Consider the following 70,580-nt stretch of genomic DNA (forward strand, 5'->3'; position numbering starts at 1 on the left):
AGTTTCCTGTTCTTAGCTGACAGGAGTGGCACCCGGTGTGGTCTTCTGCTGCTGTAGGCCCATCCAACTCAAGGTTGGACGTGTTGTGCGTTCAGAGATGCTCTACTGCATAACTTGGTGTAACGAGTTATTTGAGTCCCTGTTGCCTTTCTATCAGCTGTAACCAGTCTAGCCATTCTCCTCTGGCATCAACAAGGCATCTCTGTAAGCTCTAGAGATGGTTGTGCGTGAAAAATCCAGTTGATCAGCAGTTCATGAAATACTCAGACCAAGCCGTCTGGCACGAACAACAATGCCAAGTTCAAAGTCACTTAAATTCCCCTTTCTTCCCCATTCTGATGCTCGGGTTTGAAACTGCAGCAGATCCTCTGACATGTCTACATGCCTAAATGCATTGAGTTGCTGCCGTGAGATTGGCTGATTAGAAATTTGCGATAAGCAGTTGGACAGGGTGTACCTAATAAAGTGGCCAGTGAGTGTATATAACACATAACAGGCTTGCAAAATATACTGACAACCTAACTTCTTTTTTCTAAGAAAAAGTAGCTCAACAAAAACAAATTCACACATGAAAAAAGGACACCACAAACACCATATATTCAAGCTTCACGCTTGAGTCTTGCACATCAAGCAAAGGCCACTGATTTATTTGCATAGTTGTAACTTTCAGATTTACATGCGCTTTTATCATAAAGCACAACTTGCAGTACATTCACTCACACACATACACACACAAACAAATTAAAAAGGTAAAATGCGCACACACTTCCCCACACACACACGCATAAAACTATAGACCTTAATCAGGTTGGAAGCCATTTGGAATTGAATGTGATGAAAACAAGCTGTGAGGAATAGAATACGGTCATACAATGGCACTTCAATGAAGGTTTACAAAACACATAAAATTATTGTTATTGTTGTTCCTACTTAATTCTTATTGAAAAAAATGCTTTAAAACAAGCTGATTATTTTTATTTGCCATATATATTTTAGATTTTTTATGAATTTTTACTTGCTGCTCTATGCACTCTATAGCAGTTGTATGTTATGTGACGCTGTTAATGCTATCCGATACCATTCTTGTCTTCTGAAAGTTTAATCAGTGTAACATTTAGTCAACTAAACAACCAATATAGTTAAACGACAGCATAAAACCCACAAAATGCACCATATTTCTATGCCTCACAGCCTAATTTAATTACTATCAGAAATTAAACACAGCACCACCCTGACTAAAGTTTATTGGAATAAAAAGAGCCAGCGCTCTGAGGCCATTCTGGGACGATCTCCATATTAAAGAAGGCACTTTAAAATGAAAAACAAAAAGACAGGTTTACGGAATAAATACAGTTTAGAGAGGAGCAGCAAATAGAAGTACAAAATCCATCTGAAACATGTAAAGAACAGACCATAATGCAAATACTTTTAAACAAACTGGATTGAAGAAGAAAGTTGAGACATTCAAGACAACTGCAAACTTCACATCCTCTTGAAAGTTATGTTTCTTGAGTCACACTTACAATACGGGACGTGTAGTAATGTTAATGCATTTACTAACATGAATAAACAGCGAACATACATTTATTGCAGTATTTATTCAGCTTGTTAACGTTAGTTTAACTGTTCATTGTTAGTTCCTCTTAACTCGCCAATTGTCATTTGTAAAATCTTGTGTAACATTAATTTTCGCCGGACTTCCCACATGTTCCAATGACAATGATGTAACACCCTATTCGACTCCATTATTAACAAGCCCAACTTTGGATTTTAATAACCCGTTAGTAACTGTTGAACTATGATTAATAAATGATGTGCATTTTAATAGTTCTTGTTAGTAAATACATTTAACTGTGTCTCATATGTAAAGTGTTACTGTTTCTTGCATATAAATCTGATCTATAAATGCATATAAATCTTATCCATGTACACATGCATACTAAATCTGATCTACATAATGCATGAATCTGAATTTGATCTATTACATGGATATAAAATCTGATCTACATAATGCATGAATCTAAATCTGATCTATATATGCATATAAATCTGATCTAATACACTGCATCTAAATCTGATATATATACACCTGCATCTAAATCTGATCTACATATGCATATAAATGCTGATATATAATATATATATATATATATATAATATATATATATAATATATATATAGCTATATATATACACCTGCATCTACAACTGATCTACATATGCATATAAATCTGATAATATCTTACACTTGCATATAAATCTGATCTATATACACTTGCATATAAATCTGATCTATATACACTTGCATATAAATCTGATCTATATACACGTGCATATAAATCGATCTATATACACTGCATATAAATCTGATCTATATACACATGCATATAAATCTGATGTATATACACATGCATATAATCTGATGTATATCCACATGCATATAAAGCTGATCTGTATACACAAGCATCTAAATCTGATCTATATATACAGCATATAAATCTTATCTATATACAAGCATATAAATCTGATCTATATACATGCATATAAATCTGATCTATATACACTTGCATATAAATCTGATCTGTATATACAAGCATATAAATCTTATCTATACACATGCATATAATCTGATTATATAAGCATGCATCTAAATCTGATCTATATACACATGCATCTAAATCTGATCTATATACACATGCATCTAAATATGATCTATATACACTTGCATATAAATCTGATCCATGTACACACCGCATGTAATCTGATCTATGTAAACATGTATAGAAATCTGATCCATGACCACTTGCATCTAAATCTGATCATATACACATGCATCTAAATCTGATCTCTATACACTTGCATCTACATCTGATCTATATACACATGCATATAAATCTGATCTATATACACCTGCATCTAAATCTGATCTATATACACATGCATCTAAATCTGATCTATATACATGCATATAAATCTGATCTATATACACATGCATCTAAATCTGATCTATATACACATGCATCTAAATCTGATCTATATACACATGCATCTAAATCTGATCTATGTACACATGCATATAAATCTGATCTATGTACACATGCATCTAAATCTGATCTATGTACACAAGCATATAAATCTGATCTATGTACACAAGCATAAATCTTATCTATATGCATGCATATAAATCTGATCTATGTACACAAGCATATAAATCTGATCTATGTACACATGCATCTAAATCTGATCTATGTACACAAGCATATAAATCTTATCTATATACATGCATATAAATCTGATCTATGTACACATGCATCTAAATCTGATCTTTATACACATGCATCTAAATCTGATGTATATCCACATGCATATAAATCTGATCTATATACACATGCATATAAATCTGATCTATGTGCACATGCATATAAATCTGATGTATGTGCACACGCATCTAAATCTGATCCATGTACACACGCATATAAATCTGATCCATGTACACACGCATATAAATCTGATCCATGTACACACGCATATAAATCTGATCTATGTAAACACGCATATAAATCTGATCCATGTAAACATGCATATAAATCTGATCTATGTACACTTGCATATAAATCTGATCTATATAAGCATGTATATAAATCTGATCTATGTACACTTGCATCTAAATCTGATCTATTTACACATGCATATAAATCTGATCTATATAAGCATGTATATAAATCTGATCTATGTACACTTGCATATAAATCTGATGTATGTAAACATGTATATAAATCTGATCTATGTACACAAGCATATAAATCTTTTCTATATACATGCATATAAATCTGATCTATATACACATTCATATAAATCTGATCTATGTATATGCTTCTAAATCTGATCTATATATATATATAATATATATATATATATATATATATATATATATATATATATATATATATATATATATATATATATATATATATGCATATAAATCTGATCTATAAACACATGCATATAAATCTGATCTATATATAAATATAGACACGCAAATAAATCTGATCTATATATAGTCCTATATAAATCAACATACCCTGTGAAAATCTATACCTTTACTCGCATTAAACCTTGCTTTCAAAGGATAAAGTTGTAGAAAGGCACAGGTTAGAAGCGTTTAAAAAATATGGTCACACCATAGGAACAGTGGTCCATTAGTTAATGTATTTACTAACATTAAGTATGAATAATCTAGTAAAGCATTTATTAATCATAGTTCAACATTAACTAATGCATTATTAAAAGCCAATGTTATGCTTGTTAACATTAGTGAGTGCACTCCGAGTTAACATGACCGTAAATAACATTATCTAACATTAACAAAGATGAATAAGTACCATAATAAATATATTACTAAATTCGTTTGTTTAAATACATTAAGTAACGGACCATTATTTTAATGTGTTACCAAAAACATAAACTAATGCATTATTAATATCCAAAATTGTGCTTGTTAACATTAGTGAACAAAGACTAGAAAATTGATTTGGAATGTGATGAAGGCTGGATGACTGAAATCTAAAGTTATATTAAATCTATAAAATTATATTAAAGGTGTATGATGATTTTCTATAGGCACTGTATAGAGTAGTCAACATCTGAAGTGGATCAAAAATGTTGAATGGGCGTTATTTATAGTTTTAAATGATCCACTTCAACTGTTGACTACTGTATAGACATGTTGTGATGGTTGTGTTGGAATGATGGTCTTCATTAGTGCTGCTCTTCTCTTAGTCGGAGTCTTCATCATCGAGATACTCCTCGGCGTTACTGTGGGTGCGCAGAATGACTGGAGATGGGACAGAAGGACGGTTAAACGGGCGACTACAGGAAGTGACGTGATTGAGGTACAGTAACTGAAAGGAGACGCCTTATGACTCACCTCCTCCCAGCTTCCTCTCAGCAGAGAGGCGCACTGTGCGTTGGTGGCAATATCCAGAGCAGTCTTCTTCTCATTGTTCACCACGTCTGTCCTGGCATCTGTAAACACACGGTATGAAGTATTAATAGTAAAAATGAGAGCATTAAGCCTTGTGTGCTGTTTAAATGGACTACCCTTTCGTTATGTTGGTGTCTGTTTTTCCCCCATTGACTTCCATTATAATGACATTTTTTTCAAAGCCATGACAGCATATAGTCATGCATTCTTTGACTTTTGGTGGTTTACACTGTTGGGAGGAGGTAAATTGTGTCATATTTACTGTTGATGATCAGTTGGCAGCATTAAGTCTTTAGATAGGCCTGTGCAAAAAAAAGTTTCTGGTATTTATATGAAGTAAAACAAGATTATAGTGCGTGTGCAGAAATACACTTACTATGTTCTTAGAGCTGAGCTGCTTATTTTGATTTTCTCAGACATCAAGATAAGTGTGCAGAAGTCTCTCACACAAACACACAATACTCAATATAAAAGGTATACACTAAGCTTTTTTGCACTGTAACTGATGATCAACAGTAAAAATTACAAATTTGACCTCTTTCCAACAGGGAGAAACCAGCAACAATCAAGAATGAATAAATAAAAAAGTGATTATAATGGAAGTCAATGGGACAAAAACAGCCACAAACATAACAAAAGGGTAGGTAATTTGCTCAAGGTGTATTGTTGAGCTTTTGAAAAATTTTAATGTATTTTCCCAAAATATGTGTCATTATAAAAATTTTCACCGAAAATCATTCCATTTGCTAAAATACAGAGGAAGTTGTGGTGAAATTAAGCCTCCAAATCACCCCAGAGTGGATGAATGAGAAACACCCCCGACAGCACACAAGGGTTGAGAATATTCATACATTATAAATGCACATTACATCTACATAATAATAATATACATAATGTAGTTACAAATGATGCAGGTGTACTTACAAAAAAATAATAAATCGGATATTTTTGTGATGTTTAACAGACATTTTTAGAGTATATCCTGTTACATTTTTCTGCTGGAGAAAATGTATTTTAGTTTGGCTGGAATAAAAGCAGCTTTAATTCATTTTTGAAAAATAATCGAGGTCAATTTTACACAAGACGTTATGAAAAAAAAATAATTCTTGATTAAATGTCAGCTCGGGTTATTTGATGACCATGATAATCCCTTAAATTTAAATTTACATAACATAAAATTACATAATACATATAGAATGCAGCATTAAGGAGTACATTTTAAATCACATTTTGCCATCCATGATATAATATTTTTAGCCATCCATTATATTGTTTTTGTTATTTTATGGTAAAAGTTAAAAATGTAATTATTCTTATTAGTTTCATATAAAATTAAAGCATCAAATTTGTGTTAAATCACATGGGGTTATTTTTTATTACATTTTAATTGTATTAAATAAAGACGCAAGTTTAATTAACAAAAAAATTCAGTATGAGTATTTGAATTGCTAAAAAAAACAACAACTATATTTGTATTTGTTCTGCTTGTTACATCAGGTTACATAATTTTAATACATTTTTCTTTTTTCATTTGCTAAAGTTAAACTCAATATCTCTTTTGGTGTAATTAAACACCACTGAAGACTTAGCATTATTAAAATTAAGATTACTTGCTTACAGTATTAATTTACATTGATACTAGTTAAATATTTAAGAGAAGAGTGAATATTGCAAATGCTTTAGGAAACTCTGTGTTGTATGCATTATTGAAATGCTCAATATTTTAATTAATTTACTTCATACGGTTATTACACCACAATTAAAGTAAGCCAACTTGTAGGTTTAAGATAAAAATGCAGTTGTTTAGGACATTTCACCCCAGTCTAGTTTCACATAATGTACATAAAACTTTTAATAAAAAATAAAAATCTATTTAAAATAATGAATAATGCACTCACTTTTATTGAGCAACATCTCAACTATATCTGAATAACCCTTCCAGGCAGCTGCATGTAGAGGCGTATCTCCCAATTTATTCTGTTGTGGAAAATAAATACATCAAGTCATATATAACGTACATTCAGCATTGCCTCTGTGGTCACTTTTGCGCTGATCTCATTGTGCACATTAACAACTGGAAATAACCACAAAAACAAAAACAGAAATTTATCAAAAACAGTTTAATCCACATCACACTGACCTGCTGATTGAGCTCACAGTTCGGCTGACTCAGCAAAATCTCCACCACATCTAAGAAAACACACAGTAGTTTAAACATTTCATTGCTTTTTATCTTCATGTTAATTTGTTTGTCCATGTTTCTTCATGCCATTATTGGCCAGTACATCCTTAAAGCCAAAGACTACAGAATACACAAGATATTCCACCCATATAGTTTTGATTAGGATAAAATGCAATGCTTGATAGGGCCACTCTAGAGAATGAAGCCACGCCTTCTAGTAAAGGAGCCAATCACTGATCGCTATAAAACTGATTTTTCTCCAGACGTGTTTTTATGACAGTTTCTGCAGCTTCATGGACAAATATACCAGGATGAGGAGAGGAAAAAAGAGCTGAATTTCAATGCAAGGCAGGTTTATTATTATTCATATAGCACATTTCATGCACAATGGTACTGTATATCAAAATGCTTTACAATGCTTGCCTCACAGATATGAGAAATAGATCTACATGATGCTTGAAATCTTTACACTTGTAAAACAAATGTTCTCTGGTTTTGTAATCTGTATGAAACAAACATGAGATACAGTCTTTCCTGTGTGACCGCAATTAAGGGAGTTCTTGCCTCTGCCGTTCAAATGCAAATCACATGAGGATAACGACATGAACACGCGAACACTCATAAACGTACACACAGAGGCCCGCTGTCGTTTTGGAGGAGATTGGTCATCAAAAATAAGTTAGAAATTAATTCACTATTACAGCATGACGGGATGCAGCATTATTTAGAGGATGATACTGTGTAACACGCAAGCTATTGATTTTTACAGTTGTTACATAGTTTGATAGACAGGATGACGACTGATCTCGTCCTCCAGAAACATCCAAAGGAGTTTGAGATCGTGAGTTCATTTCTTTCGAGTGGGCATTAGCTTGGTCAACCTGATAGTTTATCATAAAATTCCTCATGCTGCATGTATTAGGAGGTTTGCTGAAAGTGCAGCAAGGGGTTTGTATCTTTAATAAACTATGACAGTTTGTGTTTATTGAAAAGTAACAATGAATAAATCTAAATGAAACAGTCCCTTAAAAGTGACGCCGCGTCTTCATTTTCGGGCTCAGGCGCACTTTGGACTCACACTACAAGTATACTGCACCAAAGCCCAACTGACTCTCCGTTATACTTTTATAATGTCCATTATTGATTATTAAAACTGATATTCAGTGAAAGAGGAGAGCGCGTTCGTATTTTCAATGAAATTGAAAGGAGGCAGTGATGTTATAGGCTCCGTTTTGTTAAAAATACGCATACAGTGAAGATGATGCTCATATAAAGTAGCTACACAACGCCTTAACATTTCTGCTGTCTGTTAAGTTAATATCAAAATGAAAATGGGCAGTTGCTTATTTCATGTTTTCATTTATTGTTAAGAAAGTGAAACAACGTAGTCAGGATGATGTGAATGATGTTATAAAGTGTACTGTTCCCTTTGGAGAGTTACCCGATGTGTCCTCGGGAGTTTGTTTTTCATATCAAACTTACAAAATCTGAACTTACAAGGAGAGGATGCAAGACTGAACTGTGTCTAAGCTACTTAATATTGTGGGAAAATCAGATAGGCCCCGATCAGATAGGCGAATGTCAGCAGCCACGCCTTCGTTTTTGGATGTCTCCGTTTCCCCCATGCACACTGAGACGGAGCAGCAGGGTTTCAGAATGAAAATGGCCTCTTTAGCGTTTCCAAAATGCTCCATTTACGCCACTTGAAAACTCCGGTGTAGTGTGGACGGATGGCGTAACCGTAGCAAAACTTATGCAATTTAAAACAAAAATGTATTACTGCAAATGGGGCCTGAACAGCTTTCTTGCCCAGCCTGTGCCCAATTCGGAGCACTCACACTTGTCAAACGAACCGGGAAATGCGCCTGCGCATGGTTCGCATAGCCTAGTGTGAGTAGGCCCTGAAATTTGAGCAAAACTGCGATGGTCATGCACATCTTGTCAGGAAAGCAAGATCGAGTGGGGATCAGAAGTTTGGGCACCCCAGGTAAAAATATGTATTAATGTGCATAAAGAAGCCAAGGAAAGATGGAAAAATCTCCAAAAGGCATCAAATTACAGATTAGACATTCTTATAATATGTCAAAAAAAGTTAGATTTTAATTCCATCATTTACACTTTCAAAATAACAGAAAACAAAAAAAATGGCGTCTGCAAATGTTTGGGCACCCTGCAGAGTTAATATCTTGTACTGCCCCCTTTGGCAAGTATCACAGCTTGTAAACGCTTTTTGTAGCCAGCCAAGAGTCTTTCAATTCTTGTTTGAGGTATTTTTGCCCATTCTTCCTTAGAAAAGTCTTCCAGTTCTTTATTTCTGGGCTGTCTGTCATGCACTGCTCTTTTAAGGTCTATCCATAGATTTTCAATTATGTTGAGGTCAGGAAATTGTGTAGGCCATGGCAAAACCTTCAGTTTACACCTCTTGATGTAATCCACTGTGGATTTTGAGGTGTGTTTAGGATCATTATCAATTTGTAGAAGCCATCCTCTCTTTAACTTCAGCTTTTTCAAAGATGGCATCAAGTTACCATCCAAAATTTGCTGAAATTTTATTGAATCAATTTTTTTTTCTACTCATGAAATGTTCCCTGTGCCACTGGCTGCAATACAACCCCAAAGCACGACTGATCCACCTCCATGCTTAACAGTTGGACAGAGGTTCTTTTCATTAAATTCTGTGTCCTTTGAATGCGTTTCCAAAATGCATCAGGCTTGTCTAAATGTTCAATTGCAAAGTTCAAACGCTGATTTTTTCTGATGAGGACGTAGAAGAGGGTTTCTTCTGATGACTCTTCCACGAAGACCATATTTCTGCAAGTATCTGTTTATTGTAGAATAGTGTACCACAGTTCCTGTGTCTGCTAGATCTTTCTGGAGGGATCGTGCAGTCAAACGTGGGTTTTGACTTGCTTTCTCACAATCCGTGCTGTTCTGTCTGATATTTTTCTTGGTTTTCCAGATCTTGCTTTAACTTCAACTGTTCCTAATGACTGCCATTTCTTAATTACATTCCGAACAGTGGATATTGGCATCTGAAAACGCTTTGCTACTGTATCTTCTTATAGCCTTCTCCTGCTTACTGAGCGTCAACTATTTTCAGTTTCTGTTTTCTAGACAACTGCTTACCACCAAGAACCCATGGTGTTGGGGCAAGGTCAGATGAGTCTGGGCATTTAAAACCTTTGAGATTGACATCACCTGGTCTTTCCAGACGATGATTGAGAACAATCCATGACACTGTCAGGTCTCAGCTTGCCAAATGGGGCAGTGCATGCTATAAACTCAGCAGGGTTTAAACGAGCGCACTTCCACATTCAAGAATAAGGTCAATAGCGGTTGCTGAATAAACGGAAGATATAGGCCCAATTCCAATTCTTCCCCTCGTTTTGCGTGTTCCCGTGAAGGGGTAGGGGTGTCCCAATTATCTTTAGCTTGAAGGTGTAGGGCTAAGGGGAAGATAGCCCTGCGAACTGAGATTTTTCAGGACCACACTCGAAACCAAGGGGTAAGAAAATTTCCCAGAATCCACCAGCCACAACGGCAGGATAGCTGCACCCGGAAGTCAGGAGATCAACAAATTTGTATTTTTTTGTCATTATTACGAATTTTTACAACAAACAAGCACGTTTTAATATATTCATAACCGCGTTCATGTTTAACAATCATGCTTTAAAAAAAATGCTAAAATAAAAACTGCTAAATTTGGCTATCTATAATCCCTAATAATAACTCCTGTACAGCAGACCCACAACATTCTGACACTTGATGACACTGGAATACCCTGGCAGAAAGTCTAGTGGCTGGAATGAGCTTTTTACAGTGTCTGCTATAATGTTAATGTTGTTTGGTGTGTTTGGTGTGTTTACATACATGTAGATGAATATGGCCACTGTGTGTATTTGCGCAGTATAATTACGATCTTATTGCCACATTAGATCGTTATGATAACATGATTTATCCCTCCAGTGATTTCCTGAAGATAAATACCAAAAAATAACACCAGTAGAATAACTACAGCAGTCGCGATCATCTGATCTCATATGAAGCAAGAGATTGCGATGACATATAATGATGTCTGCAGGTGCTGTAGTGCTGTCCCATTTCTAAGAGGTAAATTTGGAAGCCCTTCCCTTTCTAACTCTGTTTTAAGGGCCAAGGGGAAGAGGTTCAAAAATATAATTGGGTCTTAGTGTCTTTTATTGAATCAGTGTGACTAATAAACATGAAGCGGCGCAAACAGCTGTTATTATCAACTGATTAAATTAATTTTAAAACTAGTTCTTCAGTGAACTATGGCCCTGTATAGTAAATGCTTCATCTGTACACACATGCTGGAATAGAAGCTTTAATAGCTTCATTAGCTCCAGCTTTAGTGACAAAATGCACATGAAAATTGACTTTTTGATTAATCGCCAAGTGGGGCAGCATGGTGGCTCAGTGGTTAGCACTGTTGCCTCACAGCAAGAAGGTAGCTGGTTCGAGTTTCGGCTTTGTCAGTTGGCATTTCTGTGTGGAGTTTGCTTTTGTTGGTGTGTGTTTCCTTTAGGTAAATTGAAAATCTAAATCTAATCTAAACTAAATTGGCCGTTGTGTTTCCCAGTACTGGGTTGTAGCTGGAAGGGCATCTGCTGTGTAAAACATAAACTGGATAAGTTGGTGGTTAATTCCGCTGTAGGGACCCCTGATGAACAAAGGGACTAAGCTGAAGGAAAATTAATGTATGAATGACCGCCAAGCCCCATGCCTGAGAAGCATTTAAAAGATGGCCACCGAGCAAAATTACTTGCCTTAAAGGGACCATGTTGAACTTGAATTCCTATAGACGTATTTGTACACTACTGCTGTGCCTCAGTTATTAGGATTTGAATATAGTCAAAGCATGTACTTCAGCCACATTCTGTTTCTTTTTTACCTTTATGTCCTCCATGGCAAGCCCAGTAGAGAGAGGTGTTCCCTGCTTTATCCAGTCCGTTGATGCCAACTTTATTATCCAAGCACTCTCTGAGCCAGCTCAGATTTCCTGCATTCACACACACAACAGACGATTATTTCACCACTTTACAAACAAACAAAATGCTAGCTGGGTCTGTATGGCTGTGTACCTCGTTTGGCTGCTTCATGCATGGGGTTGTCTATGGACTCTGCCTGTTCAGCCACTGAGAAAAGATCAAGATGAAAATGAAAAAATGTATACAACGTATCACCGCAATACCTTCAGACCACTATTTTTACTAGTTTTATTAGGTCACTTAAAATTATAGCAAAATAGACGTGTATATAGTTCCTAAATCATGGAGAGTTGAAGTCAGAAGTATTTTTTTTTTTTAAACTTTTTATTTAAGTTTTTTTTTTTATTTTTATTTTTTTTACAGAACATCCCCTTCCCCAACAATTTAACCCCTTACACATGAGGTAATACATAAAATAAATAAATAAAAAACAATAATGAAATTATAATAAAAAAATAAAATAATAAATAAAAAATTTTAATAGTAAAAAAAATAAATAAATAAAAATAAAGAATAAATAAATAAATAAAAGGTATTGCCATCATAATTACTTTACGGGGGATACACTTGTACATCAAGTTACATTGTGTTGCATTGTAGTTGCATCAAATTACGGCGACAGTAGGTTAAGCAACTTCTAAATATGTCATAATACTTTTCCACCTCTTCAGAAAAATATCAGTCTTCATTTGTAGACATGCAGTCATATTTTCCATTATATAGACCTGTTTAAGTCTCTGAATCCACGGAGTCACCTTTGGAGAACTTTCTTCCAACCAGTGTACTGTTATCATTTTTTTTGCAACCAGTAATAATATCCTTAGGATAAATCTTGTGTCTTCATTAAACATTTCTTTGGACAGTGCGCCCAGTAAGCACATAACTGGATCGAGAGGTATTTCTATATCTAGTATCTTATCTATTTCTTTTTTACACATTTTTCCAAAATTCTTGAAGTCAGAAGTATTAACCCACAATTTTTGTTTAAGAGATTTTTTCAGCACATTTCTAAACATAATAGTTTTAATAACTCTCATTTCTAATAACTAAAATAAATTTTTATCGTTGCCATGATGACAGTACATCATATTTTACTAGATATTTTTCAAGATACTAGTATTCAGCTTACAGTGATATGTAGGCAATCAACAAAAATATAGCTTAAGCAGGCTAATAAAATTATTAAAATGGTTTTAAAAATATATATTTCTTTTATTCTAGCTGAAATAAAACAAATAAGACTTTCTCCAGAAGAAAAAGTACTATAGGAAATACTGTGAAAAATTCCTTGCTCTGTTAAACATCAATTGGGAAATATTTTAAAAAGAAAGGAGTGCAAATAATTTTAACTTCAACTGTATTTTGCAGATGTAGTAGTTATTAATTCAAAAAAAAAATAAAAAAAAATATATATATATTATTATTTTCTCTAATAAAACATTAATGACATCATAAAACACTGTAAAAGTTTTGCACATATGCTTATTTAATCTAAAAGTTTGCCCAAAACTGAAAAAGTGCTGTAAATTTACTCACAACCAATTGATCCAAGATGATTTTTTTTCCTTAGTTCACTTTGGAATAGTTCAACAAAAAATAAAAATGTACTCATCCTTAAGTTATACCAAAGCTTTAATGCACGGAATAACATATGCTGTTATTTTATTTATTTGTGTAGGCAATTTTTTAATTTCTTTTTTGCTTGTGTACCAAGTTAGCATATTGTGATTGGGAAAAAAATTTTTTTGTTTCCGTTTTATTTTTTCATTCTTTGTTCTATGCGCTTATTTATTTAATCAGTTCAAGGGCATTTCATACTGTGCTTATTTACTTATTTATTGTGCTTTAAACTGTTTGTTAACAGTGATTATTTGTTAATAGTTTGATGCGTGATTGAGTATATGTGCTGCTAGCTGTGGGAGCTTTAAATTAGCCCACTTCATCTTATTTTAAAAAATCATGTTTGAAGCCTGTTTTTCTGGATGTTAACTTGTAAATGTTATGAATGGATATTTAGTCTGAGTATTTGTGTATATTTTTCACAAGATCTGAGAGAGCAGAATATGCAAGTTGCAGGAAAGTGATCCCTCTACCATGTTTAATAGCTCGATGATAGTTTAACAAACTCTACATTTAGCTTTTCAGCTGTATACCATTTAAAACTCCCAGTATTTGAAGTGGTATGCACTTAAATCATTGCGTTGCTCTCTATTTGCGTGCAACTACCTTTGAAATGAACTTGTGCAAGCAAAAGGTATGATGCATTATGTATCAGAGCTACAGCAAGAGTTTGTCAGTGGTGGTTCTTCTACTGTAAAAGTGCATGGACTGAAATTGTAGCATTTTAGTCCAATAAATGTCTGATTTTAGCACACACTGTATGTGGTTTTGTTTACAATTTCTGGTTCATTCTGGGCAGTATGAAAGCGAACCGCACCAAATAACAAAAAATTAACTAATTCAAAATTTGGTCCGGACAAAAGCAAGTGAACTAAAACTTTCTTGGTGTGAATAGACCCTAAATTAACTTTAAGTTTTAATTTCTGGTGAATTATCTCCTTACATTTCATTTTCATTATTTAAAGGATTGATGGTTAGCAGGATCTACAGTAATCAACATTTGAAGTGGATCAAAAGTGTCCTAAATCAAGAATTAGTGTTAAATAGTTTTAGGACAACTTTGATTAAAGGTTTTGATCCACTTTAAATGTTGACTACTGTAGTTTGCTTTCCTTACCGTAATTGCTGGGAATAAGACCAGTCCTTCCCCTGCATGTCCCTTTCCACCAGTTACTGTCACTCTAAACAAAATAAACCCAGCGGTCAATACAAATTCACAAACACTGCTGAAAATTATGATGAATATAATGTTGTTTATCTCTATCATGAGAAGAGGAAGTATCAATACTTCAGAGATCATAAACTTACCGTATCTGAGATGTACAGAATATCACCTTCCTCAAAGTACAGTTCATCTGGCTGAAAAGAGGAAAACAATCACAATTCAGACAAGCTGAAACAAACAACGCTCAATCAAGCAGAAAAAAAGGTGAAACTCACCGTCCTTGGGTCAAAGGTGAATAAAGCCCGGTACACCTTGACCTGACCTGTTTAAAACGCATATAAATAATAGATCATGATTATTGAAGAAATTAATTCACATTTCAGGTCCTGTGATACTGTTTTGGTCATAATAGGTAAAATGTCCACCTGGGATAGTTCACCTCAAAAATAAATGCATTTAGAAAATGCTGGAGAAATAAGCAACTCCATATTAGGAAAAACAGTGCTCAAAATAAATGAGTACACCCCATTAGGGAAGCAACGATTAACCACACTTTAAATCATTCATTCATTTATTTTCTTTTCGGCTTAGTCCCTTTATTATTCTGGGGTTGCCCCAGAAAAATAAACCGCCAACTTATCCAGCACATGTTTTACACAGCGAATGCCCTTCCAGCTACAACCCATCACTGGGAAACACCTATAAACGCTCATTCACAATCCTACATTACGGGCAATTTAGCTCACCCAATTCACCTATAGTGCATGTCTTTGGACTGTGAGGGAAACCGGAGCACCCGGAGGAAACCCACGTGAGGACGAGGAAACCATGCAAACTCCACACAGAAACCAGCCAACTGACCCAGCCGACGCTCTAACCAGTAACCTTGCTGTGAGATGACAGCGCTACCCACTGCGCCACCCCCACGCTTTATTTCGTCACGGTTAATTAATCGTAAAGGCTTCTCAACACCGCATTTCTGCACAGAACAAAACTGCAGCAATTAAAAGTTATGCCAACTGTACAGTCACAAACTGGATTAAAGGCTGATTTTAATTATGGCTGAGGCTATTAACTAAGGGCCGTTCACATATCCAGTCTTTTGTGCGCGCCAGTTCAATATAACCAATGGAGGCACGTGGCTTACGTGCATATTGGCAGCGCTGTGCACGACACGCTTCATATTTTTTATGGAATATACACATTTGTACTCCAAAGAGAAAAAAAATACAAAAAGAAAATACCAAACATTTGTGTAATATAGTTGATCAAAAGTGCCTTTCAGACAGGTTCAGCAGCCTTTCACTACATTTCTTCTGTTTAAAAGGGAAATACTTAGCTAATATGTAGCTTAGATTTACATTAGACAGATACTATTTTTTATTTAATCTCATTAAGTTATTTTTTAATTTATTCACTGTTCTGTCATTTATTTTCAGTGTAAAATCATTACTTATGTTTAAATGCCACAAACTTTTTTCACTTATTTTGTTAAGTTCAATAATTGATTCAATAATTAAATTTATTGAGACTGTTGTTTGTTTATTTCTAATATTATTTTTTGCTGTATTAATTGGTTACTGAGCAGCAATAAATAACAATAAAATTTTCTAAACTAGTAGCGTTTTCAAATTAATGAATGCATATTAGGCTTGGGCGGGAATACGGTAATATGGTATACCGCGGGATCTAAAAATAGCAACGGTGTCAGTTTCAATAACGGTATACCATCATAAAAAACAATGCCCTTATATAGGACAAGTATTAAATATTAAATATTATTTATTTAATGCCTAAAAATGCGTATGCGTGATTGTCATCACGGGACAGTGTGGAGAAGAGAGAGAGAGGTGAGGTAAGATGGCAAGTCTGCACCAAATGACCTGGTCTCGAAAAAGAACACAACCTCTGTAGTTTGGCAGAATTTCCGGTTTCGACGAACGAGAAGGGAGACGTGGTAAAGCCAACAACTTGGTGATGCTGTCTGAGCCTTACATCATAATTTTTTCATTATGCACAGTAATACCAGATGCCGAGGTAAATTAGGGAGGAGGTTTGATGGTATCAAAATTTGGATACCGCCCAAATGCATAATAATCGTGATAACTGTGACTATTTCTCAGACTGTAATCGTACAACCAAAATCTACAATCATTGCATTAAACCACATAAACCCTAAACCACATATTGAAAATGAATATTTTGATCAATTTTTCAGTTAATATAGGTCACATTTTTTTGGTGCATTTGAACAAAAAAAATTTATTACACGGATGTATTTATTAACATAATATTTTCATCCCCAAACATCTTAAAATATAGAAAAATTATATTTTAAATGCATGCTAAATATTGGGAAAAAATACAAACTTTACAATTTCAACAAAATTTTCTGTTTCTCCTGAATTTTGCTCTTTTCCTTTAATTTAATATTTTTCCCTAATATTTTTTCCTTTTTCCCTAACATATACATTTGAGTGTACTGATTTTGGACCATTATAATAAGTTATTTTGTTAGATTAGCTCCATATTTTGGTTCAGTAAAGTCTAATCTAATGTATATGCACAAATATAACATTTATAAAGCTTCTTTTAGAAAATATGAACTTAAATGAGAGATTTGTGAGGGGTGTACTTTTATATGTTGAGCACTGTACAATGGAATGCTATGTATGCTATGTTTGCATTTTGGATATGCGCATAAAAAAAGTGTTGATGGAAACGCCAAGATGCACATCAACAAAAAACAGAGTAGGATAAATTATTCAATAAGAAAAGATGCACATAAACTACAAAAGAAAAAAAACACTTTTACCATACCAATTCCAGTATGCGCATAAAAAAATTCATGAGATTTTGTTATAAGGTGAGATTTTATTTTATCATGTGATGATAAAAATGTGTGCAAATGAACAAACCAGCTGGCTGAGCACAAGGTAAAACATCTGAAATGTTGTTTTGGTCATTCTAAAAGGCCTTACCGTTTAAGTATTAGTGTTTTTATATTATTGATAACCTCCAGTCAAGAGCATCTGTGCTCCGCATCTTACTCCTCTAAACGCCATGTTCATTGCATGTCGGCACTGCCTTCTGAGGCACAAGTAATTTATTAAATTAGAAATATATTATTGCAGGAATATTAAATTGAGGAATTTTAAATTGCAAATTTGGATGGAAACAACTAATGGCTACCAATTTTCAACATTCTTCAAAATATCTTCTTTTGCATTTAACAGAAAACACAAAGAAAATGAAAACAAGTAAATGATGACAGAATTTTCATATCTGCGTGAAATACCCTTCAAGCCCTTATCTATCAGTCCATCCATATGCAAAACATCCTCGTACTGCATGTCTACTGCCAAATATTATCACAGAGCTAAATACAAGGCAAACCACATGACCCAGAAATGTGCGCAAGCCTCATAGCTGGAGAAACCCAAACCCTGAGGCCAAAACTTATAAATAAACAAGCCATTATATGTGTAACAACAAAGGGCATTTCCTGCCTGTTATTATAGGTATTTCCATGCTGGATCCAACCAACTCCTCCCAAACTTCCTACAGATCACCTCTGAAATGGAAATATTATGGCTTTGTTCACTTCTACACATGGATATGTTAATTTTGGCAAACATCAAATTTGCATGCTGGGCATTTGAAATCCTCATATAGACCTGTCATAATAATCAATATATGGAATTATCACAACACATGGACCTGACCTCAATCATTTTTGGTGATGCAATATACAGATGAATTCAGAATTATTAGCCCCCCTTTGAATTTGTTTTCTTTTTTAATATATTTCCCAAATGATGCTTAACAGAGTAAGGAAATGTTCACAGTATGTCTGATAATATTTTTTCTTCTGGAGAAAGTCTTATTTGTTTTATTTCGGCAAGAATAAAAGCAGTTTTTAAATTTTTTATGAACCATTTTAAGGTCAAAATTATTAGCCACTTTAAGCTAATTTTTTTCTCGATAGTCTACAGAACAAACCATCATTATACAATAACCTGCCTAATTACTCTAACCTGCCTAGTTAACCTAATTAACCTACTTAAGCCTTTAAATGTCACTTTAAGATGTATAGAAGTGTCTTGAATAATATCTAGTCAAATATTATTTACTGTCATCATGGCAAAGATAAAATAAATCAGTTATTAGAAATTAGTTATTAAAACTATTATGTTTAGAAATGTTTGCTCTACATAAAAATCTGCTCTACGTTAAACAGAAATTGGGGAAAAAAATAAACGTGGGCTAATAATTCTGGGGGGCTAATAATTCTGAATTCAACTGTATATCGCCCATACATAAAAAAACAATTCTAGCGCCATTTTTAGCTGATTGTGAAACATCTCTATCTCTATTGGAGGTGTCAGAGTCAGTACGGTTAAAAACACTATAGTTTAGGCATGGGCCGGTATAAGATTCTGACGGTATGATAACCTTGTATAAAAATATCACTGTTTCACGGTATTGTGACTACTGCTCTAAAATATATTCTTTTTAAATGTCTGGGTTAAATACGAAAACTTTTTCCCTTTTGAACACAATAGATGTTATTTTGAGAATCATTTAAAAGCATTTTGGAAAAGTAAACATGTCAGGCTAAATGAATTATTGATTTTTATAATTTTTTATTATAATTTAATTTTAATTTAATTTATTATTCTGCCTTTTTCATTTATTTCAAAAACAGATTTTTTTTAACAATTTAAAACGGCATCTTTGGATATCTTTTCTGCTAAAGATACTGTTGTCCTAAATAAAAACGTAAATCGTACACATACTTTAGGAACAGTATAGCAGAAAATTGACGGTTTTAAAACCTTGACTTTTCCAAACCGCAGTATACCTTGAAAACGGTTATCGTCTCATCCATACAATAGTATTTACTATAAATTACTATAGTATATTTTCATGTATAGTACATTTTCAGCAGATATCGCAGCCTCTGTTACTTTTTACCCTGCACTTCTGTGTTAACATTTATTATTATTTATTTAGGATATGCGTTTTTCATATTCTGATTCTAATGTCTCATAATTAAACTGTTAAAATGACTATAACTATAATGACTAGAATTAAGAATAAAATATGATGTGCTCTTTGGAAGACTGTACTTGCTTTATGATTAGGGATGTCCAGATTCGATCATGTGATCGGAAATCGGGCCCGATCATCGATCGGAATTTGACGTTACCTTCCAATCAGGACTCGAATAAATAAATAAATAAATAAATAAAAAAAAAAAAAAAAAAAAAAAAAAATATATATATATATATATATATATATATATATATATATATATATATATATATATAAAAATATATTATATTAATATATTATATATATATTTTAAAAAAATCAGGCGATTAAAAAAAAGTATCGCCATTAATCTATTCTCAAAGTTGAGTTGGGAGCTGGGTCTATTCTACGCAAGCTATGATGACTTTCACCTTGATATTTTAACACGGATGTATACCTGGCCGAATTGCACTGTAGGTGGAGAGAATGAGTCTTCGAACTTGTGTGTATTCCTACTGTGAAATTACCACATCAAACGTGACGTGCTAACATGGATGCAGTTCACTAGAGTGAATCTGATTAATGTTAGCTCCACATCTAACTATCAGGCAACTGTAGAGTTCATGCATTCGAGTAAAACATACAAATAAAATGGAGCGGGTGCTTTTTAAAATGAATGACGGTGAATTAAAGTCAAACCGGTGAGCCGGCTGACAAAAAAAAAGTGCCCTTCTGAATCAAATCAGCAGATGCCCTTCTGGATCTTTCACTTACTTCGAAGACACTACTGACTACGCTTACATGGACATCAGTAATCTAGTTATTTGCCTTAATAGACAATAATATAATTAAGGTGTTTACGTGAAGTGCTTTCATGTAAGAGTTTCCTGTAATTATGGGTGACTTTAACTGCAGTTCGGCAGGATTAAGGTCATTAAAAAAAAATAATAAATTCGCTATATATATATATATATATATATATATATATATATATATATATATATATATATATATATATATATATATATATATATATATATATATATATATATATATATATATATATATACATAAACATACATACATACATACACACACACACTCACGCACACACACACACACACACACACACACAATAATGCTTATTCCAAAATATTTCCCTTTACTATAAATTACTATATCATTTTAAATGTGTAACACTGGTTTTATTGGATTTTTCTGTTTTAGCTGTTATATACTATAATTTGTTCCTGTTTAGTACAGCATATTATTTGCAGTAAATAACTGAACTGAACAATTCTGCCTCATATGATTCATTGACAGTTTTATTGATCTCTAATATATGGTTGATTTGGATTTAAGTTGCTTCGATTTAAAAATGAAAATTGTAAAAAATAGCTTAGATGTAGCTAATCTACTTTTGGCATGTAGCTTTTAGCTTAGCTTGCTGCATTTCCCAGGGCGTAGCTTTTAGTGTAGTTGAGCTACATTTTAAGTAGAGTAGCTAATAGCTTAGCTCACTACATTTTTCAAGTAGCTTGCCCAACACTGGCTGCAGCTATCCATTATTTTAATTATCGATTAATCTACCACTGTAATCTATATATATATATATATATATATATATATATATATATATATATATATATATATATATATATATATATATATATATATATATATATATATACGTATATACACACACTGCAATAATCGTTATCGCATTCAACTCAATTTGCAGCTACTGCACTATATTCTGAATTTAAACAATGCAATATTTTTTTCACCAGGTATTACATTAATAATAATAATAATAATAATTACAGGATAAACAAAATAAAAACAAGCTGCACATTGCTTAATTAAAATTAATGTAATGAGCAAATCAAATAAATGTTTTACAGATAGGAATGTGTTAATTTTTTTTATTTACTTATATATTTATTTATTTATTTATTTATTTAAACAAAGCATTGTTATTATAGGGGTGGCATGGTGGCTATAAAAAAAAAAAAAAAAAAAAAAAAAAATATATATATATATATATATATATATATATATATATATATATATATATATATATATATATATATATATATATATATATATATATATATATATATATATATATATACACATACATACATACATACATACATACATACATACTGGGTGCATAGGGCGGAGTGGGTAGCACAATTGCCTCACAGCAAGAAGTTCGCTGATTTGAGTCCCGGCTGGGTCAGTTGGCATTTCTGTGTGGAGTTTGCATGTTCTCCTCGTGTCTGCGTGGTTTCCCCCACAGTCCAAACATATGCGCTTTAGGTGAATTGAATAAACTAAATTGGCCGTAACGTATGAGTGTGTGTGTATGGGTGTTTCCCAGTACTGGGTTGCAGCTGGAAAGGCATCCGCTCCATAAAACATATGCTGCAATAGATGCCGGTTCATTCCGCTGTGGCGACCACTGAAATAGAGACTAAGCCGAAGGAAAATAAATGAAGGAATTGAATAATTACTATAAATTTAACTGATTATTTTTTATAATTGATTAAATCAATTAATTTGATTACAAGTTTCAGCTCTAGCCCTATATTTAAAGAAATATTAGTATTATTATTAAAAAGTTGTGCATGCATTTAGACCATTGAAACAACTTTGCATAAACAAATGGACCACTTTATTATTACATCCAAAGGCAAAAATAAAACGTTTTTGGATGTTTAAAATTGACGTATGTGTACTTTATCCATTTGTTTAGCTCTCTGACTGCGCACAACATCAGTACAAATCATTAGTATAAATTTGAAGTGCATCTTGCTTTAGTTGAGGTCTAAAGATTTATTTATGATCAAGTCAAAAGCAGAAATATTTAAAAATGGTTGAGCCGGTAGTCAATGGATGTTTAAAACTGAAACTAAACCTTGTATACATGTTGTAAAAAGACAATATTCGCCTATCTCTAACCACAACACCCATCTCTGCCTGCCATCAGCATACCTCAATAGGGGTAAAGTTGGTTTTACATTCTCACATTTGGACTTTCTCCTTAATATTGTATTTTCAGACAAGTATTCATTGCTAATTCTAATTAGGGAAGTCATATTAGCAGCCAAAGACTGTCAAAGTACAACGCAGTCAATTAAATAGAGCTAATGTTGTTTTGAAGTCATATTTGCATGCTATTTCTGACCGAATATTCAAAGTAGCATGGTGAACAATAATGAATGAATGTGTAAATGTATAACACCAACTTTACCTCAATCATACATCACCCGTCCAAATGGCATGATTTAATTTGCACACTAAGTATAGTGAAGTAGTCTGTTCATAAAGGGAAGTACCTGCCCACTGTTAGACAATGACTAGCTATCTACATCTTAAGTATCTAGACAACATTTTGGGGCATTATACGCACATTTCTTTGCGCATACAGTTTAGTAGGCACTTTTAACGCCGATTACAACACGTTGACTAAACGTGCAGTCTAGATAGGTTGCTTACTAGAATTTGAATTACAGCCAATTGATCATTGGGTGTTTTTTTCTCTCTCCAAACTCAATCGAGTTATCTGCAGCAGGTTGTTTCACTTTATTTGGACTATTAATGCAAAGACGTGTTGATTTTGCGTACGTTAAATGCGTAAAAGCGCGTACAAAGTTGCGCTGCGCTGCGCTGGAGAAACGCCAAACTCCACCCGCCAGAGAAAGTTCAGCAAGACAGAATAGCATGCATTCATATACATTTCAGCGTGTTTTTTAATAGCTAGCACACAGAGAACAACGCCAAACACTTTGAATACTCAATGAAACTTTAGTATGTTCGCCGAGGCTTGTCCTCAATGAGCACCTCTTACCTGGTTTAGCTGGTTTGGGGGGTGGCTTTGACATTTCAGGAACTTTCCGAGACTTTTAAAGACGCTTTCTGAGTTATTTAAGATGTCGATTTTTCGTATAAGCCGTATAAAACGGTTAAGAGTGCAAATGAAACAGTGGATCGCTGCTTTCTTCCTTTAGGCGCTGTCAATGAGGAAGCGTAAATGAACCCAATGCGGAAAAGTTAGTCTGCGCATGCGCATGTCAAATCGTCTGAAATTCTTTCCTGGCTTTTGGAACATATGCAGTATTGTAAGTAAACACAATTCACGCAAAAATGAAACTATAGTTTTGTTAAGTAGTATAAAGCAAGCAACATAATATTAGATTGACGGAAGATATACTCATAAATTACTGCAAACTTAAATATGAATGCATCCATACTTTATTATTAGATCTAATGCAATATGTTATTTCAATAACCGTTTCTGTAGTCTGGCGTTAATCAAGAATTAAACATGCAGTTACGAATATTAGGCATGCAGTGACAACTTCAAACAATAGGAAATAAAATCATTCATTTTCTCATGTTGCAATATGGGGAAATAAAACTGTTACTACATATAAAATGTCTATTTCGATAGCTTGAATGTTGCAATGATTTCTATTTCGATATAAAGTGTTGTAAGTAAACAATTTATGCAGATATTTAACTCGTTTTGTTTAGTAGTATAAAACAAGCAACATAATATTAAATGAACGAAAAACATACACATAAATTACTGCAAACTTAAACATGAATGCATCCATACTAGTTTATTAATAGATCTAACGCTATGGTGTTATTTTCATAGTAATTTTCTGTAGTCGAGCTTCAATCAAGAATTAAACATGTAGTTATGAATATTAGGCATGCAGTGACAACTGAAAACATCAGGAAATAAAATCTCATGTTGCAATATGGGGAAATAAAACTGTTACTACATATAAAATGTTTATTTCGATAGCTTGAATGCTGCAATGATTTTTATTTTGATTTACAGTTTTGTAAGTAAACCCAATTTACGCAAAAATGATACTATAGTTTTGTTAAGTAATATAAAACAAGCAACATAATATTATATTAACGAAAGATATACACATAAATTACTGCAAACTTAAATATGAATGCATCCATACTAGTTTATTATTAGATCTAACGCAATATGTGTTATTTTAATAATCATGTTAAGTAGTCGGGCTTTAATCAAGAATTAAACATGCAGTGAGAAAACTGAAAACGTCAGGAAATAAAATCATTCATTTTCTCATGTTGCAATACGGGGAAATAAAACTGTTACTACATATAAAATGTCTATTTTGATGGCTTGAATGTTGCAATGACTTCTATTTCGATTTACAGTTTTGTAAGTAAACCCAATTTACGCAAAAATGATACTATAGTTTTGTTAAGTAGTATCCAACAAGCATCATTGAAATAGATTCACGAAAAATATACACATACATTAGCCTACTACAAACTTAAATATAAATGTGTCCATATAGTATATTAAATGCAAATGTCCATATAGTTTATATATGTGTTATTTTATTAATCCTTTTCTGTAGTCTGGCTTTAATCAAGATTTAAACATGCAGTAATGAATATTAAACATGCAGTGAAAAAAGTGAAAACGTCAGGAAATAAAATCATTAGTTTTCTCATGTTGCAATACAGGGAAAAGACTGTGTTACTGCAGATAAAGAGTCTTATATTGCAATGATTTCTATAAAGAAATTTACTACAAACATTTTCAACAAACAAATTTAACCCAAATTTAAACTTTAATGGCTTTTACAACTTATCTATCTTACAAAAAATAAAATAACGATGATGCTAAAGTACATTTAGCTTGGTTGCAGGAATAGTTTACATTTTACGGCCACATTATTAGGTTTATTACCTTTCCTACTGCTCCTTAACGCAAATTTCTAATTCGCCAATCACATGGCAGCAACTCAATGCCTTTAGGCATGTAGACATGGTCAAGACGATCTGCTGCAGTTCAAACCGAGCATCAGAATGGGGAAGAAAAGGGATTTAAGTGACATTGAACGTGGCATGGTTGTTGATGCTAGATGGGCCGATTTGAGTATTTCAGAAACTACAGATCTACTGGGATTTTCACGTACAACCATCTCTTGGGTTTACAGAAAATGGTCTGATAAAGAGAAAATATTGAGTGAGCGCCAGTTCTGCGGGCGCAAATGCCTTGCTGATTCCAGCTGATAGGAAGGCAACAGTAACTCAAATAAGCACTCATTACAACCAAGGTCTGCAGAAGAGCATCTCTGAACACACAACATGTCCAACCTTGAGGTGGATGGGCTACAGCAGCAGAAGACCACATCGGGTGCCACTCCCGTCAGCTAAGAACAGGAAACTGAGGCTACAATTCACACAATAGAAGATTGGAGAAACGTTGCCTTGAGTCTCAATTTCTGCTGCAACATTCGGATAGTTGGGTCAGAATATGGCATCAACAACATAAAAGCATGGATCCATTCTGCCTTGTATCAACTTTTCAGGCTGGTGGTGGTGGTGTAATGGTGTGGGGGATATTTTCTTGGCACACTATGGGCCCATTAGTACCAATTGAGCATCTTGTCAATGCCACAGCCTACCTTAGTATTGTTGCTGACCATGTTTATCCTTTTATGACCACAGTGTACCCATCTTCTGATGGCTACTTCCAGCAGGATAACGCACCATGTCATAAAGTGTGAATCATCTCAGACTGGTTTCTTGAACATGACAATGAGTTCACTGTACTCAAATGGCCTCCACAGTCACCAGAGCTTAATCCAATAGAGCACCTTTGGGATGTGGTGGAACAGGAGATTCGCATCATGGATGTGCAGCCAACAAATCTGCAACAACTTCATGATGCTCTCATGTCAATATGGAGAAAAATCTCTGAGGAATATTTCCAGTAGCTTGTTGAATCTATGCCACGAAGCATTAGGGCAGTTCTGAAAGGACAAAAGAGGGTCCAACCTGGAACTAGTAAGGTGTACCTACTGAAGTGGCCAGTGAGTGTATGTGTGTGTGTGTGTATATATATATATATATATATATATATATATATATATATATATATATATATATATATATATATATATATATATATATACACATAAATATAAACAAAAACAATGCTGTCCTATGAACTCTGAATCCAAACACCTCAGAAATAACAATCTGCACATCATCCCAAATTGGTTGAATTTTCCCACAGGTCCAGAAGATATGGGTATGATCGGCTTCTGCCTGCCGACACTGTCTCCAGCACATTTGTTGTCTGGAGGTCTGTTTGCTTTTAATCTTGAGTGTTATAAAGAAGCGTATAAGTGGGAAAATTCCCTCTGAAAGTTCTAATTTTAAGTTTACATTGCATTATTTCACATTAATATTATTTAAAAAACAATTAATAAAAAAAATGCAGACAATTTTAATGTTTCTAAACCATTGACCGTTGATAAATAATTAGATTTAATTACACTTAATACCTTTTCTGGTACTGTACGCCAGTGTAACTCCTCTACGCACTAATTCTCCAGACATTCGTGTAATATTAGAGGATACGCATAACAATGGACTGCACCGACAAGTTGGTTTACATTTCAGGCAGGTTTTTTTCGGAGCTGCCTAAGAATAGCATTCATTGTTCGTATATAGACCAGTCTAATACAGTATACAGTGTATTTTGAGGCAAAATGCAGAAGTTTGATGTTATCATTAAACAAACACATCATCAGATATCAGTATTTGGAATATTAGATATCTAAGCCAGTTTTTTTTTCATTTAGTATTTTTACTTATTGTGTGTTTGTTTTTCACTGCAATTTTAAAACACACACTTGCATCAAATGAAGTTGTAAGTGTATTATTAGTTTAATATGCATCTGCACAATATATAGTTTCGGCATCAATATCGCAATGTGCGCATCCGCAATAGTTACATCGCAAATATATGCAATGTCCAGTCTGAACTATAGTTGACCGGGAGCTACACAATTGTAATTAATCACTGTATTTATATGGATTTTATGCATAAACAACGTTTCTTAGCATATTTGTCTTGTTTCTAGTCCAAATATCTACATTTTAAAGCGAAAACAAGATTGTTTCACACACCCCACTGATAGATAATTCCTTAAAACAAGAAAAAAACTCGTATTTTTCAATTATGTCCTCTGACGGTGAGAAGTAAACCATATTTTCACACAATATAAGAATTATTTTTGATATTTAGTCTAGAAACAAGACAAAACAAAGTAAGAAAAGCATGTTTTCTGCATTTTGATTATTAAATTTTTGTACCCGAACACTGTTCGACTCACCAGAAAACCGTCAAATAGAGCTATTCAAACCATCCTCTAAAACTGTATTCCTATCGCAATATTTATCGCAGACAAATTAAATATCGCAATATCAGATTTTTCCAATATCGTGCAGCCCTAATATGTGACCATCTAGGGCTAGGTGATCGAAAAGTAATCGAAATTAACATTCACAACCTATAATCAATCAAATTTTTCCAATATTCAATCTTTTTTCAATCAATCAATCAATCAATCAATCAATTTTTTCATTTACTTTCCCTGTCACGTGACCCCACTTTGTCAATGCTAATTTATATTTATTATGTTATGCTTTACTTATTATACTATTCTAACATTACACTTCTGCCAAATGCACGTGTATGGTCCGGTGCAGCCTTCACATACCCGCACACCTCTTAAAAGAATTTAACTCTACGTCACAACGACACGTAAAGTAATTGGTCAGTTTGGTAGAGGTGACGAGGGTGGGTGAAGCAGAGAGCCGCGTTGTAGGCAATGTGTGTTTTCATTTCAGTTGTTCAGCAATGAATAATCATAGATAGTAGATGGTGTGTGTTTCCCTCAACTATTTTAAAATCAAGTAATGCACCCTTCATTCAAAAATGTCTCACTTGTTGTATGTGAACATATTTACTGTATATAACTTGTCAGTGAACTAAGAGGACATACAATAAAATGAATAAATAAAATAATTGTTCTTCAGTCATAATCGAGTTAAACTGTTCAATCAATCGAGATTTGGATTTTAGGCCAGATCGCCCTGTCTTTCGTCCATCAGTGCCTGAAAATGTGTTTTAAATTCTGTGAATAGCCTCTAATGGTGTTTATTTTTTCAGTAAGTGTGTTCTGTGTTAATGGTTCAGGCTCATTAGTTTTATATTCTTCCTTTTGGGCTCTTCAGAAACTCATTTCTATGCAGATGTAAGGGACATGTTGCAAATCAGACAGAGATTATACATTTATATGCATAAACACGTGGCAAACCCATCTAAAAGCAAACGGTTGTACCTTTTTTTTTTTTTTTGTTCTCTCAAAGTACAGGTTGGGTAATCGTACTTAATGACCGGTGAGGCCATATTAACACAACGCTACAGCTACTTTCACTGAATAAGTTAAGTATGTGTGCTGGGGGTATTTTGGCTTCCTTTTATCTGTCGATTGCATTTCTTCTTCAACAATCTCATTCTTTTCATTCTTTTTGTTCCAGACGTGATGCGTCTCATATTCCATCTAAGATATTCCAAAGATTTAAGGCCAAATTCAAAGGCAGTGACTCAGAGTTCCAAATTCTCCAACACCTACATTGTGAAAAATATCCGTAAATTAGCAGTTTTCCATATTTATTAATGTTTATTTCTTATTTTCCCGTTTATTTATGCTTTTGAATTTCATTTTGGGTTCCTAATCCTTCTTCCAACAACTTTTAAGCATGAAAAGTTCGATAAAGTAACTTTTGTTGCCATTTTAATAGTTTGCAGTGATCTATTGTCTGGGTTGGTGTTGTATATTGCGCTACACAAATCTTGTAATAAACTGTCAGTACATTTTCTGTAATTTTTATAGACTCATTTCTCTATATATTATTTCTTATACATCATTTTAAACTACTAACATGTCAAAAAAAGTACATTTGTCAAACTTTAGAGATGAATTTCCAACATAAAAAGTCGACAGAGCAGAGATCAACGTCCCATAATGCAATTCACAACCATAAATAAACTGAAAAAACTTGTGAATCACAAAATATAGGAACTGTTCATTAACAGATATTATTCATCAAAAATGATTTTCTCTAAATCAAAATGTCTTTTTTTTATGTTGCTTGTAATTTTTTTTTGTGGTTATTTGACATTCATTTATTCATTCACTTTCTTTTGCAGCATAGTCCCTTTATTAATTAGGGGTCGCCACATAGGAATGAACCACCAACTTATCCAGCATATGTTTTACGCAGCGGATGCCCTTCCAGCTGCAACCCAACACTGGGAAAGGTTATTTGACATCACCAAAATTTACTTCAACATTGCATGGTTGATTTAGTGTGTTCCCTGCGTATTTATAATTATTTGTGAAATATACAGTCAGCTTCTGACTAAGAATAAACGTTTTCTCGAATAACTAAAGTTGAAGGCAAAATTACTCTTCCTCACGTGAAGTTTTAATTCTTTTTCAAATATTTCCCAAATGATGTTTGAGAGAGCAAGAACATTTTTCACAACATTTCCTACAACATTGTTCTTCTAGGGGAAGAACTTATTTGGTTTCGTTTAGGTGTAATTAAAGCAGTTTTTAAATTATTTTTAGGTCAATTATTATTATTTATTATAGTTCCTCTGGAGAATCTTGTCTGTTTGTTTGTTTGTATAAAAACAGGTGACACGGTGGCTCAGTTTCCTTACAGATAGAAGGTTGCTGGTTCGAGCCCCGGCTGGGTCAGTTGCCATTTCTGTGTGGAGTTTGCATGTTCTCCCTGTGTTTGTGTGGGTTTCCCCCGGGTGCTCCGGTTTCCCCCCCAAGACATGCGCTATAGGTGAATTGAATAAACTAAATTGGCTGTAGTGTATGTGTGTGAAAGCGAGAGTGTATGGATGTTTTCCAGTGCTGGGTTGCAGCTGGAAAGGCATCCGCTAAAACATATACTGGGTAAGTTGGCGGTTCATTCCGCTCTGGTGACCCCTGATGAATAAAGGCACTAAGCCAAAGGAAAATGAATGAATGAAAACAAAACATTTTGAATAATCAAAAAAACTGTCATGGTCAATATTATTATCCCCTTAAATGATTATGATTATTATTATTATCATTTTGAATGGCTACTGAACAAATCACTTTTGTCCATTGACCTACCTAACTTGCCTATTTAACCTAATTAGCCTAGTTAAGCCTATAGATTGCACTTTATCTAATGTCTTGCATTCATTCATTCATGTTCCTTTCGGCTTCGTCTCTATTTCAGAGGTCGCCACAGTGGAATGAACTGCCAACTATTCCAGAATTTGTTTAACGCATCGGATACCCTTCCAGCCACAACTCAGAACTGGGAAACACCCATATACTCATTTACACTCATACACTACAGCCAATTTAGTTTATTCAATTTCCCTGTAGCGCATGTGTTTAGACTGTGGGTTTCCTCCGGAGCACCCGGAGGAAACCCACGCCAACACAGGGAGAACATGCAAACTCCGCACAGAATTTCCAAATGGCCCAGCTAGGACTCGAACCAGTGACCTCCTAGCTGTGAGGCGACAGTGCTAACCAGAGAGCCACCGTGCCGCCTCAGTGTCTTACAAAATAACTAAAATATAATGTACTGTCATTATGGTAATGACAAAAGCAATTAGTTATAAGAAATCAATTATAAAAATTTTGTGTTTAAAATGTGCTGTCTCTCTATTAAACATCACATGGGAAATATTTAAAGAATAATTAAAACTTATGGCTAATAATATCACATATCATAGTTGACCATCAAAATTAAGCACCGTTCATGTTTATTTGTATAGAAGTGTATCCCATTGAAATCACAGCAGCAGATATAGCAGTCCAGTGACGTGAAATGGAAAATGAGTATGAATTAGCATCGGATCAATTCCACAGACAGATCGACACTCGTCAATCATTCACAAAGGGCGCCAGCAAAACAGGCAGCAATAAAAAAAACACATTCTCTCTGTTATGTGAAGGGAAACCTCCCTATAAAAGCTCCTCCTGGCTGATAAGTAGATGACAAACAGAAACTCAACGCGGAACTGAGCTGTCAGCTGCCATGAACCCACAGCGCCTCTCCTCTCTGCTGCTCTGCGTCGGTGAGTTCGCTTTACTCCATCCCGATCTGACCCTGTCTGTCTTACATTATTATTAGCTTTTCATATTCAGGATTGAACTGAAAAAAAAAAAAAACTGGAAATCTTGGAGGCTTTTAAAACCAGCATTTCCAACCTTAAAATATTATGTTGTGTTTGTGTGTGCAAATCTAAATATTTTGAGTGGTTTTTAGAAGTTTTATTTTAAAATCATTATTTTTTTGTTTATTTTATTTCTCCATCCCTATCTGACCCTGTCTTACATTATTATTAGTTTGAACTGTAAAAACCTGGAAATCTTGGAGGCTTTTAAAACCAGCATTAAGAAATAAATCATTAGAGTTCATCAAATAATGTTATATGCTATGTTGTGTTTGTGTGTACAAATCTAAATATTCTAAAATATTTTGATGCTTTTAAGAATTTTTTTAAAGACTTAATTTTTTTTATTTATATATTTTTTATTTGTATTTTTTTGTCCACCCTGATCTATTTTATTTCTCCATCCCTATCTGACCCTGTCTTATAGTATTTGAAACTGAAAAACCTGGAAATCTTGGACGGTTAATTTGAAAGACATTGTTATTTTTTATTTTAATTTTAATTTTATTTTATTTTATTTATTTATTTATTTATTTATTTATTTATTTATTTATTTATTTATTTATTTTTTGCCCAGTCTGACCTGGCCCTGTCTTACATTATTCTTTGCTTAAACTGAAAAACCTGGAAATCTTGGACGGTTATTTTGAAAAACATTGTTATTTTTTATTTTAATTTAATTTAATTAAATTTTTTACAATTTTTATTTAATTTTATTTAATTTTATTTATTTATTTATTTATTTATTTTGCCCACTCTGACCTGACCCTGTCTTGCATTATTCTTTGCTTAAACTGAAAAACCTGGAAATCTTGGAAGGTTTTAAAACCACCATATATATATAGATATATATATGTATATTTGTTATTTGTATTGTTATTTGATTGTAAATACAGTATAACTATTAAAATATGGGTCACACTTTACAATAAGGTTCATTAGTTAATGTTAATTAATGCATTTAATAACATGAACAAACAATGAACAAAGCATTTACTACAGTATTTGTTCATGTTAGTTAGTTAATGAAAATACAGTTGTTCATTGTTAGTTCATGTTAACTCACGATGCATTAACTAATGTTAACAAGCATGGACTAGGATGCTAGTAATGCATTAGTAAATGTTCAATAATGATTAATAAATGCTGTACAAGTGTTGTACATGATTAGTTCATGTTAGTAAATGCATTAACTAATGAACCTTATTGTAAAGTGTTACCCAAAATATGTTTTCTTTATTAATGAAAAATTCAAATAAATAAAAAATTACAAAATAAGTCAAAAGTGGGCAAAAGTAAAAATAATTGGCTGTGAAATGTTGAAGAAAACATGATTTAATCCAATATATTTTGATTGCTTTTTATAATTTTTATTGTTATTTTAAAGACATTATAAAGTAAAAATTAAATCTTCCAACAATCAAAAAATAACAACATGAAGTTAAACGTAGACAAAAAAAACCTATAAACCCATTTTTATTAAATGAAAAACAAAAAAAGCAACATAGAAAAACAGGCAAAATAAACTTAAATCCTTCTCTTGTGTTGAAAAAGTGACAACATAAAACTAAAAAGTGGGCAAAGCTAAAAATAAATCCTTGTTGTCAAATGTTTGATAAAACATGCTTTATTCTAATATTCAGATTGCTTTTTACAACTTTTTATTTTTGATTGCACTTTAACATAAGTATAAATAAATCTTCCATTAATCAAAAATAACAACATATACAGTAAAAAGTAGGCAAAAATACATCCATCTTTATTAATGAACAAATGTCAACACAAAAAAAATGGGCAAAAATAAACATAAATCCTTCTCTAACAATGAAAAATGACAATATAAATCATCAGAAAGTGGACAAAATAAATCCTTGTCATTGGATGTTTGAGAATATATGCTTATACTAGTATTGTTATTGTTCTACTAGTTTTAAATAGCTTTTTAGAAATTAATTAGATCTGTAAATCAATTAAAAACAAATCTTTCAAGCAATATAAAAACTCAAATAGTGGGAAAAAATAAAAATAAACCCCTATTTCAATAAAAAACAACAATATAAAGTAAAAAGTGCTCAAAACATGCAAATATCTGACTATAAATTCTGCGCATTTAGATAATATTTTAGTATTTTTACTGTAAATGAATGTCAGGTGGCCTATGATGAATATTAAATACTGTAGGATAGTAAACAATCCTCCAGAACTAGCTTGAACTCTCTGCTTGATTGAAGTGTGGTGATTGTGTTTGCGTCTCCAGACAGGCTGGGCTGTGGGAAACTGCATCAGCTTGTAGTAACACGTCTGTGAATATCTGTGAGCTTTGGCTTTTCCCATATAGGTGTATTCCAGAACACCACGCAACTTCAATCTGTTGTCATGTTCAACGTCATAAAACGCTTATTGTTCACGGCCAAGAAGACAGGATCAGGGCGTCACACCGCCGTCTTAAATATGTATATTTAGCATTCTGAAATAACGTTAGAAAGGTCATCCAGGCACACAATAATAGGTGTGTGTGTATGTGTGTGTGTGTTTTTAGGAAAGGAATTTCTTTGACAATTCCAGTCGGTAGGAGTGTTCAGATCAAATGCATTTACACAAGCATTCTTCGCGCAGACTTGTTTGACTGCAGCAGATGCCTGTGTGCATGTTTAAATGCTTCAAATATGTGACCCTGGATGACAAAACTAGTCTTTCACTGTAAAAAATGCCGGGTTCTGCACAATTTCATCATGATGTCCCAACACAAATTGATTGTTAATTTAATTGTTTTTACAAATTTAAGTGGATTGAACATAAAACAATTAGGTTGACCTCCAAAAACCTCAAAAATTGTGTAGTTTCAGCTCATTTTAAGTAAGTAGCTTGAACAAGCAGCACAATTTTTGGTTTTATTTTTAGTGTATGTTGCGCTGGATTGTTTTTGGGAGTAGACTAAAGTTCGCTGAATGGGTCAAAATGGTAGATTTAGCTTTAATGCCAGAAATCATTGGAATATTAAGTAAGGATCATAAAGATATTTGGTAAGACTTTATTTTGATGGTTCCTATAGGGCAGGGGTGTCCAAACTTGGTCCTGGAGGGCCGGTGTCCTGAAGAGTTTAGCTCCAACTTTAATCAAACCCACCTGAACCAGATAATCAAGCTGTTACTAGATATACTAGAAACTTCCTGGCAGGTGTGTTAAAGCAAGTTGGAGCTAAACTCAGCAGGACACCGGCCCTCCAGGACCGAATTTGGGCACCCCTGCTATAGGGTATATGCGGAAGTTTGCTAAAGGACTTTTAATTTGTCAGTAACCTGGGATAAGCGTTTCCGGTGAACTGTATTTCATTGCAAAATCGGCGCATTTAAGGTCTGTTTTCTTTAAAATCAGCAATCTCCACTGGCTCAGTGATATCCGATATAAAGTGTGTCTCAGATTGTACAAGAAGCATACCTGTCAACCCTCCCGTTTTTCCCGGGATTCTTCTGTATTTTACAGTTCTATCCCGCTATCGTCCCGTAATGGTATTTTCCCGGTTTTCTCCTGTATATTCAGTCTTTGTCTGAAGAGCGGCAAACAAACATTAAAGAGCCAAGCCTCCCTATACGCAACCTATACCGCCGAACCACCAGGGGCCGCCTCTTGCTCTTAAATGTGAGTCTGTTTGGTGCTTTCGCTTTGTTTAGGCATGAAAACACTTTGAAATAAATATAAAAACCGCAGGATTCCCTTTCCTTTTCATTACAGGTGCCGTCTCCTCTTCATATGCAATCCTCAAAACAGTCATATAGCGCTCCATAGTAATAAATAGACGCTGTTTCCCAAACGGATTCTGCACATGTGATTTGAACTGGAGTGAAAGTCTGGGTTTTGGGTGCGTGTTTGAACAGACATACACATTATTATTATTAATAATATCTAAAGATGTCAATCTTGGTAGGTTTTTTCAAACACAGCTAATTTTGTCCTAAATGAGCAGAAAAAGTCAGGAAAGCAATCGAAAGCTTTTATTATAACGTTAGATCTGTGCATTTTTAAGTGACACCTGTTATTTAATGTAATGAAAAGAAAAAATCAAAATAAGAGATTCATTCGTTGCTCTTTAATTAGTATGTGTAGGTTATACAGTGAAAAAACAGCTAATGACATTTGATAGCTTAAATCTATTTCATTATAATAGCTATTAATTTTAATTAGCTGAACTGTTTGCTAATGCATTTGCTGCTTATGTACATTATTTAATTTTTCTTTTTAAAATAATAATAATACATATTACTGAGCATTTAACTGTTTATTTACAATAAAACAGCTCCAAATGAACATATTTAGTAATTTGGGGATTCCTTAAAAAAAAAAAAAGGGGGGGGGGGGCATATCCCTTATTTTCACATCCCTTATTTTTACATCCCAATGTTGACAGGTATGACACGAAGCACTGCATTAAATTACATTTTTCCCTGCCATGTCATTAAAATATGAACACTTATTTTACCCCAGTATATTCAATGGAGCCTGCCGATTCTGACGGGCGTGTGCGGCTTTTTGTCTCGTTTTACACTTGAGCAACTAAATGAATGCCAGAGTCTATTTAACAGATTGTATTTTAATTTATTACAATTAATTAAATAAATTAAAATGAAAGGAAAAAATGTCACATTAACCGTTCACCGAAAGTTTATCAGTATTGGAAGAAACACTAGCTCTGCATTTACCCTATTGCACATTTAGTTGACTAAAAGTTCCATTGCAGCTACATGCCAATTACTTCTCATTTAAGTATTAGTAGACTGTCTGCTTAATATCTGCTGACACTGCTCCTTCAACATTTAACTGACTGTAAGAAACTTTGTAGTACGTGTCAACTTACGCTAACCCCAACCTAACAATCTACTTATAATCTAATGAGAATTAGTTGGCATGTAGATGCAATCAACAAAATGCATTAAAGGGACCATCTCACCAGTTTTATCATCTCTTCACTGGCTCTCAGTCCAATTTAGGATTCAATACAAGTTATTGTTATTTGCTTTAAAGGTTTGAATGCTCTGGCACCTACTTACATTGGTGAGCTTCTTCACTGGTATACTTCATTAAGGCCAATTAGGTCAGAAAACCAGTTTCAGCTAGTTGTTCCCAAAGCACGGTTAAAGTCAAAAGGAGACAGGGCTTTTTCTGTCACAGCTCCTCGTTTGTGGAATGGTTTGCCTTTATATAGCAGGTTTACCCATGCTGCACATTTAAAAAAATCATCATCTGTCTCCTGCTTTTTTTTTGTAATTAATTAATTTTAAATGTTTTTTATATATATATATATATATATATATATATATATATATATATATATGCGACGCAGTGGTGCAGTAGGTAATGCTGTTGCCTCACAGCAAGAAGGTCGCTGGTTCGAGCCTTGGCTGGGTCAGGTGGCTTTTCTGTGTGGAGTTTGCATGTTCTCCCTGCATTCGCGTGGGTTTCCTCCGGGTGCTCCGGTTTCCCCCACAGTCCAAAGACATGCGGTACAGGTGAATTGGGTAGGCTAAATTGTCCGTAGTGTATGAGTGTGTATGGATGTTTCCCAGAGATGGGTTACGGCTGGAAGAAAAAAACATGTGCTGGATAGGTTGACGGTTCATTCCGCCGTGGCGACCTCAGATTAATAGAGGGACTAAGCCGAAAAGAAAACGAATGAATGATTGATTATATATATATATATATATATATAATAAATATTTGTTGAAAAATAAACAGGGGGCTAATAATTTAGGGGGGCTAAAAATTCTGACTTCAACTATATCTATATATATATAGTTGATATTAGCCCCCTCTTTATTTTTCAACACATTTCTAAACGTGGGTTTAGAATGAACCACCAACTTATCCAGCATATGTTTTACGCAACAGATGCCCTTCCAGCTGCAACCCATCTCTGGGAAACATTTTTTAACATAATAGTTTTAATAACTGATTTAACTGATTTATTTTATCTTTGCCATGATGACAGTAAATAATATTTGACTAGATATTTTTCAAGACACTTCTATACAGCCTAAAGTGACATTTATAGGCTTAACTAGGCTAATTAGGTTAACTAGGCAGGTTAGGTTAATTAGGCAAGTTATTGTATAACGATGGTTTGTTCTGTAGAATATCGAAAAAAAATAAATAGCTTAAAGGGGCTAATAATATTGACCTTAGAACGGTTTTAAAAAATTTTAAAACTGCTTTTATTCAAAATAAAACAAATAAGACTTTCTCCAGAAGAAAAAATATTATCAGACATACTGTGAACATTTCCTTGCTCTGTTAAACATCATTTGGGAAACATTTAAAAAAAGAATATAAATCAAAGGGGGCTAATAATTGATTATATAAAGATAGATTTTGTATGCTGGTTGTTTTGTAAAGCGCTTTGGTCAGCATCTGTTGTTTTTAAATGTGGTCTATAAAGATATTTAGTAGATTTCCTACTGTAAATACTGTATAAACTGTAAAAAATGAATGAGAAAAAGTCAAGACAACAAATGTTTTATGTTGATTTATCTTTTTTAGTAAGTTAATCAATTTTCAACTAAAGTTTTACAATGTTTAACCTAATATTTTAGTCAGTTTGATTTATGCAGGTTGAGCTGACTAGAAGTTAGTTTGATTCAACTAAAACATTTAAGTCAGCAAGAATTTTTCTACAGTATATCATTCATTCATTCATTCATTTTCCTTCGGCTTAGTCCCTGATCATCAGGAGTCGCCACAGCGGAATGGGTATGTGAATGAGAGTATGGTGTTTCCTATTACTGGGTTGCTGCTGGAAGAGCATCCACTGCATAAAAAATATGCTGGAATAGTTGGTGGTTCATTTCGCTGTGTTGACATCTGAACTACAGAAAATAAATGAATGCAGAGCGTCACGGTGTCGCAGTGGGTGGCACGATTGCCTCACAGCTAGAATGTCGCTGGTTCGAGCCCCAGCTGGCTCAGTTTACATTTTTGTTTGGAGTTTAAAAAAATTAACAAAAGTTTGGGGTCATTTTTTTTAAATTCATGTTTTTTTTAATTATTATTCTCTTCATCAAGGCGGAATTTATTAAATGTAAAATAAATTGTTAAATATTTATTCAAATTTTAAATAACTGCTTTCTTATGTAGTTTCAAATTAAATTAATAGTCCAGCCATTATTGCTTTTATTACTATTACATTAATAATATTATTATAATGATAATAATAACAATAATATTTAATATTAGAGTGATTTCTGAAGGATCATGTGACTCTGAAGACTGAAGTAATGAAGCTGAAAATTCATCTTTAAAATCACTAGATTAAATTATAAACTACTTTTAAAACATATAAACATCATTTTAAAGTGCCATAACATTTCACAGTTTTACAATTTGTACTGCATTTCTGATGGAATAAATGCAGCCTTGGTAAGTAGGATAAGCTTATTTTAAAACATTTAAAAACCCTACTGACCCCATAACTTTTGACCGTTAGTGTATATCTCAATGTTTCTGAATATTTCAGTTATTTTTGGTTTACCTACCCCTTTAATCCATTAAAAGATTATTAGTATATGTATAGTATATGCAGACTAAAATTACATGGAAAAATGACAATTATTCTTTGTTTGACTGGATCAGTTTATTAGACTAAATCATTTATTGCCACACACCAGAAATACAGGAACTTCTTCCTGCAGGTTTCAGACAATGGCAGCAATTAAATCAAACAGGAAATCAGATGCATCCCATGAGTTTCTTTTCTTGTCTAGTTTTCAACTAGAAAATATTGGAAAAATCTTAAATGAAAATAATTAATCTGAAAAGTGGCGTTTTCTGAAAAAAACAAATTCAAACAAATCAAAATTGTCTTTATGCTACAATAATATCTGCCAATTGAGGAGGAAATGTAGCCAAATTTTCCATTGAATTTAGCAGATTTTTATTTTTTTCTTGATCTTCACAGTAAAATAATATGTCTTAAACGTTTAAGTTGAATCAGATCACCTTTTCTAGTCACTTCAACTTGCGTCAGTCAAACTGGCAAAAATATAAAGTTAAATTTGTTCAGCTTAAAATATGAAACCTGATCAAATTATCAAGATAACTTAAAGTAACATAAAAATGGCACACTTTACAAAAAGGTTCATTAGTTAATGTATTTGCCAACATGAACTATGTATGATCAAAACCTGTACATCATTTATTAATCATAATTCAACATTTACTAATGCCTTATTAACATCCAAGTTCATTCTTATTAACCTTAATGCACTATGAGTTAACATGAACTAACAATGAACAACTGTGTTTTCATTAACTAACATCGACAACTACTGTAATGAATGTAATATTCATTGTTCATGTTAGTACATGCATTAACTAACATGAACTAATACAACCCTATTGTAAAATGTTACCCATTAAAAACTGGTCGTCACAACGTTTTACAGTGTTATTTAAGAATGTTTTGATAATTGCGAAGCCAAAAATAGTACGTAAGAAAATATTTTGTCAATAATCTTTCGTCAATCTGTGATCAAAACTTTACTCCACCTAAGCAAAAATGTTAAGATGCTGGCTGTATTTCAGGATGGGAGTTTCCTGCACGTTCACATTCAGGTCCTGTCTGATACAGTTTAAAACACCCTTTCCTTGATCCCAATTAACTCCTGATGGAATAAAAGATCTCTCAGTCTACATATTTTAATGCTGATTATCATGTTTCAATGTTGAAGTGAATCATTGGTTGGAAACACCGAGACCTCCTCAGTTGCAAACATGGTTTTATGTTGTCTAAAGCCATTTTTGTTTTCATTAATAACCTTGACTTCAAATATCTTTCTGAATATTTTAATATTGATGGATCATTGACTGCTCCTTTCAGAAATCATTACGCCAAACATTCATTGCTGAGATGACTTGTTTGTAGAAAATAACATTTTCTGTCCTTTTTCAAGAGTAGACATAACGTTTAACATGCGTTTTACATAACACTAGAAAAAGACGTTATGATATTATTACTATTTTGGGCTTAATATCAACTTAAAAGAAGAATTTAGGAAATATTAACAATGTACTTTGCACATGTACTATTTGCTACCATAGCATTATGGAAACTGGAAATCCATTGTAGGTATATGTATATAAAGTGTAATTTTATACCAGTTTAGATGAATTGCCTGCATTAATTTAAAGAGCCCCTATTATGGGTTTTTTAAAGTGAACTTCCATGCAGCGTGTAACACCGCTCTAAGTGAATGAAAACATCCAGCTGAGGTTTAAATCTAAAGATGCAGCATTTTTAAAACTATTCATTCGATTCATTCATTAAGCGAACTAGTCGACTAAGAGTCGAATAAACTAATCGAGTTGGGTTCGGATCTTTTCTTTGATCATATCGATGTCGATACAGTACATCACCAAATATGTATGTAGTTCTGTTTCTGGTAAAATGTGAACGCGCTTTCACTTCCACACACTAGCAGAGGCACGGGGGATCACGGGACTGATCATGAAGCGAAGATGACGATCACTGACAGATGGAGATTCTGCTGCGGGGAATATAGGATTAAAGTTAATTTTCACAATAATACCACAGTATAGCCAACCTAGTCTTTTGAATCTATTACTTGTTCTCAGGTAATGTGTTTTGGCTGAGCGCAAAGATAAGTTAATAATTAATGTAACTACGTACATTCTGTATATTAACTGATTGCTTGCCTTTATTTCCTATAATGGATAAACTTATTGTACCTTGTACTTTTATAATGGCCATTATTGATTATTAAAACTGATATTCAGCAAAAGAAGAGGGTATGTTTCGTATTTGCAATGAAAATGAAAGGAGGCAGTAATGTTAAAGGCTCTGTTTTGTTATAAATATGCATACAGTGAAGATGACGCTCATATAAATATGCAGCCTCAACATTTCTGCTGTCTGTTAAGTTAATATCAAAATGAAAATAGGCAGTTCCTCATATAATGTTTTCATTTTATTGTTAAGAAAGTAAAACAACATAGTCAGGATGATGTGAATGAGGTTATAAAGTACACTGTTCCCTTTGAAGATTTTCCCGACGTGTCCTCGGGAGTTTGTTTTCCATTTCAAACTTGCGAAGTCTGAACTTACAAGGAGAGGATGCAAGACTGATCTGTGTGTAGGCGACTTAATATTGAGGAAAAAGCCCCAAGCTTGTCTCCGTTTTCCCCCATCAACACTGAGACAGAGCAATAGCGTTTTTAAATGGTTTAAATCCAGACAGGTTTATACACAGCAAAAAAAATATCTGCAAATGAACAGTTTTCTGTATTTTGTGATTCATGTTTTTTTCTCACTTATTAATGCTTTTGAATTGCATAATAGGAGCTTGATCTTTTAAGATGATCCTACAACAAATTGTAATGTTGAAAGATTTGAAAAAGTGACTTTTATTGACCTTTTTAATAGCTTGAAATGATACTGTATATTGTCTGGATTGGTGTAAATTAATAAATAATTTACGCGGGAATAAATTTCCTAATAAAGCACAGGAGCGGTCAGTAACTCTGGTGTAATTTTAACAGGAGTGGGCGGTCTCTCAGTATCGCTCCCGTGCTCCCGAGCAAGCGCGCATGGTGTGCGTGTGTGTGTGTGTGTGTGTGTGTGTGTGTGTGTGTGTGTGCGTGTGTATGTGTATGTGTGTGTGTTTGGTGCTGTCTATGTTTGTGTATGTGTGTAAATGAGAGACAGTGTGGTGCTGTGTGTCCGTGTGTGTGTTTATTCAGACAGCTTGTTATAGCCACGCCCCAAAATACAACACTGTGTATGGAAAGCATCGTCGATGCACCGAAATATCGAATTGAACCGAATCAATGGCATGATAATCGTAACCGAACCATGAGACCAGTATAGGTTCACACCTCTAAATTCAACATCCAGATTTTTTGACTAAGTGCATCTCTGTTTAATGTTTATCGTCTTTTTTATTTATTTTTTTTCATATTTATTTAGTTTGTGTTGTCACTTGTAACTTTATGTACACTGGAAGCTTCTGTAGCCATAACAGATTGTGTGTGTGAAGCACATTTGGCAATAAAACTGATTCTGATTCTGATTATGGTACAAAAATATCAAACTTTTTCTGTAATTTATAGACTTAAATTTCTTTATATTATTTCTTATACAATATATTATTCCAAAGTACTTAAATGTCAATTAAAGTCACTTTGTTAAACTGCAGAGTTGAACAGAACAGAAATCAAGGTCCCATAATGCAATTCATAAAAAAAAACAAATCACAAAATACGAAACCTTTTAAATAACCAATATTTTTTTACAGTGTATTTTGAGCAGATTTCATTTTGAATTAAATATGCCCCTTTATGCAAGATGTAATATAAATCTCTGATGTCTCTAGATTGTGTGTGTGTGACGTTTCAGCTCAAAATAGCGCACAAATAATGTTTAATAACCCTTTGAAACTGACCCTGACCCTAAATTGTGCCGTTTTGGTGACTGTCGCTTTAAATTTAAATTTTCGAAAGAGGGTGGAGCTATAACTGCCTATGCGTGACCATAACAGCAGCTTCAAAACTCAAATGGCAGACGACTGCTTTTCACTGAGGGCTGCTGTTTATGCTAATGAGGGAAAGATGGTCACTAATGGGCGGGGCTTTCCCCCTCTGATGACACGTACAAAGGGAGAATGTCAATCAAAGTGTTTCTACAGACTGATTTTATGAAATGTGATTATAAAAAAATATAATTAATGAATTTTTATCATTAAAGGCTGGCTATATTCACACACTGTCACCACAAAACTGTTTAAACTCCTTATTAAAGTCATTTTTACATAATAGGTCCCCTTTAAAGATGAACTATTATTTTAATGTGTTTAGTGCTGTACTATACAAAGCAGATGAATGAGTTTTCCCACATCATGTGATTTATTTTGTGTATTTTAGCCTGAATGGAGTGCTGTATTGATGAGATCCTAGTCTACGTATTTACTAAACAAGAAAAGCACACATAAAGGACTCCGATTTTGTGTCGTAAATGCAGCAGGTGCAGTGTGACCTCACATGACCTCAAGTTTTCCACTTGCTTATTATGTTTTCTGTCCCGTTCATTCAGTTCAGTATGCATGGGGTGTTTACAGGATGACTCGACATCATTAACAACATTAAGCAGATCAACCTCTCTTTATATTCACTAATTGAGGTTAATGTGTCATTGTGATATAATGAAGCTTTTGATCCTGTTATTATTCACAAACTGTGCCGAAACTAAGCTTTCCTCATTTCTGCTGTGATATAATAGACTGTGCGTGTGTGTTTCTGTGTGCAGTTTTTACCATTACTACAGCTGCCACTCACACATCAGTGCTGGATCATGTGACTGTGATGTCATCATCGGGGGAGGGGCTTCAGAGCGCAGTGGGGGAAGATTTGGAGTCTGACGATGATCAGGATCCATCAGGAATGTTCATCGAGCCACCTTTATTTAAAGGTACACACACACACACACACACACTTCTGTGAAAAACCACTCACAGATGTCTATTATTCTTGGATTAACCTAATTATAATTAAACCCGATCAAAGCCTTTTGGAGTTTTAATTAGGTTGTTATTAGGTGCAAAGGTTGTCAAATTATCAATATGTCAACACATTTTTAATTCACATAACACGAGTTGGATGAATCTCGCAGGGAACACGGGATTGGTTCATATTTGACACTGAAAACAAAAGGAAAATAAAAAATAGGATAATTATGCCAAGCTTTATTTACTAACACGCATCAAATCTGCGAATGCATCATTTATGAGTCAGAAAGGTTTTAAAATGAACTACACAAAATTTTCTTTATATGTTTTAATGGTGGCGACGCGGTAGCGCAGTAGGTAGTCTCAATTTTTTTTTTTATTGTCAATACTAGGTTTTCAGCTCCTATATTCTCAAAATTATGCAAATTCTACTACATTCTGTGCAGAAATAGCCAAACGGATTCTGTTTGGGCCTGATATGTTCATGAAAATTGTTTGGTTAATAATTATAATTAGCATATTAGATCTGTAAAAGTGAATGACAGTAGACTACTAATACAGCTCAACAAGGCAGGATACTGTGACATGTTTGTTTCAGAAAGAGAACAGAGGAGTACAATAGAGAAGTTTGAGTTTATGCAGAAACCGTGTGACTGATACAGAGATTTACTTCAGCTCGAGATCTTTTTCATGCTTAAACAAGACTTAGAAAGGGGAACAAAAGCATAATAGGACATCCTTAAGTTAATAACAATGAGAAATATTTCCTCAGTGACTTGATTTGATTTTGATTTGATTCATTTATTTTGAACAGTATAATTCACTCTAAAAACAAATAAAAATAATAATTAATAACGTTTTAAAAACTTAATTCTGTTTCTGCTGACATTTAAAGGGATAGTTCACCCAATAATACATTTTCTGTCATCTTTTCCCATCCTTTGTTTGTTTCAAACCTGTTGAATACAAAGGAAGATACACTGAAGAATGCTGATGAAAAACGCCATTGACTTTCATGGTATTGATGGATGCTTTTTCCTCCAACATTCTTCAGAATAACTTGTTTTGTGTTCACCAGACAAAACAAATTGATAACACTTTGAGTTAAGTCACAATTCACGCTTTTAACAACATAGCTTATTACCTGCCTTTTTGTCAAAATCACCAGCGATCTAGCCCATGCAGATCACTGGAGAACTACAAATCTGCTGCAAAAGAGCTACATATCCAGTCATGCACCACTCACACACCTGGCCCAGATCCCCATGATTGCAAACAGACACAGCTGAAGCTGTTCAGGACTAATTACACAGACTATTTATACACCTCTCAAACACACACACACACACATTGCTGAGTCTTGTACAGTATTGTGAACATTACGACATATTTTCCTTGCCTTGTCTTGCCATGTTTTTGACTCTCGCTTTGTTTTATTGTTTATTTCTGTCTGCTGCCTGCCTTTTGACAATCTGCCTGTGTATTCAACTACGACTCTGGATTTGCCTACATACATCTGTTTGCTCCTGATTGTGACTGTTGCTTGCCTGACCATTCTCTGTATAGTAAAACCTACATTTGGATCCGCACCTCCCTTGTCAGCGTCTCACTTCACATTACACTTTTATTAACATATTAACTATTATTCATTCACTCATTTTCCTTCGGCTTAGTCGTCATTCATTAGTGATCGCCACAGTAGAATGAACTGCCAACTTATCCAGCATATGTTTTACAAAGCGAGTGCCCTTCCAGCTGCAACCCAGTACTGGGAAACACCCATACACTCTCAAATTCACACACACACACTCATACACTATGGCCAATTCAGTTTATTCAATTCACCTATAGCACATGTGTTTAGACTGTGGGGGAAACCGGAGCACCCTGAAGGAAACCCACACCAACACTGGGAGAACATGCAAACTCCACACATTCGAACCGGTGACCTTCTTGCTGTGAGGCGACATCGCTAACCACTGAGCCACCGTGTCGCCAGTATCTATTATTATTAGTTATAAAGTATGATCTTATTCTACATCCCTAATCCTACCCAAAACCTAAACCCTACTTCTGCCTTACTAACTATTAATAAGCAGATAATTAGTAGTTTATTGAGCTAATAGTCTTAATTAATGTTAATTTTATTTGTTAATAGTGTGAATTGTGACGTAAAATTAAGTGTAATAAACGTTTACAACCACTTCAATGTGAGTAAATGGTGCAGACATTTTTATTTTTGGGTGAACTATCCCTTTAATAATAATGCAAGTATAAACAAATGATCTTGTATCTTTCAGTAACCCAAGTCAGTAAAGGAGACGAGCAGAACCACAAGCGCTCGGGACGCAAGAAGAACAAAGGAAGAAAAAGAAATAAAAACATCACTCCTGTTCAGCCCAATCACACGTCCAGTCACCGGAGCCGCAGCACCACCGCTGACCCCTGTCTGACCTCTCATGTGGATTACTGCATCCACGGCCACTGCACATACCTGCATGGCCTGAGCGAACCCGTGTGTGTGTGAGTGAACAAAACACTGGCTCAATTCTATTCAATGACACAGATGATCAAACGTTTTACATTTAAAGGTCTTGTGAATTGTTTTGAAATGTGCAGTTTTGTCCGATATTTGACGTAATATCAACTGAAACATATTGGACCCTATCATACACCCGGCGCAATAAGGCGCAAGACATGTATGGTGTGATTTGTTCAACCCAGGCTCATTCTGAGAACGTAGTCCCGGGGACGTTTCTGGAGACTGCGAAATACGTCCCGGGAGGTACGTATTTTTGCAGTTTTTGTTTTCGCGAATCCGCGAGAGGCTGTGCGCGCGCGTTTTATCCCCGTGCCGTTCTCGCGTAAACCCGCTAGAGGCCGCTGTCGAACGACCTTCCGCCTGTCTGCCTGGATGACAGGATGATTGACCGTGCGACCGGCCAATCGGCTGACCCACCCTCCTCCGTCCCTCACAAAAGCCGTCCAGAAAAACAAAAGCCCTCGTCTGATTTTTGCCACGTTTTTGGATTTTGACCACATTCTCACCCTGTGACGAACTTGTTCGCTTAATTTTTTGGATTTTGTTTTTGTTTTCTTACCTGATATCTGGAACCGCTCTTCCCCGGACTCGAACCCGGTCGTCGTCGTGGTCAGCCCCTCTCTGCGCCTCGAGTCCGCCAGAGTACACGAAGAGCTAACCGGACAAACTGGTTGCAGCGGGAAAGCCCTCCACACGGAGGCAAGCGGCCGGCTGGCCGGCCGGCAAGCGCCGAAAGGAACGGCGTCACACCGCCCCGCAGCGTTCGCTTAAAAAAATGAAATGCAGCCGTACGTACCCCCGGCTACGTATTTCGCGGTCTCCAGAAATGTCCCCGGGACTACGTTCTCAGAATGAGCCTGGGTTGGATTTGTTGCTATTTTCAAACCAACACAATAGTATTTTTCTAGCTTTGCTCCCTGTTGTTTAAATAGCAAATGCATTTGCGCCTCTTTGTGGACTAATAAGTGTGCTGGTTTAGAAAGGAGGTGTGTTAAGGCACATTGTTGACGATTTGCTATTTTGAGAAACTAAAATAGACAGCATCCTTGACCTACTAAAAGCTGCTCTAAAGTCCAGCACAGAGCACGTTAATTATGTGCCTATGTGGGTCCAAACACGTACACATTGCTTAATACACACAGGATGTACAACTACACACAAATATTTTTACATTTAAAAACAAATAAAGGATTAAAATGAGACAAAAATGATTATTTTCTACATAAATATAAAAACCACTGCCTTCGTGTCTCATCTGAGGGGGGGGGGGGGTTTCTGCAACAATCTGCACTTGTATAATGGCATTATTATTATTATTAGCAGTATTATTTATTATATGCATATTTATATTTGCTTTAATAAAAACAAGTTTAGATTTGTCCACCTCTGGGGTTTTGGAGACGTCTGCATAACTATATGAGGCATAAGAACAGGACGTGTGTTTGGATATAACTCAGTGTTTTAACCACACTTCATTATTGATGTTCATTTATTCGTTTGCTGGAAATTAGACCTGAGTTTAGAAATAGTTTTGAAACAAATCTTTGAGCTTAACAAACGACATTAAATCTGTAGGCTGATGAATGTCCTCAGTGGAGTGAGTTTCCACCGTTTCCTTACTCCACTAAAGTAAAGGAGTAAAGTAAAGAGTTAAAGTAAAGAGAAAGTAAATAGACGCGTGAACATTATGAGTTTACTCGCATCATTCGCATGTCAAATCTACTTCACAATAGATGCGAATTCGCGTTATGGGCGGGGCTTCTGTCTGCCCGGTGACTTTAGCTTTGTTGCTAAATGGCTAACATGCATTTTATTGAGAGAATAGCTGTGTTTAAGTGCTTTAGGAAGACTGAAAAACAGTGTAGATTCGTTTGGAGCCGTGCCTGAGTCCACTAGATCCATTCTAAGGTGCACCCAGCTCTGTGAGTTCATAAACTCCTCCAGAAACTATACCTGGATGAGGGAAGCTTTCAGCGGTGCTTCTGACCGGCCCAGTTTGATGAACTGTTGACCGGTGTCGGCAAGAGGCTTTCCCCTCAGAACACCAACAAGATAATTATTATAATAGAATTACTAATTATTCTTATGTATAATAATACACTGTAAGTTAACATATTAGAATACTTTGTGAAGAATCGTGTGACGCTGAAGACTGCAGTAACGATACTAGAAAATCGGCTTTTTATGACGTTTTGAAATATATTCAAGTTATAAAATAGTTATAATTAGATTGAATTTTTATTTCTGATAAATTATTTCTTTAATTATCATTATTTATCTAATTAATTATTAAAAATTAAGTGATCAATTAATAAAATTTTAACAACCGTGCAGTACAATTATTACATTTAATTATTTGTTTAATTAATTATTATTGTTTAATTATTTCTTTCATTTATTATTTTGTTAATTATTATTACTATTATTAATATTAATATTATTTTTTTAAGATTTATTTTTGGTTTTACTAAAAAAGATTTAAAAAGATTAACTTATTTCGATTTATTTTATTTATTTAGATAGGACAGTAATCAGACTGGAAGCGACTTAGGAGAGAGAGATAGGGGCGGGGGGATTGGGGGGGGGGGGTATTCAAGCTGGGATTCGAACTTGAGATGTCCTGAAGTGTTACCGCACCATATGTTGGCACGCTAACCACTGGGCTATTGCGCCGACATTGTTGATCGTTAGTATTTCTTTAATTAGTAATGAATAATTATTTAATTATTTATTTCTTTAATTATTTAAATAATGATTTTAAATTAATTAATTATATGATTCTTTTAAATTAAGAAATTCGAAGTACTGGGCTGCACCTGGAAGGGCCACTGCATAAACCATATGCTAGAATAGTTATCGGTTCATTCCGCTGTGGCGACATCTGAAATAGAGACTAAGCTGAAGGAATATGAATGAATGAATGAAATTAAACAATGAATTAAATAACATTTAACAACCAGACCAAGTAATGATTCTGTGGGAAATGCTGTGGTAAACTTTGCAATGTCTGATTGTTTCAGGTGTAGGCGAGGTTATGATGGTGAGCGCTGTGGCATCCAGCTTCTGGAGACGTCTCGAGACGAAAGCAGCACTGAAACCACACACGCCGCTCTCGTCATCATGGCTGTCGTGCTGTCAGTCATCAGCTGCTTAGCCATCCTCATCATGGTCTGCGTACAGTAAGTACAACAAATCAAAAATATGCTGAAAATGCTAAAAGTGCACCCACACACACTCATTCATCTCTCACACACCAAACACACCTGGCTTATAGCAGGCAGCTATTGTGGCAGCAGTATGTCTAAATAATTAGCTCTCCTGTGAAATTTGAATCCTTTATAAAATATTTGTCAAATGTTTTTTAACATATTTTTAAACATAATAGTTTTAATTGCTATTTTCTAATGACTAAATTCTTTTCTCTTTGCCAAGATGACAGTACATAATATTTTACTAGATACTATTCAAGACACAAGTATTCAGATTAAAGTGACATTTAAATGCTTAATAGGTTAGATAAGTTAGGTTCATTCAATTATTTCCTCCAGCTAAGTCCCTCTATTCATCAGGGTCGCCACAGTGCAATGAACCGCTAACTTATCCAGCATTTCTTTTACACAGCAGATACCCTTCCTGCCGGAAAACACCCATACATTCACAAACACACTCATACACTCCGACCAATTTAGTTCATCCAATTCTCCTGCAGCGCATGTGTTTGGACTGTGGGGGAAACCGGAGCACCCGGAGGAAATCCACACCAACACGTGGAGAACATGCAAACTCCACACAGAAACGCCAAATGACCCAGCTGGGACTCGATCCAGCGGCCTTCTTGCTGTGAGGCAACAGTGCTAACCTCTGAGCCACCATATCACCGCAGTAAGTTAGGATAATTAGGTTAAAGTAGTGGTAATTAGAGCATACCTGCTAACACTCCTGTAATTGACTCCTGTAAAATTCTGTAATTTGTTGGGCTCACTCTAGTTACGAAAAATCACTGTTGTCCATGTTTGTCAAGTTGCCAGATCTTCTATGAAGCTCATCAACTCACACAATTGGCAAAATATTCAGATCTCAAAGCATTTTTTACCTTGATCTGGCAACATGTGTTACAACCCTGTTGCGCTGTTGATTTCTGTACAGGTGGCAGATGCGGGAGTAGTAGATAGTAGTAGAAATAGACAACATCCAACCACCAATAGACAATCGAAAAAATAGCTTCTTAAAGGGCTAATGTTGATGTTAAAAACTGCTTTTATTCATTAATTTATTCAATTTCCTTCAGCTTAGTCCCTTATTTATTAGGGGTCGCCACAGTGGAATGAACTGCCAACTATTCCTGCATATGTTTTATGCAGCGGATGCCCTTCCAGCCACAGCCCAGTATTGGGAAACACCCATTCACACTCATTCACATATTATTACCTATAGCGTATGTGTTTGGACTGTGGGGGAAACCGGAGGACCCGGAGGAAACATGCAAACTCCACACTGAAATGCCAACTGACCCAGTCGGGACTCAAACCAACGACCTTCTTGCTGTGAGGCGACAGTGCCCAGCAAGCATTTTTTGTTTTTAAAAGATGTTTAATAGATGTCTAATAGACGTCTAAACATAGTCGTCTATGCTAAAACAAGGCTAAATTTGGGCTGTCACTGAAAATCTAATAGACGTCTAAGAATAGGCCAAAACTAGACTAGTCATCAAATAAACAGAAATTAATGACTACACATATAAAGTCTGTCTAATCTGACTATTTGACGACTGGTCTAGTTTTGGGCTATTCTTAGACGTCTATTAAATTTTCACTGACAGGCCAATTTTAGCCTTGTTTTAGCCAAGCTGTGTACGCTTAGATTTCTATTAGACATCTATTCAACACAAAATTGTTTGCTGGATGCCAGTGTTGCCAGATTGGAAATGTCAAAGTATCGTACCAGAACGTCAAAATTATCGTATTTGGAGGAAAATTATTGTACACTAGTCCAGGGGTCGGGAACCTTTTTTCAGCAAAGAGCCATTTCTGATTTGTTTTATGAAATGTGTTTTTTTAAAGAGCCATTGGGGGTGTGTATATAACAAAACCTTTATTTATTATTAAACAAAACCTTTGTTTTGTTTGGCTTCTCAGCCATTCTCCATGTTGATTGGCTAAGAAGAGGTAACATGAGATGAGATAGATCGTACAGAGCAATACACAATTGTCCAGAATACTAATCAGAGAGGATTGTGGATAAATGTGCCTCTGATTTCAAAGGTTTTTGTTTCAGTAAAGCTATTCTGATACACCAGCATTTATGAATTAAGACCATGTTTACACTAAAGGCTGATTTTTTTTCTGCGTCAATCTCACGCGTATGGTTCTCCATGTTGATTGGCTAAGAAGAGGTAACATAAGATGAGATAGATCGTACATCGTACAGAGGTCGAAATTATCGTACAAATACGGTGATTATCGTACATCTGGCAGCACTGCTGGGTGCTAACCACTGAGCCTGTCCTGTGCTGTCCTGTGCTTTTTCTAGCCAAGCAAAAAAAAAAAGAATAAATACAATAGGAAATATTATGAAAATGTCAATAAAAAAAAAACTTTATACAGCTAATGTTGACGTAAAAAAGTAAAAACTGCTTTCATTCCAGCCAGACAATGCAAAAAGTAAAAAATAGAATGGGAAATACTATGAAAATGAAATGTCCTTGCTCTGGAAAACACTTTCAGAAATTTCACAGGATGGTTAACGAATGTGCCTTTAACTGTATAGACTATTTTGAGGGATGTAAACAAAAACAATGGTTCCAACGGATTTCCTGTTTTACATTTTTAATTTCTATAGCTTGCCAGAATCCAAAAAGAGACACAAATTGATAAATAATGTTATGATACAGTAGGTGTTTTAATATATAGTTATGACTGAATTGCCTCGTTACAGTTATGAAATAGTTTGACAACAAGCAGGAAATGTCTTCAAAGACATCACCAGATTGAAATGGTCTAAATGCACTATACAGTATATCAGTTTAAACACACATATGCTCCTATTTATTTTTGTTCTGTTTGTCTTTCCCAGCTATAGAACACATCATCGCTTCCAGGCGGCTTTCCTGAGCTCTTCTAACGAGAGAGAGAAACAAGAGAAGAAGAATATTATGGTGTGAAAGGAGAATGTAAGACTGTGTGCTTTACTTATAGGTTCCTATATGTACACTAAATAGTCTTTTAGTGGGAGATTTGCCCATGCAAGGGTGTGTCAACACTTGGCTATCGAAATCTTGTGGTTCATTTGTGAACGCTAGTATCTAAGGTGCCGTTTACACTAATGCGTTGTTGTTTATAAATGATGTTTCTATTGTATTTCTGAAAAGGATATCAGTCCACACTATACAGCCTAAAATGCAGGATATGTGACCATTTATGCTTACTGGGCATGTGTATATTTTTCTGGCGTCTGTACTTGGAGTCTACCGCTTGTGTAATTATATGAGAGTGGCTTGACGAACCAGGGAACGATACACAATTTTCCAGAATACTAATCAGAGAGGATTGTGGCTAAATGTGCCTCTGATTTCAAAGGTTTTTGTTTCAGTAAAGCTATTCTGATACACCAGCATTTGTGAATTAAGACCATGTTCACACTAAAGGCTGATTTTTTTTCTGCGTCAATCTCACGCGTATGGTTCGGCGCAGCCTTCAGGTGGTCGCATAGCCATGGCTGACGCCGACTCGCACCTCTCAAAAATTGTAAGAACACAGCGCAACGTCATGTAGTGCAGTGTTTCCCAACCCTGTTCCTAAAGGCACACCAGCAGTCCACATTTTCAACCTCTCCCTAATCAAACACACCTGAATCAACTCATCAGAACATCAGAAGAGACTCCAACACCTGGAATAAATGGGTCAAATAAGGGAGACATCCAAAATATGTACTGTTGGTGTGCCTCCAGGAACAGGGTTGGGAAACACTGATGTAGTGCAAGCTCTGTGATTGGTCTGCTTGGTAGCTGTGACAAGTGTGGGCAATGCTGAGAGTTGCAAGCCTGATGGAGCGAGTGTTTACAAGTGTCAAGTCCCATGAAGGAGCTCCAGATGGAAACTTTAGTTTTGGTGTTTATCTTATGGTTAAACTTGTTGCATGTCCGCCGGTTCCCACCTCTGAATGAGCGAGTTTTAGCTACTTGTACATTAAAGTAGCATTCAGATAAAACAAAACACTCGCGAAGAGCAGAGCAACACAAACAGCACGCTGAAGTATAAATGTACGGCTATGCTTAAGGCAGGGGTCGTGGGTCACTCTGATCACTCGACAAAGAAGTATAAACCAGCCTTTATACATTTTAGTTTAAAACTGCATATTTTTTCTCTCCATTTTAGCCTTCCTTCCACAATGAGAAAACGAAAAAAATGAGAATTTAGAAAACGAAAGTATATCTTTTTGAAAACGCTGTCTAAAGTGGATAAATGTGAGTGATGCAGTGTAAACGGTGAAAACAGGCTTTCGAAAACGATGACACATTTTCGTCACGTGACCAATTCAGCTAGAATGGTGGACGACATCAATTTTTTACATTTATATAGCGCTTTTCTGGACACTCAAAGCAATTTACACATCCACCTGGATGACGCGGCCATAGCCATATGACCGCACACCAGACCGCACCAGCCTGACCGCACACCAGCTGATTGGTGGAGAGGGGACAGAGTGATGAAGCCAGTTATGATACACTTCATTGGGACAACTTAATTTTTTTATGTTTAATCCACAAAAAAGTGTTAAGTTAACTTAATTGATTTGTGTTGTGTCAACATGAATGAATTATGTGGAACCCTGCATTTTTTACAGTGTATGGGGATGGTTAGGAATCCATGATGGACAGAGGCCGGTAGGCAAATTTGGCCAGGATGCCGGGGTTAAACCCCTACTTTTTTTTGAAGGACATCCTGGGATTTTTAATGACCAGTGTCAGGACCTCAGTTTAACGTCTTATACAAAAGACGGTGCTCACTGAGCAGTATGGTGTCCCTAACTGGGGTGTGAGGACCCACACAGACAGCAGGTTGAGCGCCCACTGCTGGCCTCACTAAGACTACTTCCGGCAACAACCTAGCATTCCCATGTGGTCTCCTATCCAGGCACTCTGTAAAAAAGTTGACTCAACTTAAAATTTTAAGGCAACAAACTTCAGGACATTTTTAAGTTGACTCAACTTTCAACCCAGTTACTGCACTTGACCTGATTTAAGAATGTCCTGAAGTTTGTTGCCCTAAAATTTTAAGTCAACTTCTTTTATTTTACAGTGCAATTCTATGTGAAGTTTTCATGTTCTCCCTGTGTTCGTGCAGGTTCCCTCCAGGTGCTCCAGTTTACCCCACAGTCCAAACACATGCGCTATAGGTGAAATAAATAAACTAAATTGGCCGTAGTGTATGTGTGTGAATACGGGAGTGTGTGGGTGTTTCCCAGTGTTGGGTTGCGGCTGGAAGGGCATCCGCTGCGTATAACATATGCTGGATAAGTTGGCGGTTCATTCCGCTGTGGCTACACCTGATGAGCAAAGGGACTAAGCCGAAAAGAATATGAATGAATGAATCTATCGACCGATGCAGCCCTGCTTAGCTTTGTGAGAGTTGCAGAGAGCCAGCTGCCGACTATGTAAAGCAGTTGTTTAGGACGCTGTCTGTTTTGACAGCTTTATTACAGATTAATGTCAGTTTGTACATTGCCTCTCTTTAAAGGACAAACAGATAGACAGTAAATAAACTGCAGGCAGATATGGCACAAGTAAAAGCGTGTTACATCTGTGCACATGAGCAGTACATGAACAAAAGCGTTTCAGTCGTTTTAGTGTGGATGACGCAACTGTTTTCCAATGTACAGTTGAAGTCAGAATTATTAGCCCCCCTGTTTATTTTTTCCCCAATTTCTGTTTAACAAAGATTTTTTCAACACATTTCTAAACATAATAGTTTTAATAACTCATTTCTAATAACTGATTTATTTTATCTTTGTCATGATGACAGTAAATAATATTTGATGATATTTTTCAAGACACTTCTATACAGCTTAAAGTGACATTTATAGGCTTAATTAGGTTAACTAGGCAGATTAGGGTAATTAGGCAAGTAATTGTGTAATGATGGTTTGTTCTGTAGAATATCGAAACAAATATAGCTTAAAGGGGCTAATAATTTTGTCCTTAAAATGATTTTTAAAAAATTAAAAACTGCTTTTATTCTAGCCGAAATAAAACAAATAAGACTTTCTCCAGAAGAAAAAATATTATCAGACATACTGTGAACATTTCCTTGCTCTGTTAAGCATCATTTGGGAAATATTTAAAAAAGAAAAATCATTTAAAGGGGGGAGGGCTAATAATTCTGACTTCAACTGTATCCTGATTAGTGTAATCTCAGACTTAAATAAGGTCTTAAGCATTTTCAAAACACTCTGTTTTCGCAGGTCAAGAACACTGGTGTACTGTGGATGCCAGATTTAACCATACAAAATATATGCATTTTAAAACAAAACGCTTTCGTGTAAACGGCACCTGATACTGAACCCTGGTGTACACCAAACAAGCAGGAAAAAGCAGTCTTTCTGCTTTCAGATGAATTCTGGTTCGGTTTGGGTGAAATAATAAAGGCAACACCAGACAAAAACATGTAAAAGACCCAAAACAGGATATGATGTTGGAAGATGTGACCATAAAAGTACTTTTTTTTTGTTTGTTTCTGTGTAAAAAATGTCTGTTACTGTTTTGACTAACCCGATCTCACGAGGAGATGTAACTATTACTACGTATTATCAGAAAAGTGGCTAATTTGTTCAAATTCGTGTTGAATAAATTTGTGTTTTATTTTTTTTGTATGAATATGTATGAAGGGTGGCAACGGTGGCTCAGTGGTTAGCACTGTCGCATCACAGCAAGAAGGTCGCTGGTTCGAGTCCTGGCTGGGCCAGTTGGCATTTCTGTGTGGAGTTTACATGTTCTCCCCTTGTTTCCTCCAAGTGCTCCGGTTTCCCCCACACTCCAAAGACATGCACTATAGGTGAATTGGATGAACTAAATTGGCCGTAGTTTATGAGTGTGTGTGTAAATGTAAGAGTGTATGGGTGTTTCCCTGTGCTGGGTTGCGGCTGGAAGATCATCCGCTGCTTAAAACACACGCTGGAATAGTTGGCAGTTCATTCCGCTGTGGTGACCTCTGCTGAATAAAGAGACTAAGCCGAAGGAAAATGAATGAATGAAAATGTATGATTTTTAAAAGGTGGGATGCACTCAAACACCACCCCTAACCTAACATTTGAGGATGGGAAAATTGCATGTACTGTACATGTAAAATGTGCATATGAGATCATACAAATTCAAACGAATTAGCCACTAAATCAAAAAGTTAAGAATTGCTGTGAGATTGTGGTGGTTTTGACCCCTTTTATACATCTTTTATACACAGTTTATTACATTGCTCAACGTTGTTTTGGAGCCAAGTTCTGCTTTAATATTGACATCACAAAAGATCACTTGGTTTTCGTATCTTTTAGATTCACCCTTAAAAATGAAAGTGTGAACCAGGACCAAATGTGTCATTGAGTATGTTTACATGGACACAATAATCCGATTTGAACACAATTAAGACAATACTCTGATTAAGAGTCTACCTTGTGAACAGCGATTTTTAATTAATTTAATTTAATTAAGCTCATAATCGAACTAAAGAGTAATCGAATTAAGACATGTGGAGTATGCCGAATTTAGTCTCATTATTTAAGTGCAGAACAGACATCTAAACACCTTAATCAAACTATTACCATCATTTAGGACTTTATTTATTACCTCATTTTGTGACAGGATAGTCACACACACATGACTGTCTGACACTATTATCTGCACCTACCGAGTCAATGCAGACCACAGACACCTGCATCGCGAAAGTTTCAGAGTTTTTTTTCTCCCATTCAGCGTGTGGTATGAAATTCCATTTAAACTATACTCTTCCAGCAGTTCATAGTTGCACCCAATATCTCATTTGTCAGGGGGGCATGCATGAAATGTTCCCGGGTGAAAGTGAAAGTGCCAAACTGCAGTTAAAGTCGACAAATTAAAAGGGAAACACTCGAAATTACATGAAACTCTGAAGGAAACATGAATGGGGTGGTAATGACGTTAATCGAATCATGTGCTATAACATGTAAAACGGGATCATGAAGGGAACATTCAAAAATTAACTCATGTAAACACCTTCATCTTATTATTGTCTTAATTAGATTAAGGCAAATAATTTGTCTACTGATGTCCATGTAAACGTAGTCTGCGAGTATGTTTACATGGACACCAATAATCCGATTTTAAAACGATTAAGACAATACTCTGATTAAGAGTCTACCATGTGAACAGTGATTTTTGATTAATCCAATTAAGCTCATAATTGAACTAAATAGAAATCAGATTAAGAGATGTGCAGTGTGCCGATTTTAGTGACATTACTGAAGTGCAGTACAGACATGTAAACACTGCAATCGAACTATTACCATCATGGAGGATTCTCGCCGCACTTTGCGACAAGATACTCTATACACACGGCTGTTTGACACTATTCTCTGCACCTACCGAGTCAGTGAAGGACTACAGACACCCAGCCAATTCGAATGTTATCACTCGACTGAATGGGCATTATCAGTGGTTATCAGCTGATAGATTTGGGCCAGTATGGGCCTTCTGCACCTACTGGTAGGCTCAGAAGGATGTTATCATCCATCTACATGGTTAATCAGCTACAGTATTGATCACATACGGCTGCAGCCGGAAGTTAACAAGAATTATTTATATTATTTATTATATCTCCCATTAATTGTATTTTATTAGCGTCCACCCCTACGCTAGACCCAACGATCACAGTAATGTAAAAACAGATCTGATTCTGAAGTCTTCTCTATTAGTATAGCTGATTAACCATGTGAATGGATGATTACAGCCTTCTGCGTCTACAAGTAGGGGGCCCCACTAGCCCATATCTATTATCTCATAATGCCCATTTAATCGAGTGATAACATTCGAAGATGGTGAGACACCCTCATCACGAAATGTGGAGGTTTTTTCTCCCATATGGCATACGGTATCAAACTCCATTAAAACTATACTCTTCCAGCAGTTCATACTCTCATCCAATATCTCGTTTGTCATGGGGGGCATGCCTGAAAGGTTCCCAAGTGAAAGTGAAAGTGCCAAACTGCAGTTAAAGTCAACAAATTAAAAATGAAACACCCGAAATTACATGAAACATGAAATGTGGATAGCGCGCTGACGCAATGACGTTAATCGAATTGTTTACTATAACATGTAAAACAGGATCATGAACGAAACATTCAAAAAGCAGCTCATGTAAACACCTTCAACATATTATTGTCTTATTCAGATTACAGAAAATAATTTGATTACTGATGTCCATGTAAACGTAGTCAGATTCTCTTCTTTTACAGAGCTACAAATGTGAACACACCCTTAAACTCAAATTCACAATGTTCAATTATATTTCAGCCTCTAGATATGAACCTGGACTTCAGTGTGATAGTATGAACACTCATTTGACTCATTATATTTAATGCATAATATGTATTAAATCATATTTGAGTGCTAAAAAGTATGTACTCATGCTCATTCTGATTTTGTTTCAGGCAGATGTCACTGATGGACAGGTTTATTGCACATAAACACTACATTAAATCCCACTGTAACAATATATTTATTGTCTGTACCTATTTATTAACAAATGATATAATATCCTTAGTATTTGTGTTTATTTTGATAAAAAAAAACAACTATGTTTATTTAGTATGTGTTATTAATGTCACACATATGGAATAAAGAACGCATAATAATAGTAGCATCTCTCATTTTATTTCCTCCATATCAAGAATAAAGTCCTGATAGATGTTGTGATAGCATGATTCATTCAGTCATTCATTTTATTTTCGGCTTAGTCTCTATTCATCAGGGATCTCCACAGCGGAATGAACCGCCAACCTATCCAGCATATGGTTTCCACAGCAGATGCCCTTCCAGATGCAATCCAGTACTGGGAAACACCCATACACACTCATTCATACTCTAGATGAGTTGGATGAACTAAATTCGCCATAAAGCGCATGTGTTTGGACAGTGGGGGAAACCGGAGCACTTGGGGGAAACCCACGTGAACATGGGGAGAACATGCAAACTCCACACTGAAATGCCAACTGACCCAGCCGGGATTTGATCCTGCGATCTTCTTGCTGTGAGGCGACAATGCTAACCACTGAGCCATGATTCAGTGTTTACAATAATTTGTTTACAGTGATTAGCATCCATGAAAACACAGATCTTTCGATGACCTAAAATTGCAGTGAAGGTCAGAAATAGCAGACGAATCATTAAGAGGGAAAGGATTAGTTTCGTTTCTTAATATGAGGAATTGATATTTAAGTCTTAAGCGCTGCACGTCATGTATTATTAAGAGATGAAAGTAGACGTCTGTTACTTTAATCCTTCACAGGTGGAGTCTGCATTGCCTCTCCCAGCAATTTCAAAGTCCAGTTTCTTCACATAATGGAAGATTATATAATACGGACATAATAAAGCAGATCAATGTGAAGGTGAAAGTGTTCGATTGGCGTGGAAAAATGGGGCAGGAGGGTAAAAGAGTGTAAAGGCGAAACTGGTTATAATTGGGCAGAGCGAGTGTGGACTGCATTATTGACTGTGTATTTACGCAAACATTCAAAAGTGGAACAAACTAGGAGGAGAACCTGTGTGAATTATTGGTGCGACTCAGTTATTTTATAATACATTTTCAATTAAATGTTCATTAAAATGACATCTTTTATTGTGATAACGAGACGTTATTTTATTAAAGAGCATATTTTCTCATAACAACAAGATGTTATTTAGTTAAAATGACATCTGTTCTCATACCAAGATCTTTTCTTTAACCCTTGTGCAGTGTTCAAACACTGACTACCCTTTTGTTATGATCGAGATGAAAACATCCTCTAAATTAAACTGCTGTAGAAATGCAACAGATAAAAAAAAAAATTCACTTTTTTGCATAAACTTGTTAATCAACCTCAGTCCTGATCAAAACTACTGAATGTTTTTAAAAACCACAGGATTTTAACACTTTCATTGCCAATTTCACAAATGATGTCACTGATTTGGTGTAAAAACACACACAAAATGACGTATTTTCAATGTAAAAAGTAATTGTGGACTGGATTTATTTGACCTTTAATCACAATCTTAAACATGTGAATGATTAGTAACAACATTGTCTTGATGCATTGTTAGTTTTTCATTTTTTCTCCCTAATTTACTGGCTGTTTTTTGCCCCTTTGACTTCCATTATAACCACATTTGATGCTGCATAAATACACAGTCTTTGTTTTTGTTTACTCCATGTAGTTTCTTTGAGTTGAGATGCATATTTTAATTTTCATCAAGGTAAGTGCGTAAAGCTCACTCTCACGGACACACATGCACTCACTTTAATTTGCTGTTATACTCCATATAAAATCCAGAAACTAAGCTTTTTTTTGCACAGGCCTATCTAAAGGAATAATAGTGCCAACTGATGGTCAACAGTGAGATGGTACATCTTAAGGCAGGGGTGTCCACACTCGGTCCTGGGGGGCCAGTGTCCTAGAGGATTTAGCTCCAACCCTAATCAAACACACCTGAACCAGCTAATCAAGCTCTTACTAGGTATACTAGAAACTTCCAGACAGGTGTGTTGAAGCAAGTTGGAGCTAAAGTCAGCAGGACACCGGCCCTCCAGGACCGACTTTGGACACCCCTGTCTTAAGGGGTTTATCCCAATAAACAAATGTCAAACAGTGAAAACTCACAAATTTCCACTCACTGCAGAGCCACTTGGGCAGAGCTGAGCTCCAGCTCCTCCTTCCTTGCACTTCTTCTATGAGTGATGTCACTTGGGAGGGGGGGTTAGGGAAGGGGTGGTTGTACGCATTTAAACAGCTTATAGGAGGAGGAGCGTTTTGCCTCTTCCCAACAGGGAAAACCACCAACAATTAAAAATGCATGATTAAATGGTGTCATGGTTTTGCAATAATCAAAGGGGCAAAAACAGCCACCAAGTTAATTAGGGAGAAAAAAATTAAAATCAATCAAAACAATAAATCAAAGGCAATGTGGTTTCACATGTCCAAGACTTTAATAAAAGGTCAAAATAAATCCAGTCCTGAAGTACTTTATATTGAAAATACGTCATTTTGTGAGTTTGATCTCACGAGAAAACCTAAGTATTTTACGTTTTGTCAGTTTAGTGGCTAATTCGTATGAATTCAGTTGTACGAAATTGTACGATTTTAAAAAGGAGGTGTGGCACCTAACCCCACCCCTAAACCCAACCGTCATTGGGTGATGAGCAAATCGTACTCGGGCTTTGTGTGTGCGAAATTCTGTCGTACGGTGCTGCGAAAAGGGGCGGGATTAAACAAGATGATTAGACATTAAAAAAGCGAGCGATTGCTCCATGTTTTAAATTTCTGTCTAGAGAGGTCCTGTTTTGATCCTCGGTTGGTCTCACACAGTCAAGCGATGCGTTTTCGCAGGTCAGAGTTCACCAAGCTTGAACTTTGCACCGCAGCGAACTGCGAAACTTAACGCATGACCCTGCGTTTCCGGTCTGACGCATTTGCGTGCATGTGAATGGAAGTCTTTGGGAGGAAAAGCTCAGTGTGACCGCAGCTTCACACTGGGCTTTGTATGTGCGAAATTCTGTCGTACGGCGCTGCGAAAAGGGGCGGGATTAAACAAAATGTTTAGACATTAATAAAGCGAGCGATTGCTCCATGTTTTAAATTTCTGCCCAGAGAGGTCCTGTTTTGATCCTCGGTTGGTCTCACACAGTCAAGTGATGCGATTTCGCAGGTCAGAGTTCACCAAGCTTGAACTTTGCACCGCAGCAACATGCGAAACTTGACGCATGACCCTGCGTTTCCGTCTGACGCATTCGCGTGCGTATGAATGGAAGTCTATGGGAGGAAAAGCCCAGTGTGACTGCAGCTTTAGATCGTACGAATTCGTACAAATTAGCCACTAAATCAAAAAGTTACGAATTGCCGTGAGATTGTGTTGGTTTTTTCACCAAATCAGTGACATCATTCATGAATTAGGCAATTAAAGAGTTTAAATCCTGTAATTTTCTAAACAATTGAGTAGTTTTGATCAGTCCTGAGGTTGATTAACAGATTAATGCAATTTTTTTTTTAAATATTTATCTGATGCATTTTTACAGCAGTTTAATTTGCTTGATGTTTTCATCCTTAAAACAACTAAAGAATAGTAAATTTGCCCTGTGTGTATTGTTTTTTTTTTTTTTTTTTCTTAATCAAAGCATTTTATCAAAGTATGTGTCAAAATATGATTTGTTACCAAAACTCATTCTGCTAGCTGAAACACAGAAAAAGTTGTGGCCAAATTAAGACTCAAAATCACCACAGAGTGGATGAAAACATCCCCAACAGTCTCATCCACAACAGTACACAAGTGTCAATAATGTAAAAGTACTTTAATAAGGCCTAATTAATTTCTTACTAGTAACGTTTTTAAGTAGATAGCACTGTAATTTAATTCTTACTTTTAAAATTGAATTAGGTATCTCTATAATTTACTTCTTACTAGTAAAATGCATTTAGGATTAGAGAACCTGGGTGCATTTGTTAAGTTATGCAAGTTTAGAAAGTCAACTTACAGTGACCTCTTCTGGTCGTAGAGTGATGCGCAGTTTGGAAAAAACAGGTGAAAAGCCTAAGATAAGCAGACATTCATTTATCTCAGATTGTTTGTCTGTCAGTATTTAATTTAGACATGTAATCACCAAACTCACTGATTTTAATAATAATAAGAAGAAGAACAGTACTTTTTAATTTTCAATCTGAGTACACATGGCTTAAATATATTATTATTGTTATAATAATAATTATTATCATTCATTCCTTTTCTTTTTGGCTTAGTCCCTTTATTAAACTGGGGTCGCCACAGCGGAATGAACCACCAACTTATCCAGCATGTTTTTATGCAGCGGATGCCCTTCCAGCCACAACCCATCTCTGGGAAACATCCATACACACTCATACGCTATGGACAGTTTAGCCTACCCAATTCACCTGCACCACATGTCTGGACTGTGGGGGAAACCAGAGCACCCAGAGGAAACCCACGCAAATGCAGGGAGAACATGCAAACTCCACACAGAAATGCCAACTGACCCAGTCGAGGCTCAAACCAGTGACCTTCTTGCTGTGAGGCGACAGCACTACCTACCTATTTTATAAAAACCTAAATTAATGAATGAATAAACAAATAATTGACCAAGAGTAAATAAATATGCATACAAATTTTGATGTTGTTAATAATAATAATAACAACAATAATTAAAATAATAACAGTACTATTTAATCTTCAGTTTGAACACATGGGTTACATTTATTATGATGATGATGATGATGATTATTATTAATATATAAAAACCAAAATAAATAAATAAATAACCAAGAATAAACAAATATGTAAACAAATGTTGATGTGGTTATTAAGACAAGGCAAGGCAAGTTTATTTATATAGCACATTTCCCACACAGTGGCAATTCAAAGTGCTTCACATTAATGGCAATAAAAGAGACAAGTATAAATAAAATAAAAAAATAAATGAAAACAGCGTAAAGACATTTTTTCCATATTCCAGAACAACAACAACAATAATAATAACAGAATTTTTTATTTTCAATCTGAGTACACCTGGATTATTATTATTATTATTATTATTATTATTATTATTATTATTATTGTTGTTGTTGTCTAAAAACCTAAACAAATAAATTACCAATAATAATGAATGTGTAAACAAATGTTGATGTGGTTATTATTAATAATAAAGTACAACTGGATTAAATTATTTTTAAATTATTTTTAATATTACAGAAAAACCTGAATAATTAAATAAATAAATGACGAAGAATAAATAAATATGTAAACGAATGTTGTTGTTGTTGTTGTTGTTAATAAAAATAATATTAAACAACAATACTTTTTAATTTTCAGTCGCAGTACACATTGATTAAATTATATTTATCTTTATTATTATTATTATTATTATTATTATTATTTACATTTTTATTATTATTATATAATAACCTGAATGAATAAATAAATAAATGACAAGAATAAGTAAACATGTAAACAAATGTTGATGTAATTAATAATAATAATAACAATAATAATTACAGTATTTTACTATTTTTAATTTTTTATCTGAGTACATGGATTAATATTATTATTATTATTATTAATAATATTATATAAAAACCTACATTAATGAATGAATGAATAAATAAATAAATGGGCAAGAATAATAAACATGTAAATGAATATTGATGTGGTTATTTATAATTTGTTTTCAATAATTATAATAACAATAAATTTTCAATCTGAGTACACATGGATTATTATTATTATTATTATTATTATTATTAATATTATTATTATTATTATTATTATTATACAATATATAAAAACCTAAAAGAATGAATAAATAAATGAACAAGAATAAATAAACACGTACAACAATCTTGATAATAATAATAATAATAATAATAATAATAATAATAATAATAATAATAATAATAATAATAATAATAATTCATGCCAAGTTTTATGATGCGGTTTAATTAAGATCTTTATGGTAATTACAACACTTCTTCCGCTTCTGTGGTGTGCACGGCGCATTGTTTTTACGCTTTACGGTAAATCCACGCGCCACGGCTGTCCTTGCATTCTTATTGGCTATCGGCGTGTGTGTTAGAATGTGCGCTCGCGGCTGTCAGTCACTCCTATCGGCCTGACGCACTGATAACAGACCTGACAAATTTAGCTTAAATATAATGTTTACCAGCATATTATTGTGACCAGCGGACTCCGAGACGTTTAAAGAAAAGGGTAAGCTTTAAAATATATCATTTGTGAGAGCTCCGGAGGGAGTAAATTGAGTGTTTTGACCGTTTTGTTTTAGCTTAGCTGAACAGCAGCTGTCATCACCTCTACTAACGTTAGATTCAACTATCAGTATCACACGCTTCATATGTTATACGCGTATTTATGGCGTGTATAAACAGATAAAATGACGGGAAGGATGTTCAATGTTGTCGATAATTTCGTTTTCACCTGTTGCTCATAGTGTTTGCTTCACTTTCTAACGGTTTCAGAACAGAAAGGATGTGTTTAATTGGTTTTATACTGCCTGACTAGTTACTTCAAGGTTAAAGGAAAGATACTACAAACAAAATCGTTGTTTATTTCATGTGCAGGTCAAATTTTTAGGATTTTTTTGGCTATTTTGCATCTGTAACATGTCTTCATTCAGACTAGTGGACGGAAAACACCCCAAAATACACATTTAAGTGATTATTTTAATACCTTCTATCTGTTTATGTAGTTTAATTTACAGTATACATCCTTAAATCGATAGTTCACGTGAACAAATGTAAATTTACGCACTATTTACCTTCCTTAAAGTGGTTCCAAACCTTTATGAGCTCTTTATTCTGTTGAACACAGAAGAAGATATTTTGAAGAAAGCTGAAAACTGGTAACCATTGACTTCCATAGTTCCAAAAAAATTACTATGGATGTCAATGGTTACAGGTTTTCAGATTTCTTCAAACTGTCTTCTTTTGTGTTTTACAGAGGAAAGAAAGCAAAAAAGGTTTGACACAAGTAAAAGGTGAGATGATGTACGTTTTATTATTGGGTGAACTATATCTTTAAGGCTGTTTCCGCAAAGTTTAATGTTGAATTTACTCCTGCACTGAGCGATAAGATCAACAGAACACACATACACCACACTTTTACGTGTTATTTTATTTTTATATCTATATTCATATCTATAAATGGCTAAAGGTATCTATATTCTTCAGGTTTTTAGAGGGTATTCCTTCATATGACGTTCACATGATTTATGCAACTTTTCCAATAATAACAGTTGTTGTTGACAGTATTTAGGGAGGGAGTAATAAACAGATAAAAATAAAAAGTGAAACCACCAGCTTGTAGAAACAAATTCACATTCATGGATTCTATGATGAGGCCATTTAATTGTAGCATTTGCTTGCATTTAGTTTGACGGATCTCAGAAATGATGGCAGAAGCTTTGACACAACTTCATCATCTGTTGCTTTGCCAAATCACTGGCTTGTCTTCACTAAGCGAGAACAAATCAGGCAGATCTGGTGTGACTTCCCTTCTGGTCCCTAAAATAACCTTCAGGGACCCCTGCTAAAGGTCAAAGGAGGAACAGGCTCAGAAAGAATGCCTGTTTTCTATGTATTAAGGCTGTACAATATTATAACAGTATCTTGTGATTTCATATTTTATTTGTGATATGAAGAAATGGTCATATCCGTTTCACCAGATGGCTTGAGATGGATTGATTAGAATTAACTAGTCTTTTTAATAGGGTTGGGAAGAGTATCTGCTACAAAAAATAATAAAGAAATATATTTTAAAAGAAGCTTATCAGAAATCTAAAATAATTTTGCACAAAATAAGTCATTCATTTTACTCTACATAAATGTTTACTTTTTGGTCATCAAGGTCATTTATTCATTCATTCATTCGTTTTCTTTTCGGCTTAGTCCCTTTATTAATCTGGGGTCGCCACAGCGGAATGAACCGCCAACTTATCCAGCATATGTTTTACACAGCGGATACCCTTCCAGCTGATACCCAATTCACCTGTAGCATGTCTTTGTACTTGTGGGGGAAACCGAAGCTCCCGGAGGAAACCCACGCAAACATGGGGAGAACATGCAAACTCCACACAGAAATGCCAACTACCTCAGCTGGGGCTCGAACCAGTGACCTTCTTACCTTTAGGCAATTGTGCTACCCATTTAATTATTATTTAATGATTATGGTGGCTTGAAAAGCCAGCATACTGTTATCTATCTTAAACTTATTATTATTCTTCTTCTTCTTCTTCTTCTTCTTCTTCTTATTCTTCTGAGACTAATTTCTAAGTGTATCTCCTCCTAGGCCTTTCAAGCTACATACTTCAAACTTTCGTCAAACCTTCGAACTGGTCTGACTCGGGTTGCTATATCTTTTCTAACTGATCCGACCTTGGGTTTTCCGAAAAACGACCCAGAAAAATCCCAAAAGTCCCATTGACTTAACATTGGGTCAAACTTTGTGAGCTCATAACTCTGCATCAGACTGTCCTACAGACTTCTAACTGGACTCATTTAACTCAGTCTAGCCAGCAGCCAATAACTGATGACTATTAACTTACTAGCCACTCCCTAGCAACCACTTACAGCACCCTAGCAACTGTCCCATAGACTTCCATTGTAAAAGACTCCCATTTACTTAACATTGGATCAACCTTTGTGAGCTCATAACTCTGCATCAGACTGTCCTACAGACTAGAGTCTGGCCTCATTCAACTCAGTCTAGCCAGCAGCCAATCACTGATTACCTTTAAACTTACTAGCCACTCCCTAGCAACCAATTTCAGCACCCTAGCAACTGTCCCAGAGACTGTGACTAGCTATTCTAACACACGCTAACAGTTTAAACTTCCTACTGACATGCTAATCTTGCTAGAAAGGTGCTAGCAACACGATAGTGACATGCTAGTCATGCTAGTAACATGCTAATTCATGCTAGAATCATGCTAACAACATGCTAATTCATGCTAGAAACAAGCTGATTCATGCTAGAATCATGCTAGTTACATGCTAATTAATGCTAGAATCATGCTAACAACATGCTAATTCATGCTAGAAACATGCTAGTAACATGCTAATTCATGCTAGTAACATGCTAATTCATGCTAGAAACATGCTAGTAACATGCTAATTCATGCTAGAATCATGCTAGTAACATGCTAATTCATGCTAGAATCATGCTAATAACATGCTAATTCATGCTAGAAACATGCTAGTAACATGCTAATTCATGCTAGAATCATGCTAGAAACATGCTAATTCATGCTAGAATCATGCTAATAACATGCTAATTAATGCTAGAAACATGCTAGTAACATGCTAATTAATGCTAGAAACATGCTAGTAACATGCTAATTCATGCTAGAATCATGCTAGTAACATGCTAATTCATGCTAGAATCATGCTAGTAACATGCTAATTCATGCTAGAAACATGCTAGTAACATGCTAATTCATGCTAGAATCATGCTAATAACATGCTAATTCATGCTAGAAACATGCTAGTAACATGCTAATTCATGCTAGAATCATGCTAGTTACATGCTAATCCATGCTAGAATCATGCTAGTAACATGCTAATTCATGCTAGAATCATGCTTGTAACATGCTAATTCATGCTAGAATCATGCTAATAACATGCTAATTCATGCTAGAATCATGCTAGTAACATGCTATGTCATGCTAGAAACATGCTAGTAACATGCTAATTCATGCTAGAATCATGCTAGTAACATGCTAATTCATGCTAGAATCATGATAATAACATGCTAATTCATGCTAGAAACATGCTAATTCATGCTAGAATCATGCTAATAACATGCTAAATCATGCTAGTAACATGCTAATTCATGCTAGAAACATGCTAGTAACATGCTAATTCATGCTAGAATCATGCTAATTCATGCTAGAAACATGCTAGTAACATGCTAATTCATGCTAGAATCATGCTAGTTACATGCTAATTCATGCTAGAATCATGCTAGTAACATGCTAATTCATGCTAGAAACATGCTAGTAACATGCTAGTAATATGCTAGAATCATGCTAGAAACATACTAATTCATGCTAGTTACATGCTAATTCATGCTAGAATCATGCTAGTAACATGCTAATTCATGCTAGAAACATGCTAGTAACATGCTAATTCATGCTAGAAACATGCTAATAACATGCTAATTCATGCTAGAAACATGCTAGTAACATGCTAATTAATGCTAGAAACATGCTAGTAACATGCTAATTCATGCTAGAATCATGCTAGTAACATGCTAATTCATGCTAGAATCATGCTAGTAACATGCTAATTCATGCTAGAATCATGCTAATAACATGCTAATTCATGCTAGAATCATGCTAGTAACATGCTAATTCATGCTAGAAACATGCTAGTAACATGCTAATTCATGCTAGAATCATGCTAGTAACATGCTAATTCATGCTAGAATCATGCTAGTAACATGCTAATTCATGCTAGAAACATGCTAGTAACATGCTAATTCATGCTAGAATCATGCTAATAACATGTTAATTCATGCTAGAAACATGCTAGTAACATGCTAATTCATGCTAGAATCATGCTAGTTACATGCTAATCCATGCTAGAATCATGCTAGTAACATGCTAATTCATGCTAGAATCATGCTAGTAACAT

At 34.9% G+C, this 70,580-nt stretch overlaps 3 protein-coding genes across 5 annotated transcripts in view; 2 read left to right on the forward strand and 1 right to left on the reverse strand.

Annotated features, from left to right (window-relative positions):
- Positions 1-4,681: 4,681 nt before the first annotated feature.
- ostf1 (osteoclast stimulating factor 1) lies at positions 4,682-24,051 on the reverse strand. The gene is given in 11 exon segments (XM_056457302.1): positions 4,682-4,833; positions 4,927-4,944; positions 4,947-5,024; positions 6,882-6,960; positions 7,124-7,173; positions 12,078-12,185; positions 12,268-12,321; positions 14,912-14,975; positions 15,103-15,153; positions 15,235-15,281; positions 23,853-24,051. Coding segments are annotated over 11 exon segments (642 nt in total). The 5' UTR covers positions 23,887-24,051; the 3' UTR covers positions 4,682-4,774.
- A 7,888-nt stretch (positions 24,052-31,939) lies between these two features.
- On the forward strand, positions 31,940-60,031 carry areg (amphiregulin). Of its 3 annotated transcripts, none has more exons than XR_008837812.1 (6): positions 31,940-32,006; positions 44,413-44,574; positions 46,912-47,134; positions 50,174-50,332; positions 53,226-59,721; positions 59,826-60,031. XR_008837812.1 is itself a non-coding variant. In XM_056457304.1 (6 exons), the coding sequence occupies exons 1-5, from the start codon at positions 31,967-31,969 to the stop codon at positions 53,311-53,313; spliced, it is 672 nt and encodes a 223-aa protein (XP_056313279.1). In that variant the 5' UTR covers positions 31,940-31,966; the 3' UTR covers positions 53,314-53,322; positions 59,826-60,031. The 3 variants fall into 3 exon arrangements, 2 of the variants coding, with proteins under 2 accessions (XP_056313279.1, XP_056313278.1); XM_056457304.1 differs by having other exon boundaries at positions 53,226-53,322; XM_056457303.1 differs by having other exon boundaries at positions 53,226-60,031.
- Positions 60,032-66,008: 5,977 nt separating this feature from the next.
- me2 (malic enzyme 2, NAD(+)-dependent, mitochondrial) overlaps positions 66,009-70,580 on the forward strand; it is a 41,338-nt gene continuing 36,766 nt past the window's right edge. The window contains exon 1 of the mRNA XM_056457305.1: positions 66,009-66,141. The gene's annotated coding sequence lies outside the window, so the exon portion shown is untranslated. The remainder of the gene's footprint in view (positions 66,142-70,580) is intronic.

Source organism: Danio aesculapii, chromosome 5 (assembly GCF_903798145.1).
Source record: "Danio aesculapii chromosome 5, fDanAes4.1, whole genome shotgun sequence".
NCBI classification, from domain to species: Eukaryota; Metazoa; Chordata; class Actinopteri; order Cypriniformes; family Danionidae; genus Danio; species Danio aesculapii.

Excerpts from the sequence above, each read along its gene's own strand:
- areg (XM_056457303.1), top strand. The coding sequence starts at position 31,967 with ATGAACCCACAGCGCCTCTCCTCTCTGCTGCTCTGCGTCG. Across the intron at positions 44,575-46,911 it reads CGAGCCACCTTTATTTAAAG|TAACCCAAGTCAGTAAAGGA; the intron begins GTACACACACAC and ends TGTATCTTTCAG. Across the intron at positions 50,333-53,225 it reads CTCATCATGGTCTGCGTACA|CTATAGAACACATCATCGCT; the intron begins GTAAGTACAACA and ends TGTCTTTCCCAG.